The sequence below is a fragment of the Bufo gargarizans genome, chromosome 3, assembly GCF_014858855.1.
Source record: "Bufo gargarizans isolate SCDJY-AF-19 chromosome 3, ASM1485885v1, whole genome shotgun sequence".
NCBI lineage: Eukaryota > Metazoa > Chordata > Amphibia > Anura > Bufonidae > Bufo > Bufo gargarizans.
In genome coordinates, this window is record NC_058082.1 from 308,827,524 (window position 1) to 308,899,612 (window position 72,089).

The 72,089-nt window shown below is 44.3% G+C and overlaps 1 protein-coding gene across 7 annotated transcripts; it reads right to left on the reverse strand.

Annotated features, from left to right (window-relative positions):
• Positions 1–13,230: 13,230 nt before the first annotated feature.
• On the reverse strand, positions 13,231–40,737 carry KDM1A (lysine demethylase 1A). 7 transcript variants are annotated; one of them, XM_044286924.1, is made up of 19 exons: positions 40,131–40,737; positions 29,504–29,669; positions 28,301–28,434; positions 28,139–28,217; positions 27,968–28,060; positions 27,563–27,669; positions 26,607–26,688; positions 24,250–24,347; positions 21,294–21,454; positions 21,002–21,092; positions 20,204–20,338; positions 19,369–19,442; positions 19,082–19,193; positions 18,871–19,003; positions 17,755–17,942; positions 16,763–16,877; positions 16,223–16,350; positions 15,862–16,008; positions 13,231–14,641 (listed from the first exon to the last, which is right to left on the reverse strand). In XM_044286924.1, the coding sequence occupies exons 1-19, from the start codon at positions 40,413–40,415 to the stop codon at positions 14,462–14,464; spliced, it is 2,508 nt and encodes an 835-aa protein (XP_044142859.1). In that variant the 5' UTR covers positions 40,416–40,737; the 3' UTR covers positions 13,231–14,461. The 7 variants fall into 7 exon arrangements, with proteins under 7 accessions (XP_044142859.1, XP_044142860.1, XP_044142862.1 ...); XM_044286925.1 differs by having other exon boundaries at positions 13,232–14,641; positions 24,250–24,344; positions 40,131–40,736; XM_044286927.1 differs by having other exon boundaries at positions 13,232–14,641; positions 21,294–21,436; positions 40,131–40,736.
• Between the last annotated feature and the right edge of the window lie 31,352 nt (positions 40,738–72,089).

A 72,089-nucleotide genomic window follows, 5' to 3' on the forward strand; every position in this document is an offset into this window, starting at 1 on the left:
GTTGTTTGTGCCTCTCACTTTAAGACACAAGGTTTTTAAGGAGCACCACGATACTGTCCTTTCTGGGCACCCGGGGGGTAGAGCCACAGTGGATCTCATTGTTTGGAGATTCTGGTGGCCGGCTCTTCGTAAGTCGGTTGAGGGTTTTGTGGCAGCCTGTGAGACCTGCACTCGTGCCAAAGTCCCTCATTCACGGCCATCGGGTCCTCTCCTTCCGTTACCCATTCCTTCCCGTCCTTGGACACATCTGTCCATGGATTTCATTACAGACCTGCCTCGTTCCTCGGGGAAGACTGTGATTCTGGTGGTGGTGGACCGTTTTAGCAAAATGGCGCATTTTGTTCCTTTTCCTGGTTTGCGCAATGCTAAAACGCTGGCGCAGGCATTTATTAATCACATTGTCAAACTGCATGGTATCTCTTCAAACATAGTCTCTGATAGGGGCACGCAGTTTGTTTCCAGATTCTGGAAGGCCTTCTGTTCTTGCTTGGGGGTTCGGTTGTCATTCTCTTCTGCTTTCCACCCGCAGTCGAATGGCCAGACAGAGCGCGTCAATCAGAATCTGGAGACATATCTGCGTTGTTTTGTGGCGGAGAATCAGGAGGATTGGTGTTCTTTTCTCTCCCTTGCTGAGTTTGTCTTAAATAACCGTCGTCAGGAGTCCTCTGATAGGTCACCATTTTTTGGTGCATATGGGTTTCATCCGCAGTTTGAGACATTCTCGGGAGAGGGGGCTTCTGGTTTACCTGATGAGGAGAGATTCTCCTCGTCTTTGTCATCTATTTGGCAAAAGATTCAGGATAATCTAAAGAGCATGAGTGAGAGATATAAGCGTGTGGCGGATAAGAGACGTGTGCCTGGTCCGGACCTGAATGTTGGTGATCTGGTATGGTTGTCTACTAAGAATATCAAATTGAATGTTCCCTCCTGGAAGTTGGGTCCTAAGTTTATTGGGCCTTACAAAATCTTGTCCGTCATCAATCCCGTTGCCTACCGTCTTGATCTTCCTCAGACTTAGAAGATCCATAATGTTTTTCACAAGTCCCTATTAAAACCTTATCTCCAACCCACTGTACCCTCCTCTTTGCCTCCTCCTCCGATTGTGGTTGATGGGAATCTTGAATTTCAGGTCTCTAGGATTGTGGACTCTCGTATAGTCCGCGGTTCTCTTCAGTACCTCGTTTATTGGGAGGGTTATGGTCCTGAGGAGAGGATGTGGGTTCCAGTGGCGGATATTAAGGCCACTCGTCTTCTCGGGGCATTCCATAGGTCCCATCCTGAGAAGGTGGGCTCTGAGTGTCCGGAGTCCACTCGTAGAGGGAGGGGTACTGTCACCACCAGATCTTTGAGAAGTTCTGTTAGACGTTCTTCAGTACCTTCTGCATGATCTTCTTTTGTTTTGCTTTCGTTTTGACATCTCTCCTCCCTCTCCCAGCTGTCATCTATTAGCAGTGATTGCCTCCCTATATATCTCCTCCCCATACTGCCTTACCTTGCGGTTTATACAACTTCCTGGAGTGTGCTGATGCTAGAAGCTGTTACTGCTGCATCCACAAGATAAGTCTAATTTTTTATTTCTGTTTTCCTGTGGGCTTGATCCTAGGTGACCCTGACTCCCTCCGTATTAAGTGTAGGGAGCCGGTGGTCGTGTCCCCTCACTATTATAGGGTGTTCAGGTGTCATACAGTCGAGGGTATGCAATTTTCTACCATTGAGATTTTTGCATAGGCTGAGCAGTAAGGGAGAGAGCTAGGGCTGTTACAGGGCTTACCTTTTTGTTCCTTAGTTTTGGATCAAGTCAGTCGGATCTTCTAGTTTTCTGTAACACCATCCGTGACACTATCTGACTGCATTGTGCCAGGTGTAAAGCTTAGGCTACTTTCACACAAGCGTTCTGCTGTCCGCTCGTGAGCTCCGTTTGAAGGAGCTCACGAGCGGAGCAGAACGCTTCCGTCCAGCCCTGATGCAGTCTGAATGGATGCGGATCCGCTCAGACTGCATCAGTCTGGTGGCGTTCAGCCTCCGCTCCGCTCGCCTCCGCACGGCCAGGCGGACCGCTGAACGCTGCTTGCAGCGTTCAGCTGTCCGCCTGGCCGTGCGGAGGCGTGCGGATCCGCCCAGACTTACAATGTAAGTCAATGGGAACGGATCCGCTTGAAGATGACACCATATGGCTCAATCTTCAAGCGGATCCGTCCCCCATTGACTTTACATTGAAAGTCTGAACGGATCCGCTCAGGCTACTTGCGCACTTAGAAATTTTTCTAAGTTATTAATGCAGACGGATCCGTACTGAATGGAGCCTCCGTCTGCATTAATATGATTGGATCCGTTCAGAATGGATCCGATCAAGCGCAAGTGTGAAAGTAGCCTTAGTGGAGATGGGACAATGATATAAGGTTGTTTTCTTCATCTGAAGCACCCCATCTTTGTACCGAAAGACCTATTATACCATCAAATCGACCATCAACCGAATAGAGAGCCGTCTTTAATCTCCCGATTGAATAGTGCTGCAATATCAAAGGCATATTCGGGGAGTGAGAACACCTCAAGGTTCTGATGAGAATTTCGGATAAAAACTTGGTCGAGTATAAGGTAAAGGAATATTCTAACTTGCAAGTTACTTAGTAGCGGGACGTTGCTGTGATCAATTGTGGGACATTTGGTCTTGGTCTCGATCATAAGTGGCCAGTTTTATCGACAATCAGTGACTTATTCGGGTGTTCATAACCATTGGACCGATTATATGGTGCTAGATCGGAATATCAAATATTTGCTCTTGAATATATGGTGTCATTAGTTTGGCACACCGACTATTCCAATATTTATAGTCAATTGTATATTATATTGCTATTTGCTACCCATTATTTTATTCACCTGTTCTATTCATCTGTTTTATTGATCTGTTTAGTAATAAAAGTTCATGCTTGCTACAAATACGTGGTCACGGTTTCCTTGAGTGCCCTGTTTATCCATTATTTTACGTTTTCTTGTATTGAGTGAGTGGTCTCAATTTACAGGAGCACCGGTTGGTGTGTAGTGCCCTTAGTGCGACATCTCATCTATTATTCATGTATTCTGTTATGGCAGATGAGGCCAGGGATGGTCGTAGAAAACTATTATCTCTTTGTATACAGTATGTCAACCCTGAAAGTTGTACAGTTTCAGAATATTTTCTGGGATTCAAAGAGCTAAGGGAATTTGATGCAAAGACTATCACAGATTCCATGGAGACCAGCCTTAGAGAGCATGGACCGGACAGAATTCTCTGTGTTGCTCAAACTTACGATGGAGCTGCTGTTATGAGTGGGGCGAGTGGTGGTGTACGAGCGCTATTTCAAGACAATCACCCAGAAGCCATGTATGTCTATTGTTATGCTCATGAGCTAAATCTTGTTCTATGTTACACTTGTAAGGCAGTACATGAGGCAAGTGATTTCTTTGACACCTTAGAGACATTGTATACATTTTTTACTACATCTCTGGTGAACCACAATAAATTCATGGATGTTCAGAGCTCTTTAGGTTTAAGAGAAAGCCAACTTGTACAGCTTTCAGACACGCGCTGGGCTTGTCAAATCCGGTCTGTCAATGCAGTGATTTCCAATTTCTCTCCAATAATTCAGTGTCTTTCAGAAATTAGATCACCGGTTGCAACTGGTTTACTAAATACCTTAATGAAGCTGTCTACAGTTTTCAGCCTTTTTATGTTTCAATCTCTACTTTCAACAACTGAAGGTTTCCACCGATTGTTGCAAAAAGAAGATCTGGAATTTGCAACAGCAGTCGATTGTAAAGAGGCTGTGTATAATACGTTAAAAGATATGAGAACTGCTGAAAAGGGAAAGGAAATATATGATAAATCAGTTGCTTTACTTAACGTCAACAATATTCCAATTCCAGAGGCTGGGGCACCAAGGAGAAAACTGAAAAAAATGGATGACTTTGTGGTTCAGACACCCTGTGTCATGAGGGAAGAGCTTAAAATGCCAGATACACTAATAAAAAAGATGCTTTACCCATGTTTAGATAGGATGTTATCTGAACTGGACAACAGATTTTCCAGCATAAAACCAGAACTTTTGAATGGGATTCAAGCATGTAATCCAAAGTCAAATAATTTTCTTTCATCTGACCTACGAGCATTAGCTGAACATTATAAAATTAATTTGAAAAATGAAGAAGTACTTGTGGCCAAGAGTTACCTGGCAAGAAAGCACAAAGGTGCAGAAAAGTACACACTGAACACTCTTTATGAAGACCTGGATCCACTAATGTTCCCATCTTTAAAAAAAAGTCATTCAAGTTGTCCTAACTATTCCAGTAAGCAGCTGCAGCTGTGAAAGATCACTATCAGTATTACGACGACTCCATACCTGGCTAAGACAGACAATGGGCCAAACAAGACTGAATCATCTTGCCATCCTAGCACTTGAGAAAAGAATTCTGCTTTCAGTTTCAGAAGAAGCAGGTATTGACCGTTTTGCTGATAAGCACAAAAGACGCCACTTACTGGTGCATAAGAAATAGAAATGTTTTCATTAGTTTAATAGTTTTATCGAACTTTCACGTAACCAAACAGTACAGATGAATATAAGAAACTTTGTAATATATCTTAAATAATATATTGCAAAAAAAAAGTTGCCACTCCTCCTCTCCACTGCCTATTGCACTGATTATTCACTCTCAATTGACTGCGGCATGCTAGCTGTACCAAACCCTCATAAAAAACAGAACTGTGGAGAATTCAGCAGAATTAAGCAGTGTAGTATAGTATGTAACCTAATCTATCTGTGACCTGCTAATCCATCATCGTTAAGATGAATATGAAAGTACCATAAATGACCAATAAAGGAAGTTGGGAGAATACAGAAAAAAGAGGCTGTAATAACATTTATTACAAAGTTTTTATTTCATCATGTACATCGCTCACCTTATCTGGTGTATTTCAATACAGGTAATAGCAGTATTTATTTCTCCTATAAGCTGCTTTGGCTATTATTCAAACTAGAAAATGCCTTCTGTTTTATGTAGCGTATTTATGTTTATGGAGGTTTGTTGTAAACTCATTGTTCTCAACATTTCAAACAGTTAATATTCTGTATGGAAGAATAAAATCAGTTATTTAAGTACGTTGGCTTGTATGTTAATTCTTATTTTGCAAATTTCAACACATTGGGCTTGTGCCCCGGATGTTTTCAGACCCTAGCAATGCCCCTGCCCCTAGGTTGGACCCCAGTAAATGCAGCAGAGATGATGACCTTTTGTGTACAAACCTTCTTTCCTCCAGACACAGAGGATGTCCCCTCGTCACAGTCCTGGGGATAAATAGATGATGGGATAGATCTCTGTACTGACAGAGGTCGCGCTACATTTTTCTGGAAGAGTAAAAATACTCCTCTTACCATTTTTGAGGAGTATTTTCAGCCGATGAGGAGTACGAAAGTTACAGTAATTCAAATAGTTAATACGAAGGCCTACCTAAAATTAAGGGGTTGCTATTTATGCAGGTAAACCATTACTAGTATCTAGAACTGTCTTCCATTCATAAATAGCAAATTTAGACAATTTTTAATTTAGCTGAGGTCACTGTTGCTCTGAGGGGGTCGGTACCACTGAGGTCGCTGTTGCGCTGAGGGGTCGGCACCACTGAGGTCACTGTTGCGCTGAGGGGTCGGCACCACTGAGGTCACTGTTGCGCTGAGAGGGTCGGCACCACTGAGGTCACTGTTGCTCTGAGGGGGTCGGCACCACTGAGGTCACTGTTGCGCTGAGGGGTCGGCACCACTGAGGTCACTGTTGCGCTGAGAGGGTCGGCACCACTGAGGTCACTGTTGCGCTGAGGGGTCGGCACCACTGAGGTCACTGTTGCACTGAGGGGTCGGCACCACTGAGGTCACTGTTGCTCTAAGGGGGTCGGAACCACTGAGGTCACTGTTGCGCTGAGGGGTCGGCAGCACTGAGGTCACTGTTGCTCTTAGGGGGTCGTTACCACTGAGATCGCTATTGCTCTGAGGGGGTCTGTACCACTGAGGTCACTGTTGCGCTGAGGGGTCGGCACCACTGAGGTCACTGTTGCACTGAGGGGTCGGCAGCACTGAGGTCACTGTTGCACTGAGGGGTCGGCACCACTGAGGTCACTGTTGCACTGAGGGGTCGGCACCACTGAGGTCACTGTTGCACTGAGGGGTCGGCACCACTGAGGTCACTGTTGCACTGAGGGGTCAGCATCACTGAGGTCACTGTTGCACTGAGGGGTCGGCACCACTGAGGTCACTGTTGCACTGAAGGGTCGGCACCACTGAGGTCAATGTTGCACTGAGGGGTCGGCACCACTGAGGTCACTGTTGCACTGAGGGGTCGGCACCACTGAGGTCACTGTTGCACTGAAGGGTCGGCACCACTGAGGTCACTGTTGCACTGAGGGGTCGGCACCACTGAGGTCACTGTTGCACTGAAGGGTCGGCACCACTGAGGTCACTGTTGCACTGAGGGGTCGGCAGCACTGAGGTCACTGTTGCACTGAAGGGTCGGCACCACTGAGGTCACTGTTGCACTGAGGGGTCGGCACCACTGAGGTCACTGTTGCACTGAAGGGTCGGCACCACTGAGGTCACTGTTGCACTGAAGGGTCGGCACCACTGAGGTCACTGTTGCGCTGAGGGGGTCGGCACCACTGAGGTCACTGTTGCGCTGAGGGGGTCGGCACCACTGAGGTCACTGTTGCACTGAAGGGTCGGCACCACTGAGGTCACTGTTGCACTGAAGGGTCGGCACCACTGAGGTCACTGTTGCACTGAGGGGTCGGCACCACTGAGGTCACTGTTGCACTGAGGGGTCGGCACCATTGAGGTCACTGTTGCGCTGAGGGGTCGGCACCACTGAGGTCACTGTTGCGCTGAGGGGTCGGTACCACTGAGGTCACTGTTGCGCTGAGGGGTCGGCACCAGTGAGGTCACTGTTGCGCTGAGGGGTCGGCACCAGTGAGGTCACTGTTGCGCTGAGGGGTCGGCACCAGTGAGGTCACTGTTGCGCTGAGGGGTCGGCACCAGTGAGGTCACTGTTGCAGTGATTTTATGAGGTTTAAAGGGTTTGTCCTAAGATCGATATTTATCACCTGTCGTTAAAGAGGACCCCTCACCTCTCCGGATTTGTCTGTTTCGGTAACTACTTTCACCCCCTATGTAATAACAATCCAGGAGCATCTATTCTTATGACTTTATGTTGAACCATTCCTGTTATTTCTGCTATTAGTTATGAATGACTTGCCAGCAGTTTGCAGTGAAGGTCTAGATGGGGGTGTCACTGCACAGCCTGATATTATTCAATCAGTGCTGTCAACTGGTAACCCCCCACTGGACCTTTATTGCAGACTGTTAGCAATTTGTTCATAAGTTCTAGTAGGAATAATAGAGGAATGGTACAATATAGAGTCACAAGAATTGATTCCCCAGAATTGTTATTGCATGGGAAATGCAAGTCGTTACTAAAACAGACATGTCCCCTTCAAGTACATGATCGCTGGGGGCCCCACCTTTGTTACCAGGTTCTAGTGTTCTCTGGGTTAAGTATGAATAAATAGTAAATATTGTTGATATTGGGACAACCCCTAAATTTTTGCTGCTATTTCTGTGCCGCTGGTCACTGGGGTTTGCCATCCATCACATGGGCCAGACATGTTACCTGCAGGCAAAACAGTACCAGCCATATTAGGCCCTGAAGGCCCATCACGCTCCCTGCACATTAGGAGCTGTACACTACAGATAAGCGCAGGAGACTGAAACGTTGTTGGTGACACAACACTCACCATGCTGCCGGTCGTCACTTATGGGTAACCTGTGCGAACAGTTACTACTAGCAGGGCTGGTCCCTGACAGGGCGCACACCACGGACAAGCACCGCTATAGCTCACATAGCCGGATTAGCCTCATACAGCATGTGAGGCTGAACAAGATAAAACAAGGCGCCGCAGCAAGGCCACTTACCCCACCAGTGACGATCACGTGCGTCTCCTTCCTTACTTCAGAGCGGCGTGCATAAGCTCCGGCTGCCCGCTCAAACTGACCAATCACTAAGCTCCTTACTGTAAGGAGCTTTGTCATTGGTTGTTTCAGGCAGCAGCAGCATCACTGCGCTGCCTGTGCCGTTCACAGCGCTCACTGCGCTGATGAATGGCAGGGAAAAGTCTAAGGCGTATCGGTACGCCTTAGACTTTTTCCAGGGAGTAAAATGGCCTGAACATGCGTCTATGAATCTTGTACAGGCGTTATTGCGACCTCTGCCCCTCATATATTTATACATAGTAATTAGATCTCCCCTCTCTAGTTCAGCGGGACTCACAGCCGATGCTGCTGCCACCGCCTCCTCTTCCAGTAGCAGCAGTGCGGCAAGAAGGGGAGGTAAAGTCAGCTTGGAGTACTGCACTTTTTATGCTTGTTCTGAGTTTTGGGGCCACCCACCCCGGCAATGCACCTCAATGAAAGTTGGGTGCATTTTTGGAGCGGGTGGTCCTAGAATTCAGAACAGGCACTGTGTCACCTGAACTCAGGGGCAGCACCTGCGACGGTACTATAGAGACTTAAAGGGGTTCTCCGGGCTTTTAATATTAATATCCTCAGAATATATACTGTAGATATTGTAAATCACAGCCAGAAATGTTTCACGTTGGACATAATTTTCATTTTTATATGAATACAAGTAAAGTGCGGCTTTTTGTGCAAACGTTTTCGGCTGAAAAAAACAGCCTTCTTCAAGCACTAAAAGCATAAAGAAAGTATAATCATGAATTTATATACAGTAACATATAGTTACATGGTAAAAGTCACCAATGAACATAAACAGTAATAATGAAACGGACACCAAAAATTCTTCATAATGAGTATCTACAAAAAACTAATCTAAATACAACGGCATGTCCTAGTATCTGTTAAAGATATGTCGCACAAGAGTGACAAGGAATCAATCTGAGGTGCACCCACTGACAGATAGCACCCAATCCGACAAAGAGCAAATGTAAATAAGAAATAGTGGGGCACTCTCTATAGTATTGGGAACAGTAGGGTTTATTAATAAATATGAGTATAAAATTGATAGATATCCTAAAATCTATATTAGTTGATTGATTTAGCAGCAATAATAGTGACTATCAAAAACAATAGTGCATAGTATACTAAAACCAGTAGTGCAATATTGCAAAAGACAACTCCTTCAATAGTCCATCAATACTTCCCAATAGCTGAATGGGATACTGATCATCCGGAACCACAATAGTGTTGAATAGTCCGCAATATAAGGGATATATCAATATGATCAACTAGCAGTCAGACATCTTTCCAATGTGAAACAATATTTCAGGTAGTCTCCAGTCTAAAGCGCAAGTAAGCGCTGACAATATTCAGAGCGACGTCCCGCTCACTTAACTGAGACAGCGGCGTCCCGCTGTATAGTTTAAAGAATGCGATCGATTACTCTCACAAATACGATCTTACCAGGAGGGCTTCAATGGATTCTCCTGCCCGCTACACGGTGCGCCTCTCGTGTGTTTCGGTGCTCCAGTCTCAAGGGCGGTCTCAAGAATGGCAATTCACGTGGGCCTGCTAAGGATAACGGCTTCTCCTTGTGCAGCAGGCGTTGTACATGCGAATGGAGTTTGCAGGATGGTAAATTCCACTCCTCCTTAGGTGATAAATAATCAAGTGTCTGTGTTCCAATAATGGGGGGATAGTACCATACGCGTTTTGGGGTTTAAAAGAATGACCCCCTTCATGCCCCGCATGGGGTATGCTTTAATATAGTCAGTCTCTTCTCTGTCCTTATACACTTATGAATTAGTCTCATCCATTACTCTGCGTTCCATTGCTTTGCCCTGATCCTATCCTCCATGTTCGGCAACTGCGGAACGTCACTTCTGGTTCCTGGAATGCACTTCCGCTGGGCGGTGTGTTACATGCTCGGATGTCTCCTTCCGGACCTTGGCACGCACACCACCGGAAGCGCTCCTCAGATTCTCCTCATGCACCCTTTCTACTCCTCTTTTTAAGGACGCATCTGTTACTACTCCTTACACCACTGACTTATGGCGGTCAGTAGCGCCCCACTTTTTCTTCTTATGGTGTACCTATCCTGGACTCCTTACCCACAAGCAGCACAGGTGAGAAACAGATATCAACCATACTTTTTGATCAGTTAATTTGACCTACACCATATAGATAATGTATATCAATAACATGGAACCAAAGAAATTTGCTGACTACCATTAAAGTGCATTACAAAGAATGTCATGCTCATTGAGTATTTAATCAGAAAATAACACAGATTGTGACAAATAGACATTTATAACTATACACCTGGACCTTCGAGACTCCCGTGTTACCGTAACTGTATGTTGTCAGATACTAGGACATGCCGTTGTATTTAGATTAGTTTTTTGTAGATACTCAAAGAATCTTTGGCGTCAGTTTCATTATTACTGTTTATGTTCATTGGGGACTTTTACCATGTAACTATATGTTACTGTATATAAATTCATGATTATACTTTGTTTATGCTTTTAGTGAAGAAGGCTGTTTTTTTTTCAGCTGAAAACATTCACACAAAAAGCCGCACTTTACTTGTGATCAAATAAAAACTAAAATTATATCCAACGTGAATCTTTTCTGGCTGTGATTTACAATATCTATAGATACGGGGCTGGGAAGCGACAAAGCATTACAGATATCCTCAGACTATGTCATCAATATCGGGTCAGCAGGGGTCCAACACCCAGGACCCTCCGCTGATCAGCTGTATAACCGTGTCCGTCCTGAATAGCTTGTAGATTGTGGGCCCTCTCTGCTCCTGTCCCAGTTTGTAACTCGTCTTGTTCATGCTTATTGCAAATGTCTGTATCATGTATGTAGACCCCTTATTAGATGTACAGCGCCGTGGAATGAATGGCACTTTAATAATAAATAAAGGCCCATGCCATCTCCTGTCTCTCTTCCTACTCTGCCAAGTCTATAGCAAAGCAGCAGAGCAGGAAGAGAGACGGCACCTGCACACTGCGCGCGCCGTCTTCTCATACAGCCGATTGTCGGACCACCACCAATCTGATATTGATGACCTATCCTGAGGTCAATATTGAAAGCCCAGAGAACCCCTTTACAGGGGATGTGCAGCCAGTACATATTGATGACCTATCCTCAGAATAGGTCCTTAATATCTGATTTGTGGGGCTGCAACTCCCGGTACCCCCCCCCCCCAATCAGCTATTGGAAGAGAAGGAGGAGCCACTTCCTCTTCAAGACTATACTGCGCATTGTCCCAGTGGTGCAGTGTAAATGCAAGTGCTTATTCTATTCACGTGAATGGAACGAGCACTTGTAATTACACTTCCCCATCTTTACAATCTTGAAGTAAGCTCCTACGGGCAACTGAGCATAGGTCATTCACATGCACTGGCTGCACAACCCATTTAAACTTCAAGTGAACCTTGCCTGCACCCCTTCCCCTTGGGGTATATTCACTCTTTGAATGGAGCCATCTCTGCAGCATGTGCCTGAGATTCTGCAAACCCTATACAGACTAGACTAAAGGGACAGTCACAAATGTCTGTGCCAAATCTGCCCTGTGCAAATTCGCTCCTGACCCCCCCCATGGTCACATACATATACATGGTTGAAAAGGTTCCTTTGCCAAATCCCACCAATGATGTACGTAAAAATTATAGCACAGGCACAGCACTGGAGAATGGCTGTGATCAACAACTGCCCACCGGCACTAACAGCCATTGCCAGCCATTTAACACCTAAGGCTACTTTAACACCAGCGTTTTTGCTGGACCAGTCGTGCTTCAGTCATGAACGGATCTGGTTGTATTGCGGACCCATTCACTTGAACATGTTCTATTTTTTTTGCGGTGCAAACGGATCACAGACTCATTCAAGTTAAATGGGTCTCAATCCGTCCCGGCCACGGAACGACGTTGCCCGTGCATTGGGGACTGTAAATTGCAGTCCCCAATGCACGGAACGGCCGCAAAACGCCTTAGGGTACTTTCACACTTGCGGCAGAGGATTCCAGCAGGCAGTTCAGTTGCCGAAACTGCCTGCCGGATCCGTCAAAACGCATGCAAACTGATGGCATTTGTCAGATGATCCGTATGACAAATGCATTGAAATGCCGAATCAGTCATTTATTTTTTTCACATTTTTTGAGGTCTGAGCATGCGCAGACCTCAATGCCGGATCCGTTTTGCCAGAACACTCGGGGCCGGATCCAGCATTAATGCATGTCCTGAAAAGGCAAACAGACTGAACTGAAGACATCCTGAAAAGATTGCTCTCCATTCAGAATGTATGGGGATAACACTGATCAGTTCTTTTCCGGTATTGAGCCCCTAGGACGGAACTCCCTGCCGGAAAAGAAAAAAACACTAGTGTAAAAGTACCCTGAGGCTAAGTTCACATCACCGTTTAGCTTTTTGTTCTTCTGATCAGTCAGAAGAGAAAAAAAAACAAAAAAAAAAACACACTGGCTAAAAAATAAAAAAAATGGATCCAGTTTCATCAGTTGTCATCCGTTTGAGCCATTTCCATCTGAGATCTGTATTTTAGACGAGAATAAAACTTTTATTCTCATCTAAAAAATAGATCTCAGATGGAAATGGCTCAAACGGATGACAACTGATGAAACAGGATCCATTTTTTTTACAGGATGGTGTTTCTTCTTCTGATGGATCAAAAGAACGGAAAGCTAAACAGTGATGTGAATGCACCCTTAAAAGCGGTTTTCTGGGAATTAATAATTATGGTCCCTACTGTAGACACCCAATGAAAGATTAATACTTACTGGTCCCTTCCACCATCTTCCAGGCTCCGGCTTTCTTCTAACCAGGTATAGGCATGGTCACTTTCATTGCTGCATTTTTTTTTTTCCAGTGTTAAATAATTTGAGGGGTTTAATTTCTAAAATTTGGACATTTACAGGTGGTTTCTATTATGTAAGGCCCTCAGTGACTTCAGAACTGACTGGGTCCTTAAGTCGTTTTGAAAAATTTTATAGAAAATATTTAACATTACATGGTGAATGTCAATTAATAACCATATTATGAGGTATCACTATCGGTCTTTAATGCATAGAATTTTTTTTTTGAAAATGGCAATTTTGCTTCCAAATTTTCTGTAAATTTTGGATTTATAGAAAATTCATTAAAAATCTAAATAAAACACTCAAATTTATCATCAACATGAAGTACAATATATCACGAAAAAAAACAATCTCAGAATTGCTTGCATAAGTAAAAGCGTTCCATAGTTACTACATAAACACATCATATTTGCAAAATTAGGCTTGGTCACGATGGTGAAAAATAGCTTGTCATGAAGGGGTTAAAAACCTATTACCATCTTGTATAATGCTATAGTGGAGTGTTTACTGGCTAAAGATATGATGACAGGTTCTTTTAATAGTTAAGAGAAAGTTCACCTGGCTTATAGTAGGTTCACATATGCGTTCTGGAATCTGGTAGCCTGATCTAGCAGAAGAACAGGCTACCAGATAGCACCATACACGGCACAACCAAATACTGATGTTCACCACTGGACCCCATTGACTATTAATGGCACCCAGCCTCCTTCCAGCCAAACAAAAAACGTTGAATGAAATGGTTTGTGTACAGGTGAAAGCCGACTGGAAAATGGCTGGATCCCATTACAATCAATGGGGATCTGGCCGTGCACGGCATTATCTAGTAATGCCGAAACCGGTCAACTCAGGCAAGCTATACCTCTGCTGGATTTCTGACCGGAGATGTACGTACGATGAACGTAGCATTACACCACAATTCCCAAGCCTCCTTTGATAAAGTTTGAGGTTCCTGAATATCATAGTTGGTTGGTTTAGCAAAGAGATTAGGTTTAAATGTCTTTTAATCCCTCTCTATTTGCCTGGAGAGGCAAGCACAGTGAGTGGAGAGAGCTGCAGGTAGGTGTAGCCCCCTCACCAATCTCTGCCTGGATGCAGCAGGCACCTGCCCAGGTGGTTCACCATTCTCCACATAGGTGCGGGTTGAACTTTGCATAGACAGGGCAGTTTATTCAGGCACCTTAACAATTCATGCTTACAAAATAAATATCTGCACTGATTTTCCCAAAATTGTTTAATAAAAAAATACTTAATGAAACATAAATTTAATTGCAGATAAAAAAAATAATAATGAAATGGGCCACAAAAAAATAATAATAATGATGAATGCCAATATAATGTTTATTTAAACATTAGGAGGCAAACTTCATGATGCAAAAATGTAGCTAGTAGTGCTAGAGAATAGCAATTACGATCTACCCAACATCGGCTTAACACCGGGAATAAGTGGAAGAAACAAATCCATGGAATACTAAGAGTCAGTCTGGTGGGTGAATGCTCAGCAGCCAGAAATACAAAGTTCAGTACTGTAAAACGGTATCTCCATTTCAAAGTTTATCTATGGCATCGGAGGTGCAGGAACCCCAGGGGTGGCCTGACGTGGTATATTATACATGACTCCAAGGAACTGGTCAGCAATACGTCCAGCTTCTCTCAAACCGCTCAGCAGAGCTCCGTGAACAGTTGCAGGGTAGTTCCGAATAGTGTGCTCCCCAGCAAAGAACAAGCGTGGAATGGGCTGCAAGGAGGAGGGAAGAGAAGGAAATATTAGTACATATGTGTGAAGTAACAAGCGTACCAAACCCCCCCGCAAGCCAGAACACTACACCTCTAAACCATATAACTTATTCATTTGCACAGAGAAAAACAAAAAAAAAACAAAAAAAAAACAAAACACTTTTTGCAGCAGAACACAGTAAAATTCCAGCCATTCAGGACCCGTCCTGACCTAATCTGTACATTAAGAAAGTGCCACAACAAAAGAAATGCAGCAAACCTAGCCTTTTGCATTGTTGGGAAGGTAGCCCCAGTATGGAAAAGAAGAGAAGAAAGTGGGGGGGGGGGGGGGGGGGGGGAGGAATGCGAAATGTCGTTTATTATAAAACAAAAATGTGGCAACTAAAATGTGAAAGACCCACAAAAATGTGAAGACCGTGGCCACATGTAACAGCTCACTGGCAGGGATGCTGAGTGACAGACCCCAACTAGTCCGATCCTGAGGATAGGCCATCAATATCAAGCTTCTGAAAACCCCTTTTATGAGCCACAGCAAGCTCAAAATAATTTCACAGCAAAGAGATCTCATAATGATGCAGTGCCAACAAATCTATAAGAAATGCCAACATTTTTAGGGACCAAGAGCCCAACAGAGGTCTTTCATTCTACATATCATTAGTGGGTTCAAATCAGACTTCATATATCACCCCTTTAAAACTTTTAATTGTTGGGCAGGGTAACTGCGATTCATCTATTCAACTCAACAGAAAGAAAGGCAGCTTGGTGGCAGTCAAGCGATGGTACTCCACATGTGAAACTGCATTAGTAAAGAGTATTTTAAAAGGGGTTGGGATATCCCAGACTTGGATGGCATATCACTAGGATATGCCATCAAAATCAGATCAGTGCAGGTCCCACATAAATCTCCAGAAAGGGTCCCTGAAAGCAAAGGACAGCCCACTGTGCATGTGTGACATGCTCGCCATTCAGTTCTATAGGAGTTTCGAAAATAGCCGAGCAAAGGCGCAAGTGCACCCAGCGCTCCTAGAGCTAGCCAAGGCAAATTTTTGCCAATCCAATAGAAGTGGAGTGTGGACGTGCAGGCTCTCCACTCACTTTGGGGTCCCGTTCTGGAGACAGGTGCAGGTCCCTGACGTGAGACCAGCACCTATCTGACAGGGATGGCATATGCTAGAGTTATACCGCCAATGTCTAAGATGAGACAACCCCTTTAAAACGTACTTGTGGTGCTCCTGGAATGGCAGGGCCTGGAGTAATTGGTTGAGCCATCAAATCGTAGTCATTGCCAGAGGAGCCAGCTGCTACATAAGAGTAGGATCCCCGAGCCCACGGGTCAGCACGCCACCGGCTTACAACGGTCTCTTTGGGCTGAAAATATAAAGAAAAGGGAATTATTAATCTTGTACTGAATATGGCATTGTATCACAATGTAGGTCAAAACCCAATGAGGCGGTCTCATATACATTGTGCAGCAGGTCTCAAAAGTAGCCACACACTATTCCGTATCTAGAGGGTGAAGGATGACGGTGCTCAAATACCTACCTGGAACTGCAACAGTCAGGTGGGGGGTTTGAACACTTACCTGTGGTACTGCACTGCTTCCAAATATTCCCTTCAGAATGGCCAAGCAACGTCCGACTATAACGTCGTCACTGATGTTCTCCATTATTCCCGCGGCTTCCCCTGCCACTAAGGCCAGCAGTATGGGTGCTGTTATAGAACATGTAAAAAAAAAAAGATGTACCTTTTACTTTTAGCATCTATTATGAACACCATTTTTATGGGTTAAAAAAAAAAAGCTGCAAACACTGTGACTTCTTAAATGTCACTGCAACAATATCAGTGGACATGGCATTTCTAAGCAGCCTTTGTCACGTTACGAAAAGGGGCCGTGACCAGCAAGCCCACCGCATTTATCCTCATTTACGCCGGTTTTCTGGCATAAATGAAGACAGAAATCTATGCTGTAGATTCCAGATGAGGAACTGCTGGAGGATGCGCCCAATTTATGATGTGGCCTGCGCCTCACCATCCTCCGGCAGCACAGGGGATAGCTAGACCTGCACAGGAAACACAGGTCATGTTATAAAGGAATGGTCACAGGGAAGAGAACAGAAATTACCTTTATAAAGGTTCCAGAAAAGAAACAGCTCCCCTCTGCTGGCAGTGGTGCTGCCGACGTGACCAAATAAATTAACCGTCTGGTCCCAAAATACTCTGTCAAAACAGAGCACCACCTGAAAGGACAAATCCCAAACATGAGTTCAATGGTGAGATTTGCGGCTTTTAGTACCCCGAGCAAGTCTACCAACACTAGCTTAAAGAGGACCCGCCACCTCTGCTGACATGTAAGTTTCATTACAATGTTGTCCCATCCCTCTATTATTCCTGCTAGAAGTTTATGAAAAAAGGTCCAACTGGATGTTACCAGTGTGTTCTTGCGATGCTTGGACAGTGTTAGTCTTCATGGGGCGCGAGTGGAGTAAAGTCATAGATTTTGTCGCAAAACACCTTAGTGACAAAATCTGCGACCTAAATACGCCAAAAAGTGGTGTAGAAACTATAATAAATGGCAACCCAAAGGCAATGCTGCTGTAATGACATGATCACTGCAGCCAATCACTGGCCTCAGCAGCAATACTTGCGTGTGTGGCATGGGAGCACTGAGGGTGCCGACTGGCTGCAGAGAAATATAAAATCATTGCTGCGGGACAAGTAAAATTGACAGACCTGGAACCACCAGGGTGGACGGGGATTTAAATTGTAATGGGATAATATTTTATGGCCTGACTCGGCAGGCAGTTAGCGGGAGTGAATCATTTGCTCTCATTACACGCAGCAATCATCTCCGCTGTATAGGCAGACATTGCTTATAGAAAATCATTCTTTCCGGGCAGCAGATTCCTGTTTATACAGCAACATCTGCTGCCCAGAACAATGATTTTGGGGTCTGCACCAGCGAGGCTTTCTCCCGATGATAGGGGCTCCTTTACACAGGGCAATTATGATAACACCTTCCTGTTAAAAGTCCCAAATGTTGGGTCCCGTAAAGGGCCTTTATACTAGTTTTTGTAAACCCTGGACAACTCCCTTTAACATACATATGAATATCACCTTATTTAGATTTCCAAAACCCATTCTTTGCACAGCGGAGGTTTTCCATTCTGGAAGTGGAGGGACAAACTGTACAGCTGGTGGCTGTTGTTTTAATACACCCAGTGGCAAAGTACAAAGCACAGCATCACACTTGTAAATGAACGTCTGACTGGTGGAGCGCGTGTTCACCGCTATGACTTCACATCCTATTTAAAAAAAAAAGAAAAAAAATCATTAATTGAAGGAACTAGACTAAAAACAAAAATCATATGGTATTTTTCAAACTATTAAGACGCACTTTTCTCGTCAATCTTGTGCTGCCATCTTCTGGGGTGTCTAATAGTCTAAACGGCGGCATTAGAAGCAGGAGACAGAGTTCCGTTACTAGCTGACAGTTCCTGGCAGTGCAGTTGTCAGGACACAGCATGTACTGTGCTCTATGTATATAATTTAAGAGTTGTCCGTCACATCTTACACACAGTTCTGTAAAAGTAGACAGTTCAGTGTGCAAACAACACACATTGGTACACACAGCAGAGTAAATGTGTGCAGGGAGAATGGCATAGCCATGGGGCACTGTGGCTGGCAATGTGATGGGGCACTGGCTTTTGTACTGTGTACCATATGAACTGTATATCACCCATAGGATGATACTGTAATTTTCTATTTTTATGTTTCTAATTGTGGGTGCGTCCTATGGTCCAGTGTGGTCTATAGTAAAATAAACACGTGTTTGTAAATTGAAAATAAGTATTGTTCTTAATTTTCTTTTTCCTAAAATTAGGAATAAAAATATCTTTACCAATCCATATACTGTTAGCACCCATGAAGAGACTGAAAAAAGAAAAAAAGGCCTCCTTCCAATTGACAGGCCGGACCACAAGGGAAGGCAGATCTTTACCATGAATATGGTATTTCCCTGCACAGTAAGATACTTTTAGTTTTTATAAGTGATGCGATTTAATTTGCCATTATGATCATTCTGTTCTTCGCTTTTGCCTGCGTTTAGCCACTTTGTGCAGCGCTGGGAGGGATGATAGTGTAAAACAGCAGTTCAACAATACTCTTTCCCATTTATTCTGGATTTTCAAATGTAAGTGTATAATATAACATCCTTAGTTCTCTCAAACATACCAGAAGCCGTGTAGCGGACTTGTCGGACGGCAGTGTTAAGCTTTATGTCAAGACCTTCTGCTAATGCCACAGGAACGCAGGAGTAACCATTCCGAACAGTTAAATGGCTGCCAGTGAACTCAAAGTCATCATCCTGTCAAGAAGAACCACGTTATAGAAAAAACGCAAGGCAGAAACACACAAGGTAGGAGAACACTGCAGTAGAAATTACCTGATCCCAGTGCTTCAGAGAAAGTGTAGAAAGGGGAGTTGCATTAGCAAATTCTAAGTTTGCAAAATGCCAGTCAAGTATCTGTCTGTCCCGCGAAGACAAATACACATCGCTAAGAGGAAAAAAAATGGAAAGCCAAATGGGTGAAAACATGTCACGTGGCATCAAGGCAGTGTAATATTCCTTCAGCTAACACGACGTCAACAGTAGAATTTATTCATTTGGATATGGACTCTCTCCAAACTCTGACAAAGGACAAAAACACCAGTACTGCCATCGACATTTACCTTGGAGGGTTGGCTTCCAGTTCCTGCAATTTCTCCTCAAGCTTTGCCTGGGCCTCTGCCAGCAGATCATAATCCTGCAGTACACAAATGATAGTTCCACAAGGTCAGCAACTTAGGGGAGGCATAGCTCCATAAGGACATTGGGCCATAGAAAAGCCACGGGGAGACTAAGGCTAGGTCTACACGACGACATTTGTCTCACGACAATTTATATAATGGCAGTCTATGGTGTCGCACTGCAACATGCTGTGACTGTCACAAAAAATCTATTCGAGATGGATTTTTTTGCGACTGTCACGTCGCATTCGCAGCATGTTGCATGTTGCAGTGCGACACCATAGACTGCAGTTATAAAAATTGGTGTGCCACAAATGTTGCAGTGTAGTTGTGCCCTGTGGCGCGACACATGTTGTCGTGTAGACCTAGCCCAAGACTACCGGTTTATGCACCAGTCCTTATAAAAAAAATATATATAAAATACACTGGCATAAGAGACACATGCCCCTTAGTAAGTTGGGTTCATCTTGGGAGATCGAGTCTCGAAGCTAGGAGCTGGTGTAGATGTTAGGTGTCATTTATGCTCGTTTTCTGATATAAATGTTATATTTGTTGGGCAACCAACTTTTTAACCCTTAGGATCAGCTCTGAACCCGGACAATCCCTTTAATAAATGTGCCCCATAGTATATCCTTTTGGCAAAACGGACACATGGGTGATCCGTGTGCTTCCACGTCCATATGTCCATTCTGCAACAATATAAAACAGGTCCTATACTTGGCCGCAAAATGCGGACGGTAACACAAGATTAAGCAGTAATGCATGAAAACATCAATACCTTGCAAAGTGCGGTCAGATCTCTATGCTTGCTTTTCACCAAGAACTCAGCAGTGATGTCTCGCGGAGGCTTTACATCAGATGCCTCCTTGTACTGCTGATGAAGCTCCTTTATCTTCTCTTTTAAATTAACCATCTGTTAAAAGGAACAGCACCTTATGATTACAGAACTACTAAAGTGTATGATGTATTCAGATTTCAGAACCAAAAAACCCAACATTACGTTAGAGATAAACTGTCATTCACAGCGCGGACAGTGCTTAGCATGGCGACTTTTCAACAGACAAAGCCATTAGCTTTTAGAGTGGACAGACAAGATGGGCACAAGAGACAAAGGTCAGGGGGGGGACCTCTGACTTCTATGGGAGTTTTTAGGATAGGTCATCAATATCAGATCAGTGGGGTTCCAACTCCCCAAACCCCCATGATCAGCGGTTGAAGAAGAGCTAGTGGCACAGTATGCTCACAGCATTAAATAAAGCCATGCCAGTTACTAATACCATGGCCGATTTAATTCCCTCTGGTTTTCATTTTGCCCATTCGGCATCACAGAGCTGCAGCTACATGACCACTTTCTCCGCATATCTTCTCCCGCTACATCCATATAGAAGCGCTTGTGCAGAACTATTTAAGTAAGTGAATCTACGTGTATTCAAAGATGGATGTTGGCAAAGTGGTCAATGGTGTGAATGGGATTGGACTTGCAGCAGCTGCAACTCCCTGCATGTTCCTATGAAACTGGCCAAATCTTTAAAACAGCTGTACTGATATATAGTATATGTACCACTAAAAGGTGTACCTTATTCAGCAGTTCCTTTAATTCCTCCTGTGTTTTCACTATTTTCTTCCAGTGCTCAATCTGTTCATCTTTTACGTGTTTTTCTTGAAGTCTTATATAAAAAAGAAACAAGAAGGATATATGTAAAACTGGACAAGTCAATTAAGTAAGACACACACATACTAAAATAGAAATTATCCAATAAAAAAAAAAAAAAAAAAGAAAATGGGCATACAGAAGAGAAAGACACAAAGTCGTATGCATCTATACTTAGTATTATAGTCATCGACAAAATATGAGTCAGGCAACTTACTGTATAACAACTTCCAAGGCTTGTCCTAGCGAGACCGGCTTGTTATTAAGAACATTGAAATCTAGCTGATGGCTGAGGTAGGAGGTAGCTTCCAATAAACGGTTAAATTCTTGCTCTACCATTTCATCCTTTTCTTTTGGCACCTGCAATGCGAAACGTAACTGAATATCGGGATTAGGAGGCATTAAGTACTGAAAAAAGTAGTGAAAAAATAAAATCATACAAAAGTATACTTATTTAAAGGGTTATTCCCATCTCAGACATTGGGGGCATGATGCTAGGATATGCCCCCAATGTGTGATAGGTGTGGGTCCAACCTCTGGGACATGCATCTATACTTAGGTCCCAGAGGGTGCACCGAGCATGCGCAGCTTCCCTCCATTCATTCCTATGGGAACATCGAGAATAGCCGAGAGGGATGCTCGGCTATTTTCAGATGTCCCATTGAAATGAATTGGAGGTGCACCACTGCATTCACTTCTATGGGGCTAATAGAAATAGCCGAGCCATTTTTGGCTCTCTCATAGGAATGAAAGGAGGGCAGCTGCGCATGCTCAGTGCACCCTCTGGGACTTTGTGGGCTCAGTTATAAGTATAGATATGCATGTCCCAGAGGTGGGACCCACACCTATCACACATTGGGGGCATATCCTAGCAATATGTCCTCATTGTATGGGATGGGAATAACCCTTTAACATAGATACAACTACATCAGGGTTCAGCAACCTTCGACACTCCAGCTGCTGTGAAACTACAATTCCCAGCATATGTCATTCATTTCTATGGTAGAAAAGCAGAGCAAGTATGCATGCTGGGAGTTGTAGTTTCACAACAGCTGGAGTGCTGGAGGTTTCCTACCACTGCACACGGTATAATTACTAAAGTGGTAAAAGAAAGAAAGGTCCTAAGTAGTACATGACGCCAGCGCCATATTAAACCACCACATAAGAGGCACAGTTGGGATTTGATATTCTGAAATTCCATGTTGCAACCCCGTCTTCAAATGTTTTCTGAGGGAAATTAACTTAAAGGGGTTCTGTGGTTTGTTTAAACTGATGATCTATCCTCTGGATAGATCCTCAGCATCTGATCGGCAGGGGGTTTGACACACGGAACCCCCGCCGATCAGCTGTTTGAGAAGGCAGCGGCGCTCCAGCAGGGCCGCGGCCTTCTCACTGTTTACCGCTGGCCCAGTGACGTCACGACTAGTATCAACTGGTCTGGGCAGGGCTAAGCTCCATTCAAGTGAACAGAGCTTAGCCGCGTCCAGGGCAGTTGATACTAGTCGTGACGTCACTGGGCCTGCGGTAAACAGTGAGAAGGCAGATTAAACAAACTGCAGAACTCCTTTAAAGGGGTTATCCAGGAAAAGATATTTATGACTTATCCTTTGGATAGGTCATCAGCATCAGATCTGCAGGGGTCCGACACCTGAGACCTCCGCTGATCGCTGCAGCCTCTTCCTAGGCCAGTGACATCACAACAGTTGAAGGTCCCAGAGGTGTGACTCCCACCTATGAGACGTTTGACATATCCTATGGACAATTTACATTGCAATGTAAAATAAGCTACAAATCAATGGTCCTTACTCATGAAATGCTATGAGTAAGGGCTCATTCAGACGGCCGTATGCTATCCGCAAAAATGCGGATCCGTTTTTTTTGCGGATTAGATGCTGACCTATTCACTTCTATGGGGCCCTTTTCTATTCCAAGGTTCCGCAAAATAAATTAAACATGTCCTATACTTGTCCGTGAAAATCCGGACATGGCCCTATTGAAGTCTATGGGTCAGCAAAAATACTGAATGCTATCGTTTTTTTTGCGGATCAGTTTTTTTGCGGATCCGCAAAAAAACGGATAGCATTCAGTATTTTTGCGGACAGCATACGGCGGTCTGAATGAGCCCTTAGGGTCATTATTGTTAGACCCGAAATGCGTAGGTATTCAGGTGTCCATGTTGTTCCCTGTTTGGTTTTAAAGACGCACAATAAAGTCTTTATGGCAGAGATAGGCAACCTCCGGCACTGCAGCTGTTGTGAAACTACAACTCCCAGCATGCACACTTGCTTTGCTCTTCTAAGAGCTCTCAAAGAAATGAATGGAGCATTCTGGGAATTGTAGTTTCACAACAGCTGGAGTGCCGAAGGTTGCCAATCCCTGCTCTATTGCTGGCGTCTTTCCATTCATTTCCAAGTTCATCAATTGTGTTTTCCAAGATCACATAGCCTGCAGTCTGCCCACGGGTTGATACAGCTTTTGCTGTGTCAGCCAATAGTAAAATTCTCTATGCAAGTCTATGAGAGCCTTGATATGAACCCGGGCCCACACAGGAGACGCTGTGTCAGACTGACAGTCAGCCTGCAAGTCACGTGATCCAGCAGCGCAAACAACGAAGTCATGTTATGCAGAATGCAGAGTCTGGTAAGGCCTTTCACTGTACGGCCTTAAAGGGAACCTGTCACCGGGATTTTGTGAATAGAGCTGAGGACATGGGTTGCTAGATGGCCGCTAGCACATCCGCAATATCTATTCCCCATAGCTCTGTGTGCTTTTATTGTGTAAAAAAAAAAACACGATTTGATACATATGCAAATTAACCTGAGATGAGTCAGAGCTAGAAAATATGACTTATGTTAATTTGCATATGTATCAAATTGTGTAAAAATAATAATAATAATATTTGATACATATGCAAATTAACATAAGTCATATGTTCAAGCTCTGACTCATCTCAGGTTAATTTGCATATGTATCAATATTTTTTTTTTTTTTTTGACACAATAAAAGAGCTATGGGGACTGGGTATTGCGGATGTGCTAGCGGCCATCTAGCAACCCATGTCCTCCGCTCTATACACAAAATCCCGGTGACAGGTTCCCTTTAACTCTTAGAAACATTACAAACACAGGGCCCAATAAAAAGAAAAAAATCTGGAGTGCTCCTTTAATACATACCGCTTGCCCATTAGCTTCATACAAAGGACATTTTTGCTTTATTTTTGCCAATTCCATATTAACTTGTTTGCTGATCACAGCCATTGGATTGCCACCTGCAGCAAAAACAAAAAAAAATCAAAGTAAAGGCTTTACATTTTAAAATAGAAGTCGCGCAACAGGTCTATAAGGATTCCATCATGGCAACCCATGCATAAGAAGCTATAGATGGACCCCTTTGGGACCGGGCCACATTTGCCTTTTCTGTTTGACTCCCCGCCTTCCAAGAGTCATAACGGTTTTACTCTTCTGGTCACATAGCTGTATGAGGGTTTGTTTTTTGGGGACAAATTTAATTTTTTTTACCACATTATTTAATTTACCATATTTTGCAAGTGATAACAAAAAAATAAGATAATTCTGCCATTTTGATGTTTTTCCTTTAGGCCCCTTTCACACAAGCGAGTTTTCCGCGCGGGTGCAATGCTTGACGTGAACGCATTGCACCCGCACTGAATCCGGACCCATTCATTTCTATGGGGCTGTGCACATGAGCGGGGATTTTCACGCATCACTTGAACGTTGCGCTAAAATCGCAGCATGTTCTATATTCTGCGTTTTTCACGCAACGCAGGCCCCATAGAATTGAATGGGGCTGCGTGAAAATCGGGAGCATCCGCAAGCGCGGATGCGGTGCGATTTTCACGCACGGTTGCTAGGAGTCGATCGGGATGGAGACCCGATCATTATTATTTTCCCTTTTAACATGGTTATAAGGGAAAATAATAGCATTCCTAATACAGAATGCATAGTACAATAGGGCTGGAGGGGTTAAAAAAAAATAATAAAACAACTTAATCCACTTGATCGCGCAGCCCGGCTTCTCTTCTGTCTTCTTCTTTGCTGTGCACAGGAAAAGGACCTTTGATGACATCACTGCGCTCATTACATGGTCTGTCACATGATCTATCGCCATGGTAAAAGATGTGATGGACCATGTGATGAGCGCAGTGACGTCATCAAAAAGGTCCTATTCCTCAAAAGAAGAAGACAGAAGAGATGCCGGCTTCGTGAACAAGTGGATTAAGGAGAGTTAAATTATTTTTATTAAAAAAAATTTTAACCCCTCCAGCACTATTGTACTATGCATTCTGTTTCCATAATGCTATTATTTTCCCTAATAACCATGTTATAAAGGGGAAATAATACAATCTACACAACCTTGAACCCAAACCTAAACTTCTGTGAAGAAGTTCGGGTCTGGGTACCACATTCAGTTTTTTATCACGCGCGTGCAAAACGCATTGCACCCGTGCGATAAAAACTGAACAACGGAACGCAATCACAGTCAAAACTGACTGCAATTGCGTACCTACTCACGCGGGTTTGCCGCAACGCATCTGGACCTTATCCGGACACGCTCGTCTGCAAGGAGCCTTATGGAGTTGACCGTGCAGAATAAATAAATAAAAATACTTTTTTATATTTTAATAGTTCAGCCATTTTTTAAAGCAATGTTACCAATTATGTTTGCTTTTGTTTATATTTATATGAAAAATTGAGAAAGAGGGTGATTTGAATTTAAATAGTTGTGGGATTTTTTAAATATATATATATTTTTTATTTTAAAACATAACTTTTTTACTTTTCTTGAACATGTGGTCATTCCATGATATCGATTATAACAGTCTATGGGGAATATCCATACGGCGGGCCTGGGAGCCTTCACAAGGCCATAGTCTGCCACAGAAACAGATAAGCACCCCACAATTTCTTGACAGGGGGCAGATCAGAGGTAAGGGGGAGACCCCTCCCTTTGACTAACATCTCTCGGTCACTGCGGCCGGTTGTCAGCTGCATTACACAGTCGGCACTCGGCACTTATGGAGCAGGATCAGCTCATGAGCCCGCTCTGTACATCTCCTTGTGCACTTCATACGGTTATGGCAGGGTACGCAATACACAATGATCCACCTCACTATTACTGCAGTGCATTTACTACTTTGGTGTTCTGTTACTGTGCAGTCTCAGTACAAAAAATCAAAAGGGTAAAAGTAAAAACCACATAAAAAAAAATTCAAATTTTTTTTTACCCTTAAAACTGCAAGGAGCCCCCTCTGGCTAAATGTGACAGACGGTATATATAAATCCCCCGATTATAAGGGCAGTAACAGGCTGGGAACTCTTCTACCTACCTTTCACAGACACAAAACCAGGGAGTAAAACTTTATTACATATTACAAGGGATTACATATATTCCTTGGTAGTGAAAGAATTAAATGTTCCCACTGAATTATCCGCATGCAGGATAATTACAAGGCAGACTAATTAAGGAATTGGAATTTAATTACTCTATAGGGTAAAGAAAATTAACTTACCAAGTCCAGTGACTACCATGGCTCCCAAGTCAGCGACATAATTCCCTTTACGGAAGGTGGCAACTCTTCCTCCAACACGGTCCTGTACAGCAAATCAATGTTACTTCATTTAACACCCTGCAAATCCACGTTACAGCACAGAACATAAACTGCAGTCCATCCACAGTGAAATATTACACGCCATATCAGATTTGCTCATCTGCTTTAGTGCAAAAGAACTTGCAAGGAAGCGGAGCTAATCCAGAAGCCAGCTAGAGACTTCTCAGTCTGTTACAGGAGTTTCCTCACATCATATGTCATTAAAAGATGCATATCTCCAATATGGGAGTTCCCAGAGGCCCTGTGAATGAGAAGATGGGCCCAAAGGCACAGTTCTCTCCATTCATTTCTATAGGAGATCCAGGAAACAGCTGAGCAAGCATGTCCGAGATGGGGAACCTTTAATGTGCTGCCACACTACATTTGTTTTCTGTGCCTTTATTTTTTTTATTTTTATTTTTATTTTTAGGGGGGGGGGGGGGGGCAATTTTTGTTACTTTATCAAATACATTGCCACTTGTGTTTTTTCAAGCAGGACCAAAAACCCAATGGATATCTATAGGACAATAACGGCAGAAAATGAGGCCAAAAAGAAATTAAAAAAAATGTTTACAGCAAGAAAAAGACCACAAAAAAAAAAAAAAAACACATGCATGTTTGGACTGAATTTAATAATTCCCATAGATTCCCAGAAAACATCTAGAGCTGGCGTTTTTTGCATCTGTAAAATAATAAAATTGCAGCAAAAATAAAACATAGCGTAACCCACACAGCTGTTTTTGCAACTCCAGCCAAGCCAGCGTGGCCGATGTGCAAGACTGGCATACCAATACCTTCTCAAAGATCTTCCAGTCATATTTAATTAGAAAACTCATTTTTAGAACAGTGAAGGAGAGCGTATGCTTTACTTCACTTACCCTTGCTTCTAAGAGAGTAACATCCATGCCAAAACTTTGCAACTGGCGAGCTGCGGCCAAACCAGATACTCCCGAGCCAATGATGATCACCTTTCCAGTCTTTTTGGCTAAAGGGGGTAGGAAACCAGGTGGTAAAAATACACGCAGACTAAAATTCTGCATGGTGAAACAGATGGCATATATAGCAATGCTATAGTATAAAATGGGCAGGACCAGGTCTGGACTTCATCATTTATGGTGTGTCTACAAGACAATGTGCAGCAGTTCACACTGGTTGAATAAAAAACCCCATTGCGGTACCCTACGCCCTTTACAGTGTGACTTTAAGGATTGCCATACAACGCTAGCATATTTTTATTTTATTTTTTAATTTTACAGCTTTTAAATCCATTTTTGGTTTCTTACTTGGTAAAGGCTTCAATCTCTTGTAGATGCCAAAGTTAATTAATCCATGTCTTTCAAGATAGCAGTGTATTCTGTGAACCAGCACAGAGTCACCTAAAAAATATAAATAAAATCTAAATAAATCCAGCAACATAACCATGTTATAATCATATTAGACACACTTGAACTTACTGTTATATGGCGCTTCCAGCTGCTGTAGGGTCAACTCAAATGTAAGTTGGACCTTAGGGTTGTCTAACCACAACTGCAACTGCAATAGATGAAGCCATGACAATATGAGTAAAAGTAAGTTCACAGCAGCCAGTTGTAAAGGTGATGTCTGGTCATACTTACTGTGCGGTTCCGGATATACAGGAAGACTTTCTGCGTTGGCTGGGGGCCACTTATAATATCAGGGAAGCATGCTGCTTCTTGGGAAGTCATTCTGTCATGTGGAAGTCTGCTCTGGAAGGCGGCACCTTCTACCCCTGAAAAATGAGCATTTTAGTGCAATGCAAGCAGCATGTTTCATGAATGTTAACCGATTATTAAAGGAGCGGTCTCATTAGGACAACCCCTGTCTATGTGCTCTACTATGTCATATGAACGTCATAAAGGTGTCCTCTGCTCGCCCTATATTTGGCAAAGCCACTACAAACAGCAAGTCCTGATTAGGAGAACTTCCCACTAACGTGCAGCCACCTGCAGCTTTACCTGGCCAGAAGAGCTCATGGTGAGGATTTCAGCTGCTGGACACCTGAACCACCCAAAAATGTATGTAATAAGTCACGACTAAAGGCTTGCCAAACTCCGCACATTCTGAACTTTTATGAAATTACATTAAGGTGCCCAAACGTGTAAAATACTGAGTGCCTTTTTTTATATCTTGTAAAAATGTAATGTTGAATTTCCAAAAGATATATACAAGATGGTATAACATGATTTTTACTTTCTAATTGAGGTTTAAAGGGGTTGTCCGGGTTCAGAGCTGAACCCGGACATACCCTTATTTTCACCCCGGCAGCCCTCCTGAGCCTGGCATCGGAGCATCTCATGCTCCGATGCGCTCCCGTGCCCTGCGCTAGATCGCGCAGGGCACAGGCTCTTTTATTTTCAATAACACACTGCCGGGCGGTAACTTCCGCCCAGCAGTGTGTTCGGTGACGTCACCGGCTCTGAGGGGCGGGCTTTAGCTCTGCCCTAGCCGTTTTACTGGCTAGGGCAGAGCCAAATCCCGCCCATCAGTGCCGGTGACGTCACCGGGCTGCCTGTCAGCCCCATAGAGAGCCCGGTACGTCACCGGAACTCAGAAAAATGCCTTTGCCCTGCGCGATTTAGCGCAGGGCAAAGGAGAGCATCGGAGCATGAACTGCTCCGATGCTCATGTCAGGGGGGCTGCCGGGGTGAAAATGGAGGGATGTCCAGGTTCAGCTCTGAACCTGGACAACCCCTTTAATGGTGTACGTCAAAAGTTAAAAAATAGTTGCAGCAGTGAAAGGGTAAGACAACTATCTGGAGGGAAAACAAAAAAAAAAATCCACTTTTGGTAACACTTACCGGAGGGCTCTTCTGGCTCACTATCAACTTCTTCCTCTGGAGGAGCTTGTGGAGGGGGTGGTGGCACTTTCTTCTCTCGCTCTGCTTTTGCGTTTCTTTCTTCTTCTGAATAATACTCATCTTCAGAGAGGTTGGCAAGGCTTTCGTCCATTTCCCGATATTCTACCTGTAAAGTGTAAAAATACCCAAAAATTTGAAAAAGGTTTTAATACAGTTGGGTCATGTGATCACCATAATATATAAAAAAAAAAAAAGAAGAAAGATAAAGAAAGAAAATTTCTTACGTGGGCATCTATATAGTTTGGTATAATGAAGATCAGTGGTGCCCCTCATCTTGAACAGTTAAAGCAAGCACCAGGATAGGCAAGATCTTGAAAATCCCCTTGGCACCACGGTGCCATATGGTAACTGATGTACCTGCAGTTTGAGCTTTCATTAATTATGGTTTAGAATACCCATTTTAAACATTTTGGGAGATATTCTATGATCAAAAAGGGGGTATCGTTATAAGGACCATCGCTTATTCGTCAGAGCCAACAGATTTGAATGCAGTGATTTATACTTCCTGGAAGGGACACACAATATCGTTTGCAAAGTTCTCTGACAGAACTGAATGACTGATAAGCTAGAAAGCATGACCAGCATATTCCCAGGGCGTGACGGTATAAAAGAGTCAAATACCTGGCTACCACAGCAGTGGGACCTGCAGCTCTTTGCCAGCTGGGAAGCAGCATCGCCAGTAGAAAAATCAAAGTGACCAGGGGAAATGCTGTGGGCCCCGATGTGAAGAGGAAGACAACGAGATCACAAGACATCTTACTGATATCAGGGATCTCACTCATGAAGCTGCGCTACACTGACCTCTCTCATTGGACAGCATCAGTGCAGGGAAAGACCACTCCCGGGTGACTGAGCGCCCAGTCGTCAGTTTATTCTTTCATTGGCATATCTGGCACCAAATAAAACGGCAGCAACAACAGAAGAAAATAAGTGAATATGAAAACAAGAGAAGCAATGGTAATGATCTTGTTTTGGGTGGAGATGGGTCCTGTTTAATGGTGAGGTTAGGGCTACAAACTGGGACAAGCAAGAAGGGCCAGCAATGTTTTCCCAAGACCTGTGAGAACTAGGACCTTGCTGGTTGATACAGTATGAGTATTTCCACTTTGCACTAGTTGTGGTAAATCCCCTACTTTTGTATCATACAATTAACAGTACTACTCCAAGACCACCACAGTGACTCAGTCTCCAGGTATGCCATTTTTGCATACAGTGTGCACCATTATTGAAGTTCCTTTCCTGATAAAAAGGCCAAGCTGATAAAAGGTCCTGGTTTGAATCTTGATCTTACAGCTCCATGCCCTGTAGACAGGAAAAAGCCAACGACAGGTCCCCTTTCAACAGCACAACGCACCGGAGTCTTCAGCAGAAAAGACGCGTTCACTGAAGTGGTTGCCACTAGCAGTCAGATGAACAGGATTCTGATAGATGCCAGGAGAAGGCTTCCTCCTTGGATGTGTTGTAAGAACTAAAGAATTTCAGAGCAGGAAGAATGATGGTCAGGGGTGTCTTTCATAGCTCAGACAATTTCATTCCAGTGAAGGGTAATGTTAAAGGGCTTCTGTCACCCCATTAAACCGTATTATTTTTTTTTTCTTTACTAATAATCCCTACACTGCGATCTCATCATACATAAGCTAATTAATGATTTTCGTTCAGTAGAATTTGTTAAAAATCGATTTTTGAAATATGTAAATTACCTTGCTATCAGCAAGTAGGGCGGCTACTTGCTGGTAGCAGCCGCGTCCTCCGATGGTAATGACGCCCCCTCTGCTTGTTGATTGACAGATCCCGTCCGCTGGCCCTTTCTCTGCAGGCCCTGCCCGTTTTGATTCAATATCTGGCGCCTGCGCCGCGGCCGTACCTCTCTTCAATCTGCGCAGGCGCACTGAGAGGCGGCCACTCGCTCGGCCGCTCCATCCTCAATGCGCCTGCGCCGATGACGTCACATCTACACCCGGCGCAGGCGCATTGAGGAGCGGAGTGGCCGCCTCTCAGTGCGCCTGCGCAGATTGAAGAGAGGTACGGCCGCGGCGCAGGCGCCAGATATTGAATCAAAACAGGCAGGGCCTGCAGAGAAAGGGCCAGCGGACGGGATCTGTCAATCAACAAGCAGAGGGGGCGTCATTACCATCGGAGGACGCGGCTGCTACCAGCAAGTAGCCGCCCTGCTTGCTGGTAGCAAGGTAATTTACATATTTCACAAATCGATTTTTAACAAATTCTACTGAACGAAAATCATTAATTAGCTTATGTATGATGAGATCGCAGTGTAGGGATTATTAGTAAAGAAAAAAAAAAACGGTTTAATGGGGTGACAGAAGCCCTTTAAAGGGGTTTTCCGGGTTCAGAGCTGAACCCGGACATACCCATAATTTCACCCCGGCAGCCCCCCTGACTTGAGCACTGGGAGCAGTTCATGCTCTGATGTAGGGCTGCAACGATTAATCGATGTAATCGATTATATTCGATAACTGGATTCGTTGTCGACGAATCCAGTTATCGAATAATCGCCGATTCGTTGCTATGCGGGCGGTCGCTGCATCTTTATTTTACCTTTTTACAATGACGCTCCTGAAACAGCCAGGCAGAGCGGACGGCGGCGTAACGTCACTCACTCACGTGACACGCCTGCTCCGCCTCCTTCATTCATGAGGTGGGCGGAGCAGGTGCGTCACGTGAGTGAGTGACGTTGCGCCGCCGTCCGCTCTGCCTGGCTGTTACAGGAGCGTCATTGTAAAAAGGTAAAATAAAGATGCAAGCATCGGGGCCGGGGCTGTTATGGGGAGGGGGGAGGATCTGTCTATGGCACTGCTATGGGGAGGGGGGTCTGTGTATAGCACTGCTATGGGGAGGAGGGGGGGGGGGGGGGGTCTGTGTATGGCACTGCTATGGGAAGGGGGATCTGTGCACTGTTATGAGGAAAGGGATCTGTGCACTGTTATGCCCATAACAGTGCACATATCCCCCTCTCCATAACTGCGCCACCCACAGATCCCCCTCTCCATAACTGCGCCACCCACAGATCCCCCTCTCCATAACTGCGCCGCCCACAGATCCCCCTCTCCATAACTACGCCGCCCACAGATCCCCCTCTCCATAACTACGCCGCCCACAGATCCCCCTCTCCATAACTACGCCGCCCACAGATCCCCCTCTCCATAACTACGCCGCCCACAGATCCCCCTCTCCATAACTACGCCGCCCACAGATCCCCCTCTCCATAACTACGCCGCCCACAGATCCCCCTCTCCATAACTACGCCGCCCACAGATCCCCCTCTCCATAACTACGCCGCCCACAGATCCCCCTCTCCATAACTACGCCGCCCACAGATCCCCCTCTCCATAACTACGCCGCCCACAGATCCCCCTCTCCATAACTGCGCCGCCCACAGATCCCCCTCTCCATAACTGCGCCGCCCACAGATCCCCCTCTCCATAACTGCGCCGTCCACAGATCCCCCATAATAGTGTCGTCCACAGATCCCCCATAATAGTGTCGTCCACAGATCCCCCATAATAGTGTCGTCCACAGATCCCCCATAATAGTGTCGTCCACAGATCCCCCATAATAGTGTCGTCCACAGATCCCCCATAATAGTGTCGTCCACAGATCCCCCATAATAGTGTCGTCCACAGATCCCCCATAATAGTGTCGTCCACAGATCCCCCATAATAGTGTCGTCCACAATTTGTTTTAATATGGCCTTTGAACATAATTTTTCAAGTAAGATCATATAAACCTCTCTGTTTTGTAATTTTGCCGTTTTTCCCGATTAATCGTAGAAATTAATCGGCAACTAATCGATTATTCAAATAATCGTTAGTTGCAGCCCTACTCTGATGCTCTCCTTCGCCCTGCGTAAATCGTGAAGGGCACGGGCTCTTTTGTTTACAATCACACACTGCCGGGCGGAAGCTTCCGCCCAGCAGTGTGTTCAGTGACGTCAACGGCTCTGAGAGTAGGGCAGCGCTAAAGCCCGCTCAGTGTCTGTGACATCACCGGGCTTCCTGGCAGCCCCATGGAGAGCCCGGTTGTCACCGGATCTCAAAAAAATTTAGATTTAGCGCAGGGCAAAGGAGAGCATCTGAGCATGAACTGATTCGGTGCTCAAGTCAGGGGGGCTGCCGGGGTGAAAACGGAGGTATGTCCGGGTTAATAATGATTAGCCATCCTCAGGAAAGTTCATCAGTATGTGATTGGTGGGGGGCCAACTTGAGACCCCCCCGCCGATGAGCTGTTTCAAGACTATATAATGGGCGGCACCGTGCTTGGTAAGCTGAGAGGAGACTGAGGAGTTCAGCGGAGAGCTGCGGCCCCCTCATACAGCTGATCAGTGGGAATGCCAGGTGTCAGAACCCCATTTTTCACATACTGATAACCTATCCAAAGAATAGATCATTAGTATTAAACACCCATGAAACCCCTTTTAAAATGACTTTCAAATCAGATGCTAAAAGGGTTATCCGATCCTGTAAACACCTCCTGAAATACCCGGGTCCCTCATACAGAACATACTAATCCTGGTCCTGCTACCTCCTGATCCCTGAACGGCCACCACTGCCTCTCCCCGTCATGCAGGTCCCAACATCCCGCGACGGGCCTGACTGTGACTTGCTTCCCTTTGTGTCACGGGTGACTTCACACGTGATGCAAGGGTCAGGTCACCGTCACACCCCGCTATTGGCTGCGCTCCCCGTCGCTGGATGTTGTGATCTGCACAAAGGGGAAGATACTGCGGCAGCTGTGCAGGGATGCGGAGGGACACAGGCGTCAGGGACCAGGTAAGTATGTTATGTATGAGGGACCAAAGCACCACTTTAAAATCACACAAGAGAGACCAAGAGAACATCTCAGGAGGTTCATGTTGCCCAAACTATGTACAGCATAAAATCCCTGGTTACAGACAACCGGGTACAGGGTGGTTCCCTACTGACTTTTCCCTGCCAGATTGGTGAGAAGCCGGTGAGGGTCCACCCAGATGACTATTCTCCCCGTTACAGGCTCATGCACACGATCCTGTCGGTGCCCGTGTACTGCGGGCCGTGTGCATGAGCCGTCAAACTGTTTTGTCTCACACCCTGCAGTCCAGCAGAGTGGTTTGGAAATACACGAGCCTATCAGGATTTCATGCTTTTAGGGTCCCTTTAAATATGTTGCTTGTGTATCAAGAGTGAACAGGATATTGCGTCCTATGCTGGTCTAAGCTAATGGAGCAGGCAGGCACAGCTGGTGATGCCACTCATCATCAGCTGCAGGGAAGAAGAGCCACGTGAAACAACCAATGTTCTCAGCTCTTTGGACGCATTTCCTAAATATTTGTGCTAACCATAAAATAAAGACTCTGCGAATCAGATGAATGGTGCGGAGGAGCAGGGGATAGGCGTCTCCCTTGCCCGTTCCTGATGGGCTACAGGCCTAGCGCTGTAGCCTATCAGAGGCCGGTGCAGGCGGTGCAATGACGTCATCGCGCCACCTGAGCCGTACACAGGCCGGAAGAGGCCTGCATCGCATCACTGACAGCAGTATAAGGCAAGGCTACTTTCACACTCGCGTTCGGAGCAGATCCGTCTGGTGTCTGCACAGACTGATCCGCTCCTATAATGCAGACATCTGAAAGTTAGTCAGACGGATCCGTCCAGACTTTACATTGAAAGTCAATGGGGGACGGATCAGTTTGAAATTGAGCCATAGTGTGTCATCTTCAAACGGATCTGTCCCCATTGACTTACATTGCAAGTCTGAACGGATCCGTTTGGCTCCACGCGGCCAGGCGGACACCCGAACGCTGCAAGCTGCGTTCGGGTGTGCGCCTTCTGAGCGGAACGGAGGTCAAACGGTGCCAGACTGAGGCATTCTGAGCGGATCCGCATCCACTCAGAATGCATTGGGGCAGTACGGATGCGTTCGGGGCCACTTGTGAGAGCCTTTAAACGGAAGGAACACAAGTGTGAAAGTAGCCTAAGTATATGAGTTTATTGTTTTTATTATTTATAGTATACTGTGGCAAGAAGGGGGGTGGGGGCCCTATATACTGGCACAATATGGATTGGTACTATGGAAAAGAGGGGAAGCCCTATAGGGGCCCTATATACTGGCACAATATGGATTGGTACTATGGAGAAGAGGGGAAGCACTATGGGGGCACTATGGAGAAGAGGGGGAGCACTATATACTGGTACAATATGGGGGGGCACAATGGAGAAGAGGGGAAATACTATGGGGGCCCTATATACTAGCACAGTATCTATTCTGCGAATTGCAACAACAAAGCTAACTCCAGACTTTGATGCCTTAGGCCCCTTACACACGGGCGAGTATTCCGCGCGGATGCGATGCGCGAGTTGAACGCATTGCACCCTCACTGAATCCCAACCCATTAATTTCTATGGGGCTGTTCACATGAGCAGTGATTTTCACGCATCACTTATGCGTTGCGTGAAAATCGCAGCATGCTCTATTTTGTGCGTTTTTCACGTAACGCAGGCCCCATAGAAATTAATGGCGTTGCGTGAAAATCGCAAGCAAGTGCGGATTCGGTGCGATTTTCACGCACGGTTGCTAGGAGACGATCGGGATGGGGACCCGATCATTATTATTTTCCCTTATAACATGGTTATAAGGGAAAATAATAGCATTCTGAATACAGAATGCATAGTACAATAGCGCTGGAGGGGTTAAAAAAAAAAAAAAAAAAAAAGTAAAATAATAATTTAACTCGCCTTAATCCATTTGATCGCGTAGGCGGCATCTCCTTCTGTATTCATCTTAGCTTTGTGGAGGAACAGGACCTGTGGTGACGTCACTCCGGTCATCACGTGATGGACCATGTGATGACCGGAGTGACATCACCACAGGTCCTGTTCCTCCACAAAGCTAAGATGAATACAGAAGGAGATGCCGCCTACGCGATCAAATGGATTAAGGCGAGTTAAATTATTATTATTTTTAAACCCCTTCAGCGCTATTGTACTATGCATTCTGTAGTCAGAATGCTATTATTTTCCCTTATAACCATGTTATAATGGAAAATAATACAATCTACAGAACATCGATCCCAAGCCCGAACTTCTGTGAAGAAGTTCGGGTACCAAACATGCGCGATTTTTCTCACACGAGTGCAAAACGCATTACAATGTTTTGAACTCGCGCGGAAAAATCGTGCGTGTTCCCGCAACGCCCGTGTGAAAGAGGCCTTAGCAAAAAAGGGAGACCAAAAACACTGTTCCCACTAAAATTAAAGGTGAGTTATACTTACTATGTTATGAAAGAAATACATACAACTTTTTTATGCTTTTCTACCTTGAATTAAACTAAACCTTTAATGTTACGAAATTTTAAATTTTATTTATATTAATTCACAAAAATCCCCCATCCATCTACTCTTACTTCGGCCCCAATATATGAACCCATTGTGGCCCACGAGTCCAAATGTTTGCCCACCTCTGATGTAGCCACATGAGGGCTTGTTATTTTGCGAGGCATATTGTATTTTTTAGTGACACCATTTTGGGGTACATGTTAATTATTTTATTACCTTTTTTGGGGTGGTAATGGGAAAAGAACAGTTACGCCATTACCTTCTGCAGTTTAAATTTACGACATTTACCGTGTGGCATAACTAGTGTTACTGTTATTCTATGGGTCAGTACGATTACGGTGATACTATATACATATCTTTAAAGGAAGCCTGTCACCAGGATTTTGCGCATAGAGCTGGGGACATGGGCTGCTAGATGGCCACTAGCACATCCGCAATACCCAGTCCCCATAGCTCTCTGTGCTTTTATTGTGTTAAAAAACAATTTTGATCGATATGCAAATGAACCTCATATGTGTCCTGTATCCAGAGATGAGTCCAGCGGAAAGGAGCCCAGCACTGCCCCGCGTCCTCCGAATCTCCTCCTTGCTGGCTGACGTCACAGAGCTGGAGCGCCGAAATCTCGCGATGCGCGAGCTAGCGCATGCGCAGTGTCGGCATCATGTTCATTCACTGTGCTGATGCCAGCACAGGGAACGAGCTACGCATGCGCTAGCTCGCGCATCGCGAGATTTCGGCGCTCCAGCTTTTTTTTTGTACCACCCACTAAGACTACATGCACACGAATGTTGTTTGTTTCCATGTCCGTTCCGTTATTTTTTTGCGGATAGGATGCGGACCCATTCATTTCAATGGGTCCACAAAAAATGCAGACAGCACACTGTGTGCTGACCACATCAGTATGTCCGTTCCGTTGCCCCGCATAAAAAAAAATTAATAATTGTGCATGTCTTTTTTTTTTTTGCGGACAAGGATAGGCATTACAATGGATCCGCAAAAAAAAAAAAAAAAAAAAAATGCCATACGGAACGTCATCCGTTTTTTTTTTGGCGGATCCGCAATTTGCAGACCGCAAAACACATACGGTCATGTGCATGTGGCCTAAGGCCTCATGCACACAACTGTTCCGTTTTTTGCAGTTCGCAAACCGCGGATCCGCAAAAAAAAGGAAGCCGCCCCGGTGCCTTCCGCAATTTGCGGAACAGAAGGCCCATTGTAGAAATGCCTATTCTTGTCTGCAAAACGGACAAGAATAGAACATGCTTTTTTTTTTTTGCAGGGCTACGAAACGGAGCAAAGGATGCGGACAGCACACGGAGTGCTGTCCGCATCTTTTGCGGCCCCATTGAACTACGGTTGTATGCATGAGGCCTAAGAGACATTACTCTTATACTGCACTGGTATATCTGTACCAGTGACAGGCTGTCTTTTAGGCTGTGTCTGTTGCCCAGTTTAATAGACATACAGCCATGTTAGGCTCCCAGCCGACATGGCACCACATCGGGACCCATGATTGCATTCGTGGGGAGCCAATGGTGAAAAGAAGGCCTGTTCCTTTAACTGCCTAGATGCCGCAGATGCTATTGACAGTGGACTCTAGGGAATTAATTGGCCGAGTTCTCTCCAATATGTTACAGTAGGAGCTGAGCGTCTGTCAGTGCCAGGCTCCTGCAGTGATCCAGAGCGCTGCACCAGCACAGCCTGTGAGGCTTGTTCAGTTCCTGCCACCCTCGCCAAAATTTATGGTGCCAGAGAGTAACACTGCCCATACAGGCATCCATGACGCTTGTGCAGACCTGTTTGCATCTTAGCTTCACCGATTGGGGTTAAACCGCAAACGGACACCCACTGTGGCATCAATTAGTGGTTGTCCGCAAACGGCGCCAAAATTCAGATGGCGAATACGGCTGTGTGAATAGGCTCTTATAAATCTGAATGCAAGCAACCATATTCCTAAAACCTTGATTAGAACTGCAAGATGCCCTTCCAATGTCAGGTTCTATATAACCCGATTCCTCAGCTGGGACCCAAGTGGACAGATTCTTATCCTATCTGCTCGCCCTAGCTATCTATAGGCCATCTATAGGCCAGCGCCATCTGTCATCAGAAGGATATGGCAAGCTGGATGTCAACATGCCTGATCTTTTGTATGCTTGGGTTCTCTAGCAGCATCTTATTCCCCTTTCTGTAATGAAATAAACCCACAGCAAATCCAGGAGAAAAAGATAGCCACCAACGTGTACAGCCTACAAGGAGACAAGTAGTGCAGAGCTGCTGATCCCCCTGCACTACTGAAACAAGAGAATGCAAGGAGCCATCCATCCTAAAGCTATGGCCAATTAGAAAAATGTCGGCTGGATTTAACCGTGAAGCCACATCGGGTTGGCACGCTAAAGGTCTACAGCATAAAATCCTGGCCAAGGGGTCCCACACATAGATAGTTGGCCCTGAAGGCTTGTTTGACTGACCGATTTCTACCAGACTGCCCCTTCCCTTCATACACAGGGAGGGGGGCTAAGCGGCTGCCGGACACCTATGGAGGTGGTTTATGTTCCGTCAGAACAAAAGGATCGGGCATGCTGAAGCTGAAATCCAACATGGCCGACCCTTTCCTCTGACATCTCATGATGGTTGGTCCTGCCGATATGGGGGGGGGGGGGGCTTGCCGTCACATAACATTTACATTATAAAAAATAAACCCTGTCTGCAGGAGGCAGCATTGTGCAGGACTCCATGACGTCCCTCTCTATTGTGAGTGCCCTCATTGTTAGGGCGGCAGATGGTTGACAATCCACCCTCCAGCACAAAGCCAGGAAGGGCTGCCTCCAGCCACCAGGGAGGGCACTGGCACCCATCACAATTCCACAGCCTCATTCACACTGGGCAGATTTGAAAAGAAACCCAGAAGTAGAATGCAAATCCTGGCCTTTGTACTCCCCACTGGATTATACCGTGTGGAAATGATGAGAGTTGTAATACATGAGCTGCAATCCTACATAAACCGTGCTTCGATCACACTGCGGTATTGTTCCCTGTTATCAGCCACTCCGGCCTGTGCAGAGGCTGGCCGCAGGGCTTTCAATGGGACGGCTAGCAGGAAGTACAGAGAGAGAGAGAGAGACAGAGACAGGCAGAGAGAGAGAGAGACAGACAGAGGTGCCCCTCCACTATTCACAGTACTGCCATGTGCGGTACCGCATACAGCGCGTTGCGATTAAGATCGTACGACGGATTCCAACTCACACTCACCTTCGCCCTCTTCCTACGGCTCGTTCGACGACCTTCGGGGGTCTCAGCCCCAGCCCCTCCAGCCATGATCCCCGGGGCAGAGGAGCCTCCGTGTTCTTTCCCCGGAGAGGGCCTCTGGTTCTTCCTCGGGGTCCTTTCCAGGGGCACCCCGGTATCCGGGGAGGCCATGATACTGGAAGAAGACGAGGATGAGGAGGATGATGAAGAAGATGCAGGGGGCTGAGGCTCTGCACCGTTCTCACCACCCCCGTCGGACTCGGACTTCTTTGCAGTAAGCATCGAGTCGAGATGGCGGCTTTGGATCGGGGGGGGAGGGGCTGTGGAAAGGGAGGGGTTTGTGCGAGGATGATGGGTGGAGTAGTGGACACTAAGACCTGATACACCGGCGGGCGAAGCCTTGTTGTGCCTGTGTGTAAAGAGTGAGGCACCCGGACCCAGGGGCTGCGCGCTGGACGACGAGCACGCGCGCCTGGCCCCGCCCACCGCTGGGCGTCCACCCTGGCATTGTCCTCTGCTGGGTACCTCACCTGCCAATGGTGCCCCCGAGGTTCTGAGGAGAGAGGTGTACACACCCTGACGTCTTGCCTGGAGGAGGCTTAGGGCAGCGTAAACATGCCCATACTTCCTTCTACGTCATGTAACCAGAGGTTAAAGGGGTTCCCGGGGTGCACGTGCCCAGACATGGCTGCGGTTTGTGCCCCCCAGAACTTTAGCCCCTCCCCTTAAAGGAAGTGGGGACACAGCGCACTAGCGCCTCCCTGTGGTGCTGTAGGGAGGTTATAATACTCTCTCAGAACAGCTGCACTGTGTGAACGGGTATTAAAACCTACCTACAGCAGACTGCAGATATCTAGTCAGGTCCATAAATATTGGGACATGGACACAATTCTAACATGTTTGGCTCTATAAACCACCACAATGGGTTTGAAATAAAATGAACAAGATGTGCTTTAACTGCAGACTGTCAGCTTTAATTTGAGGGTATTTACATCCAAATCAGGTGAACGGTGCAGGAATTACAACAGTTTGCATATGTGCCTCCCACTTGTTACGGGACCAGAAGTAATGGGACAGAATAATAATCATAAATCAAAGTTTTAACTTTTTAATACTCGGTTGCAAATCCTTTGCAGTCAATTATAGCCTGAAGTCTGGAATGCATAGACATCACCAGACGCTGGGTTTCATTCCTGGTGATGCTCTGCCTCTACTGCAACTGTCTTCAGTTCCTGCTTGTTCTTGGGGCATTTCCCCTTCAGTTTTGTCTTCAGCAAGTGAAATGCATGCTCAATCGGATTCAGGTCAGGCGATTGACTTGGCCATTGCATAACATTCCACTTCTTTCCCTTAAAAAACTCTTTGGTTGCTTTTGCAGTATGCTTTGGGTCATTGTCCATCTGCACTGTGAAGCGCCGTCCAATGAGTTCGGAATATGAGCAGATAATATTGCCCGAAACACTTCAGAATTCATTGTCAGCAGTCATTATCATATCGTGAGCCGAGTGTACCTTGTGAGATCTAATAATACATAACTTTTATTAATCCCTTTAAAATAGATGAGACAGTGTTACTAAAATTCTTTCAGATGCACTTTCGTGCGTATAGCCCTTTGATAGGAGAAGAGGATTTCTGTGGTCTTTTGCCCTAGTAAGGGGTTAGTGGTGGGGGTTGCTTCTTGGGCGAGATCTGCAGATGATGCTCAGTATTTGCTATACAGCTAAGCCTACTTGTCTCTGACCCTAACTCTAGTCTTGAGTGGGGAGATAGGCTAACTGGCTGTAGTTGGAGATACTCGCCCTGAAAAGACCCCAGGACCTGACCTAATTATCCCCTCTACTAACAGCTGCCTACAAGCACCACCTGACGCGTTTCGCCATAATACAATGGCTCATCAGGGAGCGATCTGTGCAGTGACAGAGCTTCTTCATACAAAATGGCAATGGCAGCTTGCTAAAGGATCCTGTCTCTTTTTATACTTCTAGCTCCGCCCACTTAGGTGGCGTTCACCAATCCCGAGGAGGGCCAACGGGCAGTGTAATGCTGTCCTGCCCCGCCCCGCCTTCTGGGAGTGACGCACACCAGGGGGCGGGATTGTTTCTATGGGGATCTTGCGACGCGTCCCCGGCAATGAGCCTTGCCGCTCACTTCCTGTTTATGCCGGTGCTGTCAGAACACTGACAGCGCTGGTGGCGATCGGACTCCTTTAGCGATACAAACCAGTTCCTTATAGTGTCCTTGCGATCTATATTTGGGTAAGGTTGATGTACATGATGGCTGCTTAATCAGACTTTTCTCAAACGTCATTCAATAGAATGACCATACTTAGAGGTGGATTCTGACCGATTTAAGAAAACCACAGAAATAAGATAATAATGCACTTAGTAAAGTAGATGCAAGCACTATATATGGACAAAGTCCTCACTCTGATATGATAATATCTGAGACACTTAGTCAATATATTTTGATCAAAACACATCTAAGCCAACCTACCGAACGCCAAGGTGGTCTTAGGTCAGGTGGGTCCTACACTAAACCTACCTAAGCCGTTGGGCTTCTATGTTCAGGAGCGCAGACGCCGCACATATGGTGTGCTGCTCCTAGTCACCTCCATGCGCATCAAGCAACCGATGGGAGGAGGAGCAAGCACAGCCATAAAACAATTTGTGGATAGTTGTTTAAGAAGAAAGCACCCTGATCACATCTTGATCCCTCCTAGAAATAGGAGTGGGATCCAAGCCTAAATCACAGGTCAAGGTCCCTGTGACCTCTCCACTGACCTAGATTCCATTATTGGGTAGCTTCTTTGTTAAAGAAATGGCTTGAATGAAAGGTATTCACTTTGCCTCTGCCTTCAGGATCGTGTTATCCCAATCCACCCCTCTTCTTGGTTGGGGGATATGTTGGATGCCTACAAATTTAAGGCATGATGCATCACCTCTATGTACTTGGTTTATGTGCCTCGCCTCTGAGGTATCCTTTTCCTTGGCAATATCATTATAATGATCTCTCATGCGGCGTCTAAACTCCCTCTTGGTCTTACCCACATAATCTAGAGGGCAGGTACACTGTGCCAGGTAAACTACTCCCACTGTCACAGAGTTTATAAAATCCCGGATATCGTATTCGACTCCTGTGTGTGAACTCCTGAATTTATTAGTAGAATTAACCTGGCTACAGGCCGCGCATTTGCCACATTTGAACATTCCTTGTGGTCTTCTACACAACCAGTTCCCCGTTGGTTGTGGGGGTTGGAAGTGGCTGTTAACCAGCCTATCCCTTAAGCTCCGCCCTTTTCTGTAGGTAATCTGTGGATATGTCCCAATAACCTCTTTTAGGTCTGGATCCACACATAGGATGTCCCAATATTGACTGATGGAAGACACATTAAGACTAAAAAGTACGCAAATGCCTCCCCCTCTCCCAGACTCACACATATCTATCTTCCACAAGCTGGTCTCTAGAGACCTGGAACAGATTAGCCCAAGGATAAAAGGGGTTAATAACTTAAGTAAAGATAAATTGTTATCTCTCAAAAAAATGGAAAAGGACGGAAATGTGGTCATAAAGTCCTCCGACAAAGGGGGCAATGTGGTCCTAATGGACCACACGATGTATAAAAGAATGTGTCTAGACATTCTTAATGACAAACAGTCATATACGATTTTACAAAATGACCCAGGTCCACTCTTCCTGAAGAAGTTAAAAAACATCCTGGAAGATCGACTGAAACGAAAACTGCCCAAAAAACTGATTCTCCCTAATTTTTACTCCCTGCCCAAGATACATAAGGGGACGACTCAGTTGAAGGGATGCCCCATCGTGTCAGGGGTAGGGGGACTAGGACAAAATGTGGGCATTTATGTGGATAAAATGATCAGACCATTTGTGGAAGCTCTCCTGTCATACATACGAGATACAGCAGATCTGCTCCTGCGACTCAATGGTATATGTATCGACAAGACAATTATCTTTGCTTCCATAGATGTGGAAGCTCTTTACAGCTCAATCCAACATCATCTAGGCCTGAGAGCTGTGAAGAGCTACCTATCCACCAGGGACACAAGACTGGCATCACATAATACATTTATACTGGATCTCCTACAATTCTGTCTAACCAGGAACTATTTCACCTTCAATGACCACTGCTACCAGCAGCTCAGGGGTACCGCGATGGGAAGTCCTTGTGCGCCATCTTACGCAAATTTACTCCTGGGCTGGTTGGAGGCCAATATTATCTGGTCTGAGTTTTTAAATCAGTGGCATGAAAGCATAGTTCTATGGTATAGATTCATAGATGACGTGTTCTTACTCTGGAGGGGTACAGAACAGTCATTCACAGAGTTTGTGAAAATCATTAACATCAATGATCTAGGACTGAGATTCACCTCCATATGTGACCAAATGTCCCTTCCATTTTTGGATGTACTAATTGAGAGGGGCCCGGATAACAATATTAAGACATCAGTTTTTCGTAAAACAACTGCGACGAATAGCCTACTCCACTGGGAGTGTGCGCATCCTTACTCCCTGCGTAAAGGCATACCAAAAAGGCCAGTATTTAAGGCTACGTCGCAATTGTTCTAGTATGAAGAAATTCAAATCGCAAGCAAACGTTCTAAGAACAAGGTTTAGGGACAGGGGGTACCCTGATGGTATCCTCAGGTCTGCGTTCGAGTCAGCTTGCAGAGCGAAAAGAGAGTCGCTCCTGGTCCCCAAAAAAGCAGATACAGAACAGTCATCTAATAGACAGATACAAATTATTGGCACGTATGACAACGCACATGCGCAAATCAGACAAACCAAATATTGGGACATCCTATGTGTGGATCCAGACCTAAAAGAAGTTATTGGGGCATATCCACTGATTACCTACAGAAAAGGGCGGAGCTTACAGGATAGGCTGGTTAACAGCCACTTCCAACCCCCACAACCAACGGGGAACCGGTTGTGTAGAAGACCACTAGGAATGTTCAAATGTGGCAAATGCGCGGCCTGTAGCCAGGTTAATTCTCCAAAAAAATTCAGGAGTTCACACACAGGAGTCGAATACGATATCCGAGATTTTATAAACTGTGTGACAGTGGGAGTAGTTTACCTGGCACAGTGTACCTGCCCTCTAGATTATGTGTGTAAGACCAAGAGGGAGTTTAGACGCCGCATGAGAGATCATTATAATGATATTGCCGAGGAAAAGGATACCTCAGTGGCGAGTCACATAAACCAAGTACATAGAGGTGATGCATCATGCCTTAAATTTGTAGGCATCCAACTTATCCCCCAACCAAGAAAGGGGGGGGGGGGGATTGGGATAACAAGATCCTGAAGGCAGAGGCAAAGTGGATCTTTAAATTGAAAACGGTAATGCCAAATGGCCTGAATGAATACCTTTCATTCAAGCCATTTCTTTAATAAAGAAGCTACCCAATAATGGAATCTAGGTCAGTGGAGAGGTCACAAGGACCTTGACCTGTGATTTAGACTTGGATCCCACTCCTATTCCTAGGAGGGATCAAGATGTGATCAGGGTGCTTTCTTCTTAAACAACTATCCACAAATTGTTTTAATGCCCAAATAATGTAATCCCCCGCCCTTCCAATGTAAGAGTACTGGAAGATCTATAGCATTGTCTGTATGGTAGGATACATATAGGTTAAATATAAATGCTATCTATATATATGGTCCCAAAAACTAATCTAGTGGAATGCACATCAAGGGTTAATTTGGATCAGACAAACACAGGGTATAACCTTTATAAAACAAATATGGCTGAGTTTAATAACTAAATCAGTCAACCTCTAAGTATGGTCATTCTATTGAATGACGTTTGAGAAAAGTCTGATTAAGCAGCCATCATGTACATCAACCTTACCTAAATATAGATCGCAAGGAACACTATTAGGAACTGGTTTGTATCGCTAAAGGAGTTTGATCGCCACCAGCGCTGTCAGTGTTCTGACATCACCGGCATAAACAGGAAGTGAGCGGCAAGGCTCATTGCCGGGGACACGTCGCAAGATCCCCATAGAAACAATCCCGCCCCCTGGTGTGCGTCACTCCCAGAAGGCGGGGCGGACCAGGACAGCATTACGCTGCCGTTGGCCCTCCTCTGCCTCCTAGCGATTGGTGAGCGCCACCTAAGTGGGCGGAGCTAGAAGTATAAAAGAAGACCGGATCCTTTAGCAAGCTGCCATTTTGTATGAAGAAGCTCTGCCACTGCACAGATCGCTCCCTGATGAGCCATTGTATTATGGCGAAACACGTCAGATGGTGCTTGTAGGCAGCTGTTAGTAGAAGGGATAATTAGGTCAGGCCCGAGGTTCCAGCGGCTCTTTTCAGGGCGAGTGCTCCGACAACAGCCAGTTAGCCTATCTCCCCACTCAAGACTAGAGTTAGGGTCAGAGACAAGTAGGCTTAGCTGTATAGCAAATACTGATCATTATCTGCAGATCTCGCCCAAGAAGCAACCCCCACGCCTTTACTAGGGCAAAAGACCACAGAAATCCTCTTCTCCAATCAAAGAGCTATACACACGAAAGTGCATCTGAAAGAATTTTAGTAACACTGTCTCATCTATTTTAAAGAGATTAATAAAAGTTATGTATTATTAGATCTCACAAGGTACACTCAGTTCACCATATAATAATCATTGAGACCACTGAGCTACTAGATAGTCTGCTAAGACGGACAGCCTATCCTACATTGGGTCATTCATTTTGTCAGCAGTCACATCATCAATAAATACAAGAGAACCAGTTGCATTGGCAGCCATACATGCCCACGCCATGACACTACCACCACCATGCTTCATTGATGAGGTGGTATGCTTAGGATCATGAGCAGTTCCTTTCCTTCTCCATACTCTTCTCTTCCCATCACTCTGGTACAAGTTGATCTTAGTCTCATCTGTCTATAGGATGTTGTTCCAGAACTGTGAAGGCTTTTTTAGATGTCGTTTGGCAAACTCTAATCTGGCCTTCCTGTTTTTGAGGCTCACCAATGGTTTACATCTTGTGGTGAACCCTCTGTATTCACTCTGGTGAAGTCTTCTCTTGATTGTTGACTTTGACACACATACACCTACCTCCCGGAGAGTGTTCTTGATCTGGCCAACTGTTGTGAAGGGTGTTTTCTTCACCAAGGAAATAATTCTTTGGTCATCCACCACAGTTGTTTTCCGTTGTTCTTCCTGGTCTTTTGGTGTTGCTGAGCTCACTGGTGCGTTCCTTCTTTCTAAGAATGTTCCAAACATTGGTTTTGGCCACGCCTAATGTTGTTTTCCGTGGTCTTCCTGGTCTTTTGGTGTTGCTGAGCTCACCGGTGCGTTCCTTCTTTCTAAGAATGTTCCAAACAGTGGTTTTGGCCACGCCTAATGTTGTTTTTCGTGGTCTTCCTGGTCTTTTGGTGTTGCTGAGCTCACCGGTGCGTTCCTTCTTTCTAAGAATGTTCCAAACAGTTGTTTTGGCCATGCCTAATGTTTTTGCTATCTCTCTGATGGGTTTGTTTTGTTTTTTCAGCCTAATGATGGCTTACTTCACTGATAGTGACAGCTCTTTGGATCTCATCATGAGAGTTGACAGCAACAGATTCCAAATGCAAATAGCACACTTGAAATGAACGCTGGACCTTTTATCTGCTCATTGTAATTGGGATAATGAGGGAATAACACACACTTGGCCATGGAACACCTGAGAAGCCAATTGTCCCATTACTTTTGGTCCCTTAACAAGTGGGAGGCACATATGCAAACTGTTGTAATCCCTACACCAGTCACCTGATTTGGATGTAAATACCCTCAAATTAAAGCTGACAGTCTGCAGTTAAAGCATATCTTGTTTGTTTCATTTCAAATCCATTGTGGTGGTGTATAGAGCCAAAAATGTTAGAATACACTACGTGCAGAATTATTAGGCAAATGAGTATTTTGACCACATCATCCTCTTTATGCATGTTGTCTTACTCCAAGCTGTATAGGCTCGAAAGCCTACTACCAATTAAGCATATTAGGTGATGTGCATCTCTGTAATGAGAAGGGGTGTGGTCTAATGACATCAACACCCTATATCAGTTGTGCATAATTATTAGGCAACTTCCTTTCCTTTGGCAAAATGGGTCAAAAGAAGGACTTGACAGGCTCAGAAAAGTCAAAAATAGTGAGATATCTTGCAGAGGGATGCAGCACTCTTAAAATTGCAAAGCTTCTGAAGCGTGATCATCGAACAATCAAGCGTTTCATTCAAAAAAGTCAACAGGGTCGCAAGAAGCGTGTGGAAAAACCAAGGCGCAAAATAACTGCCCATGAACTGAGAAAAGTCAAGCGTGCAGCTGCCAAGATGCCACTTGCCACCAGTTTGGCCATATTTCAGAGCTGCAATATCACTGGAGTGCCCAAAAGCACAAGGTGTGCAATACTCAGAGACATGGCCAAGGTAAGAAAGGCTGAAAGACGACCACCACTGAACAAGACACACAAGCTGAAACATCAAGACTGGGCCAAGAAATATCTCAAGACTGATTTTTCAAAGGTTTTATGGACTGATGAAATGAGAGTGAGTCTTGATGGGCCAGATGGCTGGATTGGTAAAGGGCAGAGAGCTCCAGTCCGGCTCAGACGCCAGCAAGGTGGAGGTGGAGTACTGGTTTGGGCTGGTATCATCAAAGATGAGCTTGTGGGGCCTTTTTGGGTTGAGGATGGAGTCAAGCTCAACTCCCAGTCCTACTGCCAGTTTCTGGAAGACACCTTCTTCAAGCAGTGGTACAGGAAGAAGTCTGCAAGGTAAGAAAAACATGATTTTCATGCAGGACAATGCTCCATCACACGCGTCCAAGTACTCCACAGCGTGGCTGGCAAGAAAGGGTATAAAAGAAGAAAATCTAATGACATGGCCTCCTTGTTCACCTGATCTGAACCCCATTGAGAACCTGTGGTCCATCATCAAATGTGAGATTTACAAGGAGGGAAAACAGTACACCTCTCTGAACAGTGTCTGGGAGGCTGTGGTTGCTGCTGCACGCAATGTTGATGGTGAACAGATCAAAACACTGACAGAATCCATGGATGGCAGGCTTTTGAGTGTCCTTGCAAAGAAAGGTGGCTATATTGGTCACTGATTTGTTTTTGTTTTGTTTTTGAATGTCAGAAATGTATATTTGTGAATGTTGAGATGTTATATTGGTTTCACTGGTAAAAATAAATAATTGAAATGGGTATATATTTGTTTTTTGTTAAGTTGCCTAATAATTATGTACAGTAATAGTCACCTGCACACACAGATATCCCCCTAAAATAGCTAAAACTAAAAACAAACTAAAAACTACTTCCAAAAATATTCAGCTTTGATATTAATGAGTTTTTTGGGTTCATTGAGAACATGGTTGTTGTTCAATAATAAAATTAATCCTCAAAAATACAACTTGCCTAATAATTCTGCACTCCCTGTAGTGTCGATGTAGCAAAATATTTATGGACCTGACTGTATACTGAGGCACTATTGCACTGTGTCCCACTCCCTTTAAGGGGGCACAAACTGCAGGTACAGTATTTGTGCAGGTGCGTCCCTGGACATTCTCCCCAGGGCTCCACACCGAACCCCTGTAACCTCTGGTATATGACATAGAAGATTAGTTGGGGTCTGCGTGCTGAGCCCCCCTCCAGTCGCTGAAATGAAGGACAGACACGGGCAGACTCTCCTTGCTGAAGTTGTGCACATAGACATCGCGGGAGAGATTTGTCTTCCTGCGCCAGAAATAAAGTCTCAGACGCCATGTTTGTGAGTTTTGAAATGGCAATTTTTACGCCACTTTAGCCACTGTTCCGAAAATGAAGACAGAAGTCTACAGCAGATCCGAGCTGCCATAGGTTTCATTCTGGCGCAGGGACTGACGGAGGCCTGCGTCTCGCCATAAATGTTGGGTATCCTCCGGCAGCGCAGGGGAAATCATAGACTGACATAAATCAACCTTTTTGCGGCGACCCTGCTCTGGGGTACTGCACCTATAGTGTGGAAATGATGAGAGTTGTAACACAACCTACAATATGACATAAAACCACATAAACCGTGTTCATGATGTGAAGATTTCATCAGATCACGGGTCCACATTTATCACTATGCTCAGGTTGGATGATGAATTTGGCACATTGGGCTGGATGATGAATTTGGCACATTGTTACACAGTTTTGTGGGCTTACATGTAGACAGAATTTTGTGCCAAAATTTGATCACAAAATGGCGCGCATTAACCCCTTCAGGACACTGACGTTTTTCACCTTCCTGACAGAGCCTATTTTTGGAAATCTGACGTGTCACTTTATGAATCAAAAGATACACAGTAACCGAGCCAACAACCATTTTCCCATAAAAACTATTCTTTATTAAGATATTAAAATGACATGATTACCCCAATAATTGATGGAATACCAACACAGGGGAGGGGCCACAATGAACGCAATAAAAAACAGAGTATTAACCAAAAATGTATACAATCATATAGTATGTGGTACAGTATATTAGCGATTGATAAAAAAATATGTGATAGACTTTTGACGAGGCAGAAAAATAGTCAATACTTCATATAAAGCTATCAAAACCTGCTATAGAACAAAAAGTCTAAATGCTTTCACAGTACTATACCTATCAGAAAATGGCCTGCGTGGTCCGACCCCGTACCTGGACATGCGTTTTGTGTATATCGCTTTGTCAGGAGGATGGGGCTGGACTTGCTGACTGCTTCTAAAAAAGGAAGACCTAGTATGGTGAGATTATCTTCATGTGATAGTAAAATCACTGCACCTGTATCCAACAACGGCGCATGGCCATTTGCGCGACACCACGTAATAGCACGTCAGCGCTTAAGCTGATCCGCCCCACTGACAAGGGGAGCACGTGATCGGGCCTAAAAGACCTGCCCCACGTGCCCCCGTCATCACGGCACAGAAAGTGGCTCAATCGCCCGCGGTCACGCAACCAGCCATGTGCACAACGGACCCAGGTGCCTTTACTGGTAAGGGCAAAAACGAGATAGACAACAAAACTTAATTATATATTATATATCATCAAGAATAATTAGTTATAAAGTAATGAATAAAGCAAAATCATGTGCTACTTAGTGTGAAAAACAAAAAAATTATGAATGGAAAAAAATTACAAAAACAATATGTGCATTAAACTTATTGACGCCGTGCAAATCCACAATGATATACTTAATTGAACAAAAAATACAATTTTAAATACTTATTTTAAAAAATAATGATCAAAGAAGTGAATGACCTGATAATTAGATTAAGTGCCAAAGTGCTCACATCAAAAACCATCTCAAACTTTCCAAAGGATAAATAGTTAAAAAGATAAATTCATAAATAATCACCAAAACATCAATAACTAGTGTGCATTAATAGATATTTCTGTGCATAATGAAAAATAAACTAAAATAATATAAAGTGCAAAGTCCATAATCACTGTTCCTCAATATTACTTGATGGAAAAAAAAAATATATTTTTTATATCGTAATTATTATTATTGTCATCCCGATCTCTCTTCATTTCTTCAAAACTCTTCTCTTTTTTTTATCATATCTTTATTTTATTTTCACCAGCAAAGTGAAATATAACAATAACAGAAGGGCAACAAGCCCCGCAAATCGAGGAGGCATACATATTACAACGTATTCAAGGAATGTGAGCATATTAAACAACATACAAAGAAACAGACTATTTGATAGGCCATGTGTCGGGAGAAGAAGGGTATCATCGGCTAGAAAAGGCGCACGAACCTAAGGCACTGAATACATTCAATGGAAAGTGTACATTCATTGATGACAGACCAAAAGGCACAAATAACGACAGACATTATAGGCCCATAAGCATGAAAATACTAATTACGTAGGGTAAACCACATACATAAGACATTTATACATAAGTCAAGTCAACTAGATCTCGACCGACACCAGTCCATCCATGGGCCCCATGTCTCCAGAAATTTATCATGTGAGAGAGTCTCCCAGCTTGACAATTCTTCAAACCTGCAGATTTCGTTTGCTCTAAACATCCAATCGGAAATGGAAGGGGCTCTTTCAGAAAGCCAGTTCAGAGGAACCAGTAATTTAGCCGCAGCCAGTAAGTGAAAACTCTTCTCTTAACTCAGTATATTCATCCCATAACCGCATCAGGAACATCCAATCATATTCTAAAGTAAATATAAAATAATCAAATTAATAAAATAACCCCACTAGAAAATGAAAAGATACAGATTCACAGGAATGCATTATAACCCTCGTGCTCATGTAAACCTTGGGTGTCACAGTATCCAATGTAAAAATCCACCTACTTTCCATTTGTGACAATTTCTTCGCCTTGTCCCCTCCTCTAATTCCCATTTTGACAAGATCTATTCCTCTAAATTTCTGTGACACTTTATGTGGTAATAACTTTGGAACGCTTTTACTTATCCAAGCCATTCTGAGACTGTTTACTCATGACACATTGTACTTTATGTTAAAGGTAAATTTAAGTCGATATGTATGACCTTTATTTATTTTTTTAAATCCAAAACTTTCAAAAATTCACTATTTTCTAAATTAGAATTTCTCTGCTTTTAAGATGTATAGTGATACCTCATAAAGTAGTTATTAATTTAACATTAACCATCTGTCTACTTTATGTCTGGATCTTTTTTCGAATGTCATATTTTTTTGTGGACGTGGTGTGCTGTTTGCAAGCCGCAATACGGGCATGGGCCTCACACATTCGTGTGTATGAGCCTTAAAGGGGTATTCCGGTTACCATAAATATAACTTATGTATTAGACTAGTTCATCATCAATAATTACCTAATATAATGTAAATTTCACATATTTACTGTTCAGTAGTTATAAAAGTACAGTAGTTTTCTTCCTCTGCTACCCACTGTGATTCCTCATAAATTACCATGGGATCGACCTGTAGTTCTGAGCCTTTGTTAGGTCGAGCATGCTCAGTGTTTTGCTATCAATTCTCGAGCTAAATGTCTTGTGAAACAAAGGGAGTGTTAGTGTTCTGGTGATTACTGAGTAGACAGGCGTGCCCGGACTGTATATCAGGTAGCCAATCAATAAACATGAATACTCACAGCAGGAAAGCTAAGGATTGTGGGGATTGTAGTTTTGTGAGGGAAGATCAGGCGCCAAGATGCTCTCAGTGTGTTGCAGGCTCACACAGCAGCTAGACAAATGGATTGCAAGGTAAAATGAAGCTCTGGTTATACACTGCCTGTCCAAAAAAAAAGTTGTCACCTGGATTTAACTAAGCAAATAGTTATGAGCCTCCTATTAGATAATTACTGCATGGACGATTATCTTTCAGCTGGCAACAAGTTATTTAACCCCAACCGGTGCAATGAGTTGCTTCTCATTTCTTAAACAACCATGTCGAAAGACACATCTTGTGGTTGTGGAAAAGATGTTAGTCTGTTTGAGAAGGGTCAAATCATTGGCATGCATCAGAGAAAACATCTAAGGAGATTGCATAAACTACAAAAATTGTGTTAAGAACTGTCCAACGCATTATTAAAAACTGGTAGTCGGGACCCATCGTATTCGAGGAAGAAATGCAGCAGGAAAAAAATCCTGAACAATCGTGATTGGCGATTTCATGTTTGGTGAAATCAAATCGAAGAAAAACAACAGTAGAACTCAGGGCTATGTTTAAAAAGTAAGTGAAAGTAAGAGCATTTCCACACGCACAATGCAAAGGGAACTCAAGGGATTGGGACTGAACAACTGTGTAGCCGTAAGAAAACCACTAATCAGTGAGGCAAACCAGAAAAAAATAAAGATTTGGACTCTGGAGCAATGGAAGAAGGTCATGTGGTCTGATGAGTCCAGATTTACCCTGTTCCAGAATGATGGGCGCATCAGAGTAAGAAGAGAGGCAGATGAAGTGATGCACCCATCATGCCTAGTGCCTACTGTACAAGCCTGTGGGGGCAGTGCTATGATCTGGGGTTGCTGCAGTTGGTCAGGTCTAGGTTCAGCAACAGTATGTGCTCCAAGAATGAGGTTAGCTGACTACCTGAACAAACTGAATGACCAGGTTATTCCATCAATGGATTTTTTCTTCCCTGATGGCATCGGCATATTCCAAGATGACAATGCCAGGATTCATCGGGCTCAAATTGTGAAAGAGTGGTTCAGGGAGCATGAGACATCATTTTCACACATAGATTGGCCACCACAGAGTCCAGACCTTAACCACATTGAGAATCTTTTCTTTTCTTTTTTTCATGGTGGCGACTTTTTTTTTGGGACAGGCAGTGTATGTATACAGGTTAAACTCGGAAAATTAGAATATCATGCAAAGTTCATTTATTTTAGTAATGCAACTTAAAAGGTGAAACTAATATGAGATAGACTCATCACATGCAAAGCGATACATTTCAAGCCTTTATTTGTTATAATTTAAATTATTATGGCTTATAGCTCAGAATTCCTTTGTTTATATAAAACATTCTCATATCTCTTAACTTTATTAACCAAGCGCAACCACTCATTGAGCTTTGGAATATTTTGTGAGATCCAAACTCGAACAATCAACAGTCTGGCTAGAAACATAATTCTAATCAAAAGAATCTTTTTATCCTTATGGCAGTTTAACTTGGTTAAGTCACTCATATTCAACATTCAGGTGTGAACGGAATTACTACCCTCAATTTTTTGGTGATAAAATTCTGAATTGAATCCCAGTAAGCTTTAAGACCCGGACACAACCAAAGCATGTGCAAAAAATCAGCCCGCTGCTCATCACACCCTGGGCACTTCGAAGTTTCCCTTAATCCACATTTCTTAAGCCAACTCGGCGTAATATACATTCTGTGGAAAATATTAAACTGAACTAAAATGTGATTCGCATTATGCAATACTAATCTTAAATAAGCATATATATTTCCCCATTCCTGTGACGTGACTCTTGGGCAGTCAATTCTCCAAGCTTTCTGACCTGAGGAAGCGACCTTATTAAATAATGAACTAACTAATAATTTATATAATTGGGAGATCTTACCCTTCTGGCCTGGGCTCCCTATCAGAGCATTGAGATGTGAAGAAGTGTCTATCTCCAACAGGGAGGCTTCTTTTACACTAGATAGTGCTGAATGTATCTGAAAATACCTAAACCAACTTAAAGTAGGCTGTGTACTGTTAATAAAATAATTCTCACCTATCCCTGTTCCCCCGATGAATGGAGCAGAACACATCATGCTCTCCCCAGCAGCAGGCGTGGTGCCATGCAGTCACTGCACCTGCTGTGGTGAGCAAGAGAGTGCACAGGTCGGGGGATGATCCCTGGTTTGTGCCCTCTCCTGCCCATCCCAGCAGGTACGACCACGTCTCGTCATTAGGATTGCTGCAGGGTAGAGCACCGGCTAGGGAATGGTGGAGCAGGGAGCTGACTTTTGGAAGTACAGGGCGGGTGCTAGTGAGAACAGGAAATGTTTAGTCTGGGGTGACAGAAGAGCAGGAGAAGCGGATTGTGGGAGATGTCCTCTAACACGTACACAGACCATAAGATACAGGAGAATGTGGGGTAGAGGGGGGTCATGGAGGCCAAAAATAGAGAAAAGCTCAATGTAAGTGACTTAGGTAGGTTTAATACAGCTACTAGCAATAAGGCCTGGTTTACATGGTGTATTTTTACAGTGAGAGGCTGCCGTTCATACTGCTGGCATTTCAAAGCTGCGACCGCACCACAAAATGAAATGTTCTTTATTGGTTTGCTACCATAGAATATGAGGCGAATTTTGCCATTGCAGAATCTGCAGTATGAACAGAGCAGAGTCTAAAATAATACTTCCTTTTTGTTTTTTTCCCCCGGGTAACCCCATTTTAACTGTGCTGTGATAAGACTGGCCTGGGCGCCATATGTTTTGTATCCTAAGTTTAGCTTAGAGCCTCATTCCCATGTCAGGCATTGTACGGCAAAAGCCAGGTAGCAATTATTTGACAATAGTGACCTCTCCCAGAACCGTATAGACCTATAGATATGGCCACAGGTAGGAGTGGATAGTACATAGGCACTGAGTGTATTGTGTGAGCATAGGACACTATGCTATTTTATGACACATCAGTAGGATACGCCATTATTGTCTGAGAAGTGCAGGTCCAGGTGCCACCTCTTGGAGACCCTCTTATATCAAAATGAATGGAGAGCAAGCCACACATGTGCAGCCACCCATGCATACACAGCTATGTGACGTCTGAAAATAGCTGAGCGCTGGCTCGTCTATTTTCTGAAGTCCCACAACAGTAAATGGAGAGGATGCGGCGCATGCACGGTGTCCTTTTTAAGATACAATTGTTGTGGTGCCATACCAAGCCCATACCAAACTGATTACATAAATACAGCACTAGAACCAAGCACAGTACATAAATACAGCACCAGAACCAAACTGATTACATAAATACAGCACTAGAACCAAGCACAGTACATACATACAGCACCAGAACAGGCTCATTACATAAATACAGCACCAGAACAGGCTCATTACATAAATACAGCACCAGAACCAAACTGATTACATAAATACAGCACTAGAACCAAGCACAGTACATACATACAGCACCAGAACAGGCTCATTACATAAATACAGCACCAGAACAGGCTCATTACATAAATACAGCACCAGAACCAAACTGATTACATAAATACAGCACTAGAACCAAGCACAGTACATAAATACAGCACCAGAACCAAACTGATTACATAAATACAGCACTAGAACCAAGCACAGTACATACATACAGCACCAGAACAGGCTCATTACATAAATACAGCACCAGAACCAAACTGATTACATAAATACAGCACTAGAACCAAGCACAGTACATAAATACAGCACCAGAACCAAACTGATTACATAAATACAGCACTAGAACCAAGCACAGTACATACATACAGCACCAGAACAGGCTCATTACATAAATACAGCACCAGAACCAAACTGATTACATAAATACAGCACTAGAACCAAGCACATTACATATATACAGCACCAGAACAGGCTCATTACATAAATACAGCACCAGAACCAAACTGATTACATAAATACAGCACTAGAACCAAGCACAGTACATACATACAGCACCAGAACAGGCTCATTACATAAATACAGCACCAGAACCAAGCTGATTACATGAATACAGCACCAGAACCAAGCTGATTAAATAAATACAGCACTAGAACCAAGCACAGTACATAAATACAGCACTAGAACCAAACTGATTACATAAATACAGCACTAGAACCAAACTGATTACATAAATACAGCACCAGAACCACGCTCATTACATATATACAGCACCAGAACCAAACTGATTACATAAATACAGCACCAGAACCAAACTGATTACATAAATACAGCACTAGAACCAAGCACAGTACATAAATACAGCACTAGAACCAAACTGATTACATAAATACAGCACTAGAACCAAGCACAGTACATAAATACAGCACTAGAACCAAACTGATTACATAAATACAGCACTAGAACCAACCACAGTACATAAATACAGCACCAGAACAGGCTCATTACATAAATACAGCACCAGAACCAAGCTGATTAAATGAATACAGCACCAGAACCAAACTGATTACATAAATACAGCACTAGAATGAAGCACAGTACATAAATACAGCACCAGAACCAAGCACGGTACATAAATACAGCACCAGAACCAAACTGATTACATAAATACAGCACTAGAATGAAGCACATTACATAAATACAGCACCAGAACCAAGCACGGTACATAAATACAGCACCAGAACCAAGCACAGTACATAAATACAGCACCAGAACCAAACTGATTACATAAATACAGCACTAGAACCAAGCACAGTACATAAATACAGCACCAGAACCAAACTGATTACATAAATACAGCACTAGAACCAAGCACAGTACATACATACAGCACCAGAACAGGCTCATTACATAAATACAGCACTAGAACCAAGCACGGTACATAAATACAGCACCAGAACAGGCTCATTACATAAATACAGCACTAGAACCAAGCACGGTACATAAATACAGCACCAGAACAGGCTCATTACATAAATACAGCACTAGAACAGGCTCATTACATAAATACAGCACTAGAACCAAGCACGGTACATAAATACAGCACCAGAACAGGCTCATTACATAAATACAGCACCAGAACCAAACTGATTACATAAATACAGCACCAGAACAGGCTCATTACATAAATACAGCACCAGAACCAAACTGATTACATAAATACAGCACCAGAACAGGCTCATTACATAAATACAGCACTAGAACCAAGCATGGTACATAAATACAGCACCAGAACAGGCTCATTACATAAATACAGCACTAGAACCAAGCACGGTACATAAATACAGCACCAGAACAGGCTCATTACATAAATACAGCACTAGAAAAGGCTCATTACATAAATACAGCACTAGAACCAAGCATGGTACATAAATACAGCACCAGAACAGGCTCATTACATAAATACAGCACCAGAACCAAACTGATTACATAAATACAGCACCAGAACAGGCTCATTACATAAATACAGCACTAGAACCAAGCATGGTACATAAATACAGCACCAGAACCAAGCACGGTACATAAATACAGCACCAGAACAGGCTCATTACATAAATACAGCACTAGAACCAAGCATGGTACATAAATACAGCACCAGAACCAAGCACGGTACATAAATACAGCACCAGAACAGGCTCATTACATAAATACAGCACTAGAACCAAGCATGGTACATAAATACAGCACCAGAACAGGCTCATTACATAAATACAGCACTAGAAAAGGCTCATTACATAAATACAGCACTAGAACCAAGCATGGTACATAAATACAGCACCAGAACAGGCTCATTACATAAATACAGCACCAGAACCAAACTGATTACATAAATACAGCACCAGAACAGGCTCATTACATAAATACAGCACTAGAACCAAGCATGGTACATAAATACAGCACCAGAACCAAGCACGGTACATAAATACAGCACCAGAACAGGCTCATTACATAAATACAGCACTAGAACCAAGCATGGTACATAAATACAGCACCAGAACCAAGCACGGTACATAAATACAGCACCAGAACAGGCTCATTACATAAATACAGCACTAGAACCAAGCATGGTACATAAATACAACACTAGAACCAAGCACGGTACATAAATACAGCACTAGAACCAAGCACGGTACATAAATACAGCACCAGAACCAAGCACGGTATATAAATACAACACTAGAACCAAGCACGGTACATAAATACAGCACCAGAACAGTCTCATTACATAAATACAGCACCAGAACCAAACTGATTACATAAATACAGCACTAGAACCAAGCACAGTACATAAACACAGCACCAGAACCAAACTGATTACATAAATACAGCACTAGAACCAAGCACAGTACATAAATACAGCACTAGAACCAAGCACAGTACATGCATACAGCACCAGAACAGGCTCATTACATAAATACAGCACTAGAACCAAGCACGGTACATAAATACAGCACCAGAACAGGCTCATTACATAAATACAGCACCAGAACAGGCTCATTACATAAATACAGCACTAGAACCAAGCATGGTACATAAATACAGCACTAGAACCAAGCATGGTACATAAATACAGCACCAGAACAGGCTCATTACATAAATACAGCACTAGAAAAGGCTCATTACATAAATACAGCACTAGAACCAAGCATGGTACATAAATACAGCACCAGAACAGGCTCATTACATAAATACAGCACCAGAACCAAACTGATTACATAAATACAGCACCAGAACAGGCTCATTACATAAATACAGCACTAGAACCAAGCATGGTACATAAATACAGCACCAGAACCAAGCACGGTACATAAATACAGCACCAGAACAGGCTCATTACATAAATACAGCACTAGAACCAAGCATGGTACATAAATACAGCACCAGAACCAAGCACGGTACATAAATACAGCACCAGAACAGGCTCATTACATAAATACAGCACTAGAACCAAGCATGGTACATAAATACAACACTAGAACCAAGCACGGTACATAAATACAGCACTAGAACCAAGCACGGTACATAAATACAGCACCAGAACCAAGCACGGTATATAAATACAACACTAGAACCAAGCACGGTACATAAATACAGCACCAGAACAGTCTCATTACATAAATACAGCACCAGAACCAAACTGATTACATAAATACAGCACTAGAACCAAGCACAGTACATAAACACAGCACCAGAACCAAACTGATTACATAAATACAGCACTAGAACCAAGCACAGTACATAAATACAGCACTAGAACCAAGCACAGTACATGCATACAGCACCAGAACAGGCTCATTACATAAATACAGCACTAGAACCAAGCACGGTACATAAATACAGCACCAGAACAGGCTCATTACATAAATACAGCACCAGAACAGGCTCATTACATAAATACAGCACTAGAACCAAACTGATTACATAAATACAGCACTAGAACCAAACTGATTACATAAATACAGCACTAGAACCAAGCACAGTACATAAATACAGCACTAGAACCAAGCACAGTACATGCATACAGCACCAGAACAGGCTCATTACATAAATACAGCACTAGAACCAAGCACAGTACATAAATACAGCACTAGAACCAAGCACAGTACATACATACAGCACCAGAACAGGCTCATTACATAAATACAGCACCAGAACAGGCTCATTACATAAATACAGCACCAGAACCAAACTGATTACATAAATACAGCACTAGAACCAAGCACAGTACATAAATACAGCACCAGAACAGGCTCATTACATAAATACAGCACCAGAACCAAACTGATTACATAAATACAGCACTAGAACCAAGCACAGTACATAAATACAGCACCAGAACAGGCTCATTACATAAATACAGCACCAGAACCAAACTGATTACATAAATACAGCACTAGAACCAAGCACAGTACATACATACAGCACCAGAACCAAGCACAGTACATAAATACAGCACCAGAACAGGCTCATTACATAAATACAGCACTAGAACCAAGCACGGTACATAAATACAGCACCAGAACCAAGCACGGTACATAAATACAGCACTAGAACCAAGCATGGTACATAAATACAGCACCAGAACCAAGCACGGTATATAAATACAGCACTAGAACAGGCTCATTACATAAATACAGCACCAGAACAGGCTCATTACATAAATACAGCACTAGAACAGGCTCATTACATAAATACAGCACTAGAACCAAGCACGGTACATAAATACAGCACTAGAACAGGCTCATTACATAAATACAGCACCAGAACAGGCTCATTACATAAATACAGCACTAGAACCAAGCACAGTACATAAATACAGCACCAGAACAGGCTCATTACATAAATACAGCACTAGAACAGGCTCATTACATAAATACAGCACTAGAACCAAGCACGGTACAGAGTTACAAACCTCTACACAGCAATTCAGCCGATCCCATAGGTTTTCAATAGGATTCAGGTCTGAAGAAAGTGCAGGCCACTCCATTAAGGTACCCCAGTCTCCAGCAGCCGTTCTCTAATGATGTGACCTCGATGAGCTGGCGCATTGTTGTCTATGAAGATGAAATTAGGCCTGTGGTGTTCATGCTGAGGCACTATGATTGGATTAATGATGTTATTCAAGTAGTATGGGCTTGTCACTGTACCATTCACAAAGTGAAGGGCCGTTCTGTATTGACTAGACACACCTGCCCACACTGTAACACCACCACCACCAAAGGCTTGCCTGGTGACAACAGTGGCTTATGCATAGCGTTAGCGGCCACCATTTCTGTTCAGTGTGAATCGACTTTCATCAGTGAACAGCACTGGTCCCTTGTTCAGAGTAGATGCTCCCTGGCCCATGCAAAACGATGATGCCTGTGCCTGGTGGTGTGGTCAGGTACCCTTGCAGGTCGTCCAGTACGCAGACCACGCTGATGTAAGGGGTTTTGATTGGTCTGACATGACACTTGGGTGCCTCTCACCTCCCTTAAATGTGCCTGGAGTTGTTGGGCATTCATGATCCAAATCCGCAGGGCATTGTTCACAATAAAGAAGTCATCAGTTGGGGATGTGGCAAAAGGACGTTCACTTCTATGCCTTTCTGTGACTCTTTCAGTCTCTCTGTATCTCCGCTGCAACCTACTGATGACACTCTGACACTGTAAGCTCACTGGCCACTTCTGTCTGAGAACATCCTGATTGAAGCCTCGCAATGGCAAGGTACTGTTGATAAATTGTTAGGTGTCAGGTGTCATGATGCCAAAATGTGAACAGTATGATGATCAGGACTGTTTAAATACCAATTCTAATTGAACCAGGAAATTTATTGGACGATTCATGGATCAAACACCTGTTGTAAATTTTGCAGTTAAGCTCCTTGTTAGAGAACAGCAAGCTGTGCAAAAAGTAATGAAACAATGAACAGTTGGACATGTGCATTAAAGAGTTTAGAGTAGCAGGGGTGTAACTACCATAGTGGCAGACCATGCAACTGCTATGGGGCCCAGGGCAAGAGGGGGCCCAGTTGGGATCATCTTCTCTTCTATTGGGGGTGAAAACTTGGTCAGGACTCTATCCCCTAAAGGAACAACTTTTAGCAAATGAAGCAGTGGAAAAAAAATGGCACAAGGGTCGTTGAAAAGGGTCTAGGCAGATACCCTTCTGTCCTGTGTGGGGGCCTGGTTTGATCCTTGCTATGTGGCCCTTACTTCTTCATCTACCCCACTGTAGAGATGGTCACATTAAGTTCACCTGTAAAGGTAAGGCTACTTTCACACTAGCGTTCGGGCGGATCCGTTCTGAACGGATCCGCCCATAATAATGCAGACGGAGGCTCCGTTCAGAACGGATCCGTCTGCATTATATTAGCAAAAAAAAGCTAAGTGTGAAAATAGCCTGGGACGGATCCGTCCAGACTTTCAATGTAAAGTCAATGGGGGACGGATCCGCTTGAAGATTGAGCCACATTGTGGCATCTTCAAACGGATCCGTCCCCCATTGACTTACATTGTAAGTCTGGACGGATCCGCACGCCTCCGCACGGCCAGGCGGACACCCGAACGCTGCAAGCAGCGTTCAGCTGTCCGCCTGTCCGTGCGGAGGCGAGCGGAGGCTGAACGCCGCCAGACTGATGCAGTCTGAGCGGATCCGCCTCCATTCAGACTGCATCAGGGCTGGACGGCTGCGTTCGGGTCCGCTCGTGAGCTCCTTCAAACGGAGCTCACGAACGGAAACCCGAACGCTAGTGTGAAAGCAGCCTAAGAGTGCATTTTAGGTTCATCCTGAAATTTCACCCACAAGCCAATTATCCCTAACTTTTTGTGAGTAGTGGTAAATACAGCACCAGATGCAAGCTCATGATATAAACACACCACCAGAAACAAACTGATTGCATAAATACAGCACCAGAACCAAGCATGGTACATGAATTCAGCACCAGAACCAAGCTCATAATATAAACCTAGCATAAGAACCGAACTGATTGCATAAATACAGCACCAGAACCAATCATGGTACATGAATACAGCACCAGAACCAAGCTCATAATATAAACCTAGCATAAGAACCGAACTGATTGCATAAATACAGCACCAGAACCAAGCATGGTACATGAATACAGCACCAGAACCAAGCTCATAATATAAACCTAGCATAAGAACCGAACTGATTGCATAAATACAGCACCAGAACCAAGCATGGTACATGAATACAGCACCAGAACCAAGCTCATAATATAAACCTAGCATAAGAACCGAACTGATTGCATAAATACAGCACCAGAACCAAGCATGGTACATGAATTCAGCACCAGAACCAAGCTCATAATATAAACCTAGCATAAGAACCGAACTGATTGCATAAATACAGCACCAGAACCAATCATGGTACATGAATACAGCACCAGAACCAAGCTCATAATATAAACCTAGCATAAGAACCGAACTGATTGCATAAATACAGCACCAGAACCAAGCATGGTACATGAATACAGCACCAGAACCAAGCTCATAATATAAACCTAGCATAAGAACCGAACTGATTGCATAAATACAGCACCAGAACCAGGGTCATCACATAAATACAGCACCATGACCAAAATAATTACATCAATACAGCACCAGAACTAAACTGATTACATAAACACAGCAACAGAACCAGGCTTATTACATATATACAGCACCAGAACCAGGCTTATTACATATATACAGCACCAGAACCAGGCTTATTACATATATACAGCACCAGAACCAGGCTTATTACATATATACAGCACCAGAACCAGGCTTATTACATATATACAGCACCAGAACCAGGCTTATTACATATATACAGCACCAGAACCAGGCTTATTACATATATACAGCACCAGAACCAGGCTTATTACATATATACAGCACCAGAACCAGGCTTATTACATACATAACCAAAACAGGCCTCAATGTACCAACATTAGATCAGGGCATAAATGCAATAACCAATATACACCTATAATGTTGTTCACTCAAAAACAACGACACATGCTCAATATAGTCCAAAAATATAAATCCATTTTATTGCATAAAAAGTCCATATACAGAGCATATCACAATATGAAAATAAAAATGAAAAGGAAACAACAGATGTATAAAGATGCCGGAATACCCTAACCTCTGCTGCTGCCACCCTCAAACAGATGTTACACATGTCCTGCATAGTCACAAATAGAAATATGTACACTTATAGAACATATATAGCACATAGTGACCGGCCTTATATGCCCCCTGGGTACATCCCACCATATGGGTATATTCCCATGCAGATTACATACCTAGGAAGTGTGTAATAACACTGATAGATACTGCTAACCCAAAGCACAGGTATAGCAAGGGCAAATCAAGGAGGCCACAAATATTATTATGCAATAATAGCCTAAGGCTAGTACTTTCACACTTGCGTTTTTCTTTTCCGGCATAGAGTTCTGTCACAGGGGCTCTATACCGGAAAAAAACTGATCAGGCATATCCCCATGCATTCTGAATGGAGAGTAATCCGTTCAGGATGCATCAGGCAAAAGAGAAAACCGTAGCATCCTACGGTTTTATCACCGGACAAAAAAACTGAAGACTTGCCTGAATGCCGGATCCGGCATTTTTTCCCCATAGGACTGTATTAGTGCCGGATCCGGCATTCAAAATACCGGAATGCCGTATCCGTCCTTCCGGCCTGCGCATGCGCAGACCGGTAAAAATGGGAAAAAAATTACAAGACTAATCCGTCTGTCCGCATGGCAAGCAGAGAGACGGATCAGTTCTTGCAATGAATTCGTGAGACGGATCCTCATCTGGATCCGTCTCACAAATGCTTTCAGTCACATCCAAATCGGCGGATCCGTTGGGCAGTTCCGACGACGGAACTGCCAGCCGGATCACACTGCCGCAAGTGTGAAAGTAGCCTAACACATGTAGGCAGTACATACCACAAGACATGATTGAGGGCAGAAGGGACAGCACTGGTCAGCCAGAAAAACCTCTATGCGCGTTTCATCTCAGCTTCGTCAGCACCAGAACCAAGCCCATTACATAACTAAAAAAATAAAAACTCAAAAAGAAAACCTAAAGTGAGCAATGCCTTATTGCATGCAAGTAGTGGACATTGCTCCCATGTAAGGCTTCGTTCACATCACCGTTCAGCCTTTCCGTTCTCCTGCCTCATTTAGGGACAGGAAAACGGAAAGGCTGAACGGTGATGTGAACGAAGCGTAACCAGAAATCTTTCGTTGGGGGAGGATTTCTTCAGATGTCACTACATTTAATGTGGAGTCAAAGCACATGACAGATACATTAAAAGAGGGGCAATTCTCATGCACATTTAAATATGGCATATAACATTGCCAAGGAGAAATCAAGGGAGGACTTGCTTGTGAAAACTCTAATAATAAAACTAGGGGAACTAAACAAGGCAAGTAGCTTGTTGTATCAGCTATAGTGCAGATTATGATAGACTAGTCGGAATAATAACACATCTCCCACTATTGTTTTGTAATAATGTAATGTGGAGGATCTGGGAAAAAAAACTAAGCTGCAAAAACCAGTGTCAGGCAGCTGCTGCCAAGGCCAATAAGATAATGGGTTGCATCAAATGGGGCATAGATGCCCGTGATGAGAACATAGTCCTGCCACTTTACAAATCACTAGTCAGACCACACATGTGGTACTGTGTACAGTTCTGGGCTCCTGTAAACAAGGCAGACATAGCAGAGCTGGAGAAGGTCCAGAGGAGGGCAACTAAAGTAATAACTGGAATGGGGCAACTACAGTACCCTGAAAGATTATCAACATTAGGGTTATTCACTTTAGAAAAAAGACGACTGAGGGGAGAGCTAATTACTACGATATGTATAAATATATCAGGGGTCAGTACAGAGATCTATCCCATCATCTATTCATTCCTAGGACTGTGACTGTGACGAGGGGACATCCTCTGCGTCTGGAGGAAAGAAGGTTTGTACACAAACATAGAAAAGGATTCTTTACGGTAAGAGCAGTGAGACTATGGAACTCTCTGCCTGAGGAGGTGGTGATGGTGATGGTGAGTACAATAACGGAATTCAAGAGGGGCCTGGATGTATTTCTGGAGAGTAATAATATTACAGGCTATAGCTACTAGAGAGGGGTCGTTGATCCAGGGAGTTATTCTGATTGCCTGATTGGAGTCGGGAAGGAATTTTTTATTCCCCTAAAGTGAGGAAAATTGGCTTCTACCTCACAGTTTTTTTTTTGCCTTCCTCTTGATCAACTTGCGGGATAACAGGCCGAACTGGATGGACAGAGGGCTTTTTTTTGGCCTTATGTACTATGTTACTATGTTACTTTCAGTTATGTGGCAAAGAAACGGCTTACCTTGGGTAAAGTTCTCTCTGTAAGTGAATTTTGTAGCGCATCACATGGTAGTTTGTATAGGTTGCAAACCACAACGCCATATAAATGTGGTCAATCCCATTGTGAAACCTGTGCGTTCATTCACAATACAAGGACAGTAGCATCAACTAGCACAGGAGCTACACGTTACCAAATCTTTTATTACTGTAATTACTTTACTAAGTACTGGTATGTCGTGTATGTCATCACATGTAGTGAATGTGGGCAGCACAGTGAGGGCAATGCGCAAAAGAGTAAGTGAACATGTAGCGCATGCTAAAGAACCAGGAACACACAATTTATTTACAATCTTTTATTCAAGAGCATGGAAGTTATGTGCATTATATGAAAGTGTCAGCTTTGGAAAACGTATATAACCCTATGATAGAAGGAAATTGGGAGTATAAAGTGAGAGCTAGAGAAATATTTTGGATACGAGATTACCTGCAGGGATGACAAACGGATGTCGTTTTTTTTTCAATAAGTTATCTACCCCAGCATGTTCTCTCAGTGTTAGAGCTGAGCTTGTCTGTACAGGTTGAGACATGTATGGACATGCAATACACAGTAGGGGACAGTTCACATGACATACACTATTTAAAAATTAGCGCAGAATACATATGTCTTTTTTCAGCGCAAAATTAAGTTCAATTTAAAGTTGAATTTCAAGCTTGAGGTTTTTGCAGCAGATCTGAGCAGTTTTTTTCTGATTATTATTTATTTCAATGGGAGATTCAACGCTGAATTTGCCCCAAGATAGGGCATGCTGCTTCATTTTTTACACAGTTCCCGGTGGGTGCGATGAATGTTGACACTTGAGCAAAAAACTGGTTGCCAACAATTTAGTCAAGAGAATTTAGACTAAATTGACGACGCGATCTTCCTGCACTGCGCCGCCGGCGTCCTGCCTCTCTCCCTGAGCGACAACGCACGCGGCGTCCCTGTCTCCCAGGTAACAGGGGGCAGAGCAGACCCAACCGCGCTCCTGCTGTCTGTGCGGTCGGCGTTCTCCGTTCCCCTGGCAGCAGTATTAGGCTGAGCACCGAGCTGGCCACTCGGTGCTCGGCTTCTGTGTCTGAGCGGGTCATGTGACGCTGGCCACGTCACATGACCTTAGCCTTTCAGTATTTATACAGGCAGCCTGCTAGCCACAGGTTGCCTGCGATTTTGGTCCTGTGCCTAACTGCTACTACTCAGTGCTTCTGCTACTCTGATTTTGACCCTTGGCTTTTGTTTCTGACCCGACCTCGCCTGGCTTTGTGTACTGACGTGACCTCCAGGTTTGACCCTCGGCTTGTACTCTGACCCGTCCTTGCTATTTCTTGTGTACTGACGTGACCTCCAGGTTTGACCCTCGGCTTGTACTCTGACCCGTCCTTGCTATTCCTTGTGTACTGACGTGACCTCAAGGTTTGACCCTCGGCTTGTACTCTGACCCGTCCTTGCTATTCCTTGTGTACTGACGTGACCTCCAGGTTTGACCCTCGGCTTGTACTCTGACCCGTCCTTGCTATTCCTTGTGTACTGACGTGACCTCCAGGTTTGACCCTCGGCTTGTACTCTGACCCGTCCTTGCTATTCCTTGTGTACTGATGTGACCTCCAGGTTTGACCCTCGGCTTGTACTCTGACCCGTCCTTGCTATTCCTTGTGTACTGACGTGACTTCCAGGTTTGACCCTCGGCTTGTACTCTGACCCGTCCTTGCTATTCCTTGTGTACTGACGTGACCTCCAGGTTTGACCCTCGGCTTGTACTCTGACCCGTCCTTGCTATTCCTTGTGTACTGACGTGACCTCCAGGCTTGACCCTCGGCTTGTACTCTGACCCGTCCTTGCTATTCCTTGTGTACTGACGTGACCTCCAGGTTTGACCCTCGGCTTGTACTCTGACCCGTCCTTGCTATTCCTTGTGTACTGACGTGACCTCCAGGTTTGACCCTCGGCTTGTACTCTGACCCGTCCTTGCTATTCCTTGTGTACTGACGTGACCTCCAGGTTTGACCCTCGGCTTGTACTCTGACCCATCCTTGCTATTCCTTGTGTACTGATGTGACCTCCAGGTTTGACCCTCGGCTTGTACTCTGACCCGTCCTTGCTATTCCTTGTGTACTGACGTGACCTCAAGGTTTGACCCTCGGCTTGTACTCTGACCCGTCCTTGCTATTTCTTGTGTATCTACGTGACCTCCAGGTTTGACCCTCAGCTTGTACTCTGACCCGTCCTTGCTATTCCTTGTGTACTGACGTGACCTCTAGGTTTGACCCTCGGCTTGTACTCTGACCTGTCCTTGCTATTCCTTGTGTACTGACGTGACCTCCAGGTTTGACCCTCGGCTTGTACTCTGACCCGTCCTTGCTATTCCTTGTGTACTGATGTGACCTCCAGGTTTGACCCTCGGCTTGTACTCTGACCCGTCCTTGCTATTCCTTGTGTACTGACGTGACCTCCAGGTTTGACCCTCAGCTTGTACTCTGACCCGTCCTTGCTATTCCTTGTGTACTGACGTGACCTCTAGGTTTGACCCTCGGCTTGTACTCTGACCTGTCCTTGCTATTCCTTGTGTACTGACGTGACCTCCAGGTTTGACCCTCGGCTTGTACTCTGACCCGTCCTTGCTATTCCTTGTGTACTGATGTGACCTCCAGGTTTGACCCTCGGCTTGTACTCTGACCCGTCCTTGCTATTCCTTGTGTACTGACGTGACCTCCAGGTTTGACCCTCGGCTTGTACTCTGACCCGTCCTTGCTATTCCTTGTGTACTGACGTGACCTCCAGGTTTGACCCTCGGCTTGTACTCTGACCCATCCTTGCTATTCCTTGTGTACTGATGTGACCTCCAGGTTTGACCCTCGGCTTGTACTCTGACCCGTCCTTGCTATTCCTTGTGTACTGACGTGACCTCCAGGTTTGACCCTTGGCTTGTACTCTGACCCGTCCTTGCTATTCCTTGTGTACTGACGTGACCTCCAGGTTTGACCCTCGGCTTGTACTCTGACCCGTCCTTGCTATTCCTTGTGTACTGACGTTACCTCCAGTTTGACCCTCGGCTTGTACTCTGACCCGTCCTTGCTATTCCTTGTGTACTGACGTGGCCTCCAGGTTTGACCCTCGGCTTGTACTCTGACCCGTCCTTGCTATTCCTTGTGTATCTACGTGACATCCTGGTTTGACCCTAGGCGAGTTGGTTACCGTCCTTGTTACCCCTGTTTGCCTACGTTAGTGTTTATCTCTGGCATTTCAGTATTGCTCCTGACACTTTACGTGACTTCGGATCCATCTGCAGGGTTCCCTCCTACTGCCTCTGCCTGGCTATATTCTGTCTCTGTCTGCTCTGCCTCTCTGCACTTATAGAGGTTAGGACGGGTAGTGTAACTAGGCAGGGACAGAGGCGTGGGTTGCAGCTAGTGGTTGCACTTCCTCTTCCCCACTCCCTAGTTCATGACACATGCTTATAGAAAATCCAGGAGACTTCTATTCTCTAGTTATTAGGGGTAATGAAACAGGGGTCCACCACCATGATCCTGAGACTAAACAAGAGTCCATGCAATGGAAGCACAAGGGGGTCACCAAATCCAAAGACATTTCGTGTGGAGCAGCTGGAAAGATCATGGCAACAGTTTTATGGGATACAGAAGGCGCTTTATTACTAGAATTCATGCCCACAAGACAACAATTACTGGTGACACCTATGCTTCAACAATGAAGGCATTACGTGAGGCAATTAAAGAGAAAAGCCGTGGGAAGTTGTTAGCAGGTCTGTTGCTGCTTGAAGACAATGCATCGGCTAACAATTATTGCAAATCACAAGCTATCAGGGAATGCGGCTTCATGAAGCTTAACCATCCACCCTAAATGTCTGCATGGGCAGCGATTTCCTGATGATAATGCACTCAAAGAGGAGGTAGCAGGGTGTCTGCAAGAAGTCTCCTATTCTGAGGGCATCCGATCCCTGGAGGCGAAGTGGAATAAGTGTGTTGAAGTCAAGGCGGATTGCGTTGAAAAGTAGTAAGTTCAATTTTCTCAGAAAATGTTGTTTTTATATTCAGGTAGATAACTTATTGAACATCCCTGGTATTGAGTGAATGCCCACACTGATCTGAAGATTTGTTATTTTAGATGCCTTAGATACGTTGGTATATAATGTGAACAGGTGCCTATGAATACCAGGGCAGCTCTGAAGTAAGTGCGAATAGACAATGTGAACAGGTGCCTATGAATACCAGGGCAGCTCTGAAGTAAGTGTGCATAGATACTGTGAACAGGTGCTTATGAATTCCTGGGTAGCTCTAAAGTAGGTGCACATAGAGTCATATATGTCAATGAAATGTGACTGGCACCTGTGAAGTTTTTTTTGTTTGTTATAAGGGAACTGGCTAAGGGTACTTTCACACTAGCGTTTTTCTTTTCCGGCATAGAGTTCCGTCACAGGGGCTCTATACCGGAAAAGAACTGATCAGGCATATCCCCATGCATTCTGAATGGAGAGTAATCCGTTCAGTTTGCATCAGGATGTCTTCAGTTCAGTCGTTTTGACTGATCAGGCAAAAGAGAAAACCGTAGCATGCTACGGTTTTTTCTCCGGCGAAAAAAACTGAAGACATGCCTGAACGCCGGATCCGGCATTTTTTCCCATAGGAATGTATTAGCGCCGGATCCGGCATTCAGAATACCGGAATGCCGGATCCGTCGTTCCGGCATGCGCATGCGCAGATCGGTAAAAGTGCGAAAAATGTACAAGACGGATCCGTCGGTCCGCATGACAAGCGGAGAGACGGATCCGTCCTTGCAATGCATTTGTGAGACGGATCCGCATCCGGATCCGTCTCACAAATGCTTTCAGGCAGCAGCAGATCGGCGGATCCGGCGGCCAGTTCCGACGACGGAACTGCCCGCCGGATCACACTGCCGCAAGTGTGAAAGTAGCCTAAGAGGAAACCATTATGCCATGAGTAGGTCTTACT

Excerpts from the sequence above, each read along its gene's own strand:
- KDM1A (XM_044286924.1), bottom strand. The coding sequence starts at position 40,415 with ATGCTTACTGCAAAGAAGTCCGAGTCCGACGGGGGTGGTGAGAACGGT. Across the intron at positions 27,670-27,967 it reads GAGATTGAAGCCTTTACCAA|CCAAAAAGACTGGAAAGGTG; the intron begins GTAAGAAACCAA and ends TACCCCCTTTAG. Across the intron at positions 26,689-27,562 it reads TTACTCTCTTAGAAGCAAGG|GACCGTGTTGGAGGAAGAGT; the intron begins GTAAGTGAAGTA and ends TTTGCTGTACAG.